Genomic DNA, 69,532 nt, shown 5'->3' with positions numbered 1-69,532 from the left:
CATGTCCGGTCACATTCACTTAGTCTCTCACCTTGGGTCAAATATCAGACACATCGAGTAGATGCACCAAACACGTCCGGTCATTCCTATCAGACTACCCAAAGTCTGGATAATATATCAGACACGTCCGGTAGCCACACTAGACGCGTCCGGTCACTCTGTGACCAGCATGACTAACTTCTTCTCCTTTGCAAATGTGCAACACCACCATGTATATGTGTGTTAGCATTTTCACAAATATTTTCCAAAGGATTAGCCACTCAACTTGCAACGCCACTCAATCCTAGCGACAATGCAAAGTTAGATCACTGAAGTGACACTAGATGACCGATATGCAAATAAGTTTGCCCCTCTTGATAGTACGGCCATCTATCCTAAATCCAGTCATCAACTTCTCTACACACCTATGACCGGTAAAATAAAATACCCTAGGTTATACCTTTGCCTTGCGTATTCCATTCTATCTCCTCCAATGTCGATGCAACACATGCACCAACACGATCAACAATGATATGATACACTTCAAATCATCATGTGATCATATTGGTTTATCGATCTTGACTTCACTTGCTTTTCACCATTGCCTTCGTCCATTGGCATCAAGTCTTGCTCAAGCTTCACCGCCACGCGGTCCATTGCTCTAAAGCCTCTGACTTGCCCTTCACGCTTGCAACCAGTCCATCAAACCAAGTCATGTCTTAATCTTCTCCACCTTGATCATATGACTCAATGTTATGTCTCATATGCAATAAGCTCCTTCATCATCACATGTGTGAGCTTTGCAACATCTCCGCACCATTTTCACCTTCATGGCATATGTTGTTCACACACATGTACATAATCACCTATGTATCTCACATAAACACAATTAGTCCACCTAGGTTATCACTCAATTACCAAAACTACACAAGGACCTTTCAATGGGCCTCGTCTTCTTCCACATCTCCACATCTTCTTCCTCCTCGTCGGCTCCAGTGCGGTGGTGTTTATTTGCCTGGACCTCTCCGCCTCGCCTCTTTTTCTTCCTATGGTTCCTCATCGCTCGTAGCAAGGTGATATCCCTTCTCGGACCTTACCTCATGTAGATCTAGTATATGTGGATCTAGATGGTCCAAATCTTGAGATTTAAGGTGGTTGTGTGCAAATCCTTGGGCACCGAGGTGCCTATGATGTTGTTCTTGGTGATTTTAGAACTCTGGTGCTATTGTTCTTGTCGATTTCATATGTGATATGCAGTACTTGCTCATTTAGGGTTTACTGTTCATTGTTGGGTATGGATTAAGTGATGCTTTGCGGTTGTTTATACTAGTCAATGATGTTGTTAGTAGGTTCTAGGGGGCTTTTTTAGAGAAGCAGCCGTTCCTACTACTTTTTGTCCATCTGTATATGAATGTAGTTCATTTAGAGGCCAGTAAATGCATGCCTGATGACTAAAAATTTGTTTCTAATAACTAAATGTAGATGGATCTAGGCAGCCAACGTTCTATCATGGCTAATCAGGCTGCAACAATAGTTGTGGTCATGGTGTCTTTTCTGTTTTCTAGGATTAAGAGATAGAGGGGTGAGGATGAATCCATAGTGTATGGTCCTAGGGCTCAAGCTGATGAGCATAGGAAGAAGAACTTGGACTTAATTTATAACTTATCTGATAAGGAGTGCATTGCCATGCTAAGGATGAGTAGGGACTCTTTCTTTGCTCTCTATAATCTATTTAGGCAGAGGGGTCTTGTGGTAGACAGTGTAAATGCAAGTGTTGAGGAACAAGTTTCTATGTTCCTCCATATTATTGGACACAACCAAAGGTATAGGGTGGTCCACCAGAGTTTGAGAAGGTCCATAGAGATGTGCACAGCCATTTTCACCAAGTGTTGTATGTTGTTGAGGAGCTTAGGAGTGAGATGATCAAGCCACCTGGGCTTGAGACCCATACTAAGTTATTTTGGGAGCCAGAGATGGAACCCATATTTCAAGGTACTCAACCTTATTTCCTTAGTTACTAGTAGATAATCTAAGTGACATACACCTAATTTGTTCCAATTAAATGTTGTTTAGGACTGCATTGGGGCTATTGATGGCACCCATGTGTTGGCTAGGGTGCCTAGACACATGTAGATTGCCTTCAGGGGTAGGAAGAGTAACCCCACTTAAAATGTTATGGCTGCTGTGGACTTTGACCTTAAATTCATATATGTACTGGCTGGGTGGGAGGGATCAGCACATGATGCTTTGATCCTAACAGATGCTATTGAGAGGCAGGATGGGTTGAGTGTACTAGAAGATAATTGCATTGTTAATAATATGAATAATTTAATTGTTGAAACAGCAAACACAAACTGATTACAGTCCCTGTTAATGTTGTAGGCAAGTTCTACCTAGTTGATGCAGGCTATATATGTCATTCTAGGTTCATGCCACCTTACAAAGGTGTGTGGTATCATTTGTCTAAGTTTTATAGTAGAACCTACCATAATAATGAGAGGGAGCTCTACAACTTGAGACACTCTTCCTTAAGGGTGACAATAGAGCGTGCTTTTGGGGCTTTGAAGAATAGGTTTCGTATTATAGACAATAAGCCCTTCCACACCTACAAGACCCAAGTGAAACTTGTCCTAGCTTGTTGCATACTACATAACTGGATTTTGACCTTTGACATTGATGAAGTTGTGCCAACTGAAGAATCTTGGATAGCCAACCCCTGTGTTGTGTTAGGAAACCAACCTATTAATCATCTGTAGTCCTAGGATAGTAGTGGGATGGCAGCTATGATGGATGCTATCTCTGCTAGCATGTGGGCCAATAGGGGCACTTCTAGGACTTGAACCACATTTATGTAATAAATTTATATAATTCAGGCTGCCTTTGTATGGAACTAATGAACTGTGTGTATGACTATTTATGTATTTCATGGACAATGCTAAGACTAATGGCTTCCATTCTCCTATCTTGTTGGTTTTTGATTGAATGTTGGTTATGTGTTGTTCATGGTGTATGTGTTAGTTAAATGTTACCTTGCTGCATTACTTAGGATGGCCTCTGTCAATGTCAATGGTGCTAGTGCTGTTGGTGGTGAGGGGTTTGTGACTGCTGCCTCACTAGTGAATGGGGTGGGATGCCTGTTGTTGCTGCCCTGCTAGTGCCAATGGGCAACCCTTGCCTGCTGTTGGTGGCAATGGGGATGGTGTTGCCACCAATGGTGGTGGTGTTAGGCCACCTATGAGGTGGACTAATAACACTAGTGGGTTTGTGCTACGTAGGATGAGGCAGCTCATCCTTTCTGGTGCTAGGGCAGACAAGGGCTTCAAAGAAAAGGACATTATCTAGGTAGCTAAGGCACTGCGAGAGTACTCTAGTGAGGAGCTTACTGCCACTCAGGTGTACAACCACCTTAGAGAGTGGAGGCAGAGGTGGGGGAGGGTCTGCAAGCTGAAGGACATTAGTGGGGCACTTTGGGACGATGACACCAAGGCCATCATGTTGGACCAGGACCACTAAGCTGGTCATGTTAAGGTATAATTGTTTGTTGTTTCTAGTTTCTCACTTGTTCTATGTTTCTCATTTTGATTACTTGTATTCATTACTAACTTGTCTTGGGTGTTTTTGGTGTTGCAGGCCCATCCAAAGGATGCTGAGTACCTAAACACCCCAATCAGGTTCTATGATGAGATGGAGATCATCTTTGGCAGCTCAACAGCTATTGGGAGGTTTGTTGTTGGTTCAAATGAGCCACTGGGGGTGAACACCTACACCACTGACACTACAACTGGTAAGATGGAGGGCACATTTGGCCACCAGCAGGGGGATGAGAAGGCTGACCATGGGAAGAGCAGCAAGGCCACTAAGCTTAATAGCTCTGTAGTGGGTGGGAAGAGGAAGAGGTCTTGCTTTAGTGAGGATGAGATGTTGCTCATGACCAACATGACTGACGCAGCGAACAATGTGGCCAATGCTTTGAGGGAGACATGGCCTGCTCATATTGATGCTGATCTATACCATGCAGTGATAGACATGCCTAGCTTCATGGAGGAGGCCTTGATTGTGGCATTCAACCACCTTCTGGACAACAAGGCACTGGGTAAGGGTTTTGTGGACATGTTGGACAGCCATAGGGTTATCTAGCTTAGGAACTTCCTGGCCAAGCACTACTACATCTAGGATGCTTGCACTCTACCTCTACAACAAGATAGAGGAGGAAAAGCAGTTGAGAACCCTTACATGTTCTCCACCCTCCTTAACCACTCTCCTTCCCTAATCTTTTGTGCAGTGACTTAGGGCCTTTTACGCAGTAAGGTAGCTTGACTTACTAGCACCTATCCTTTTGGGGGTATTTTGGTTGCTCATTTGGGGGGTGGCTAACCATATTTCTATAATATTTCATCCTGGTGATGGCAGCTATGTCTGTTGGCACTTGATCTGATAAGGCTTGTGATGGTGGACTAGTTGGAACTATTTATTTTTTCACATGTTCTAATCTATTTATGCATGAGTTGCCTATTTAACTATTGGATTGTGTTTGCAGTTTTGCTTTTGGGTGACTAGTTTGCCACACCATGAGATACATCCATTCCTAACCAACTACTTGATGTGGTCATTTTTCATCATGTGCCTAGCTGAGGATGGGTGCATCTCATGATGTGCAACCATTTACCACAAGTAAACACTCATTTTTTTGGCTATCATGGGATGTGATGGTGGACTAGTTGGAACTATTTGTTTCCCTTTGCTATTTTGCTTTTGGTTCATGGTTTGCAAACATTCACCAAGACTAACCAATTTTTGACTTGTTAATTAGGATGTGATGGTGAGGATTTGGGTAAGGCCTATGATGATGATATACTATGATAAGGTGGCACTGTCTTCTTTTGATTGTGTTGTTCTTGTTTTTTTCCTTCTATGCTGCAGCCTGGGGTGTCTATTGACCGCTAACTACTATGTCCAGTCAAACAAACACACCCTTTTAGTATTATCCAGTGCTTGAGTTTTATTGCCAAGTGCTTGATTCATTTCTGCCTTGATCTTTTTCTAACTTAATCAGTGCCACCAATGATTCTATATCAATACTATATGAATTCAAAGAAATTTGAGGCCAATATTTTTAATTGCCAGTGATGTCTTCCATTTTGGATGGATTAGGATGCAGGCCATAAACTTTGCTTCTTGCGTCTTCTCCTTGTGCCTAAACCAAGTTCTACTTTGGTTAATCACCTGGAGAAGCCACAGGAAGTGAAATAGTGGTCTGTGACAATCAACCCCATGACTGAGGTGTATACTACACTGCTACCAATGATGTTTACACTAATTTCCTCATTTTCTTGAATCTCTAAACTAAACTGAGGCAACTTCTTCTATTTTGTAAAACTCAGATGAGTCCATGGTATGTGGTGTTCAATGGCAAGAAGCCTGGTGTTTACACTAATTGGGTTGACTGCCATGACCAGGTGAATCGGTTTCGTGGTGCTTCGTACAAGAAGTACAACACCTATGATGATGCTTATGCTGCATTCAGCTCAAGAATCAACTCAAATGAACTTTTGTGTGATCGTGATGACTTGTCTTCACAGAAAACATGACCTCCTCCTACATCTTTCACTACTATAGAAAATCTTTTCCATAGCGTTTAGAAATCGAGCTAGGAGGCGGGCAAAAATTTCAACCGCCTCGGTTAATGCCTGGGATTAACCGAGGCGGGCATTTTTATTCACCGAGATGGTCATAATCAACCGCCTTGTAAAATCGATTTATGGAGGCGGTTAAAATCTAAAATAGGGCAATTTTTGGAGGCGGACAGCTTAAAAAGCCCGCCTCGGTTAATAAGGCCGAGCCTAACAAAAGCCCATCTCAACCCGTTAACTGTCACGCTATATAAAGACGAACAAACCTTAGCCTATCTCAGCTCTTTCTTTCTCTCCCTTACCCGGCCGTCGCGCACTCGCACGTCTCTCTCCCTCACGCGGTCATCGTGAACTTGCGAGTCCCTCTCCCTCACCCGTCGCGCCTCTCTCCCTCACCCGTCGCACGTCTCTCTCTTCCCTCACTTCTCTCCACGGCGACATCCGGCTGGGGGCGCCGCGTGCCCCGGCGGCGGGCGTCGCGGAGCAGCAGCGGTCCGGCGGATCTGGCCTTCCCTCTCCCTCGAGCTCCTCTGGCGGTGCCTCAGCTCTCTCTCCCTCTCCTCCGGTGGCGCTACGGCGAGGAGCACCGGCCCCGCTGAGCTTTTGCTCAGATTCGGCGAGCGGGTGCCTGGATCCGGCAGCGGGGAGGGCGAATCCGATGGTGGGGAGGCGGATCCGGCCGGCAAGGCGAGGCGAGCGGCGCTCCTCCTCCAGTGTAGTGGCGTGGACGAGGCGGGCCGGCGAGGCCGGATCCGGTGGCGGGGAGGCGGATCCGACGGGTAAGGCGGGTGGTGCTCCTCCAGCGGGCGAGGCGGGCGGCGCTCCTCCGACGGGCAACGGCCGCAGCAGCGCGTGGATGGGCTCGGCGGGCTCGTAGATGGGCTCGACGGTTCTGTCCACGGGTTTTTGTTTTTTTATTCGATTAACCGAGTCGGGCATCCAACACCATCAGAAAAGGTTCCATTTACTGTGACCTTTGCACCGAGGTGGCTGCGATGCCCGCCTCGGTTAAGCGTTTTTGCTTGTCTCTGAAAAATTTTGTGCAGTAGTGTTTGCCACTTAAAAAAGTTTTTGTTGTTGGACTGCTCATGTATGTGTTGTACCTGTGGATTAAGCTCAGACTATGTTGTAATTGCCACTTAGCTGTTTCATTAGAGTTGTGGTAAGACTTGTCAATTTTGCTGCCTATTCCTTGCTTGAACTGTTGTTTCATGGGCCGCTGGTAGTTGGTGGCGCGCCACCGGCCAGCAGGCAAACAAACACCATCTCAAGGGCAAGGCAAACAAACACCTTTCCACACTAGTGTTGGACCACTTGGGGTTGTCTTGGCCTGGCTGTGCTGGGACGGACGAGCCATCTTGGTCTAGGAAACAAACACGCCCTTTGTGTCTCCATAGGTTAAACTCCACTCCACGGCACGAACAAAGCCAAGGAGTGGTGAATCTTCTAGTCACATGTGGTGGGTATAGCAGACAGTGAACCAGAAAGAAGAGGTTTGTGATGCAGAAAGTCGTCGCTTTCGCTGCCGAACTCGTTTTCCTCAGCTCGTCTGCTCGTGACGGCGATTTCCTCGTGATTAGTACTAGATTAAGAGTAGTGGAGGCCAGCGGTTCGTTGGCTAACTTGGCTGCCGCCACCCGTCTTCGTCCACCTCCCGCTAACCAACAACCCACGTCGACGACGACGACGACGACGACAAGCAATTGACGCCGTGCTCCCCAGGTCCGGTCGATCAGTTTTCTTTTCTGGGCAGTGGGCGGTGTCGTACGCTGACGCACCCGCGCGTCCCGTCCCGTCCCGTCCGTGATGGATGGATCGATGCGGCCACTCGGCAGAAATGGACGGACCTCAGCGAGCAGCGAGGAGAAACGTGGCGGGCCCCTTGCCCAATTGCCCATAGCTTATAGGCCGCCATGACGTGGGCCGGTTGCACTCCCCTTCCCTGCTGCTGCCTGCTGGTTGCGGTGGAAAGCCCATCCGCAGGCCCATCACGGCATCGGTCAAGCCCGACTCCACCCCACCGGCCACCACTGCGTAGCCGCCACCGTTCCGCTCCGCTCCCCCGTGCCGTGCTGGTCTCCACTCTCCACGCACCGCTCGCAGCCGCCGCCGCACCGCCGGCGAGGCGACTAACCTCCTCCTCCTCCCCCTCCCCACTGCTGCGCGCGACACAGGCTCATCGGACCCTCTCCACTCAGGACCGTAAGAGGAACCGAGACGCCACCTGGGGCCTCCGACGCTGCCTGGTTAGTAGTACTCCGTCTTAGATCCTCCTCGTTTACATCAGTAGGCTAGTCTCGACGAATCCGCGGGAGCTAATCGGTAGGCACATCAGATACAGCTCGAGATCGTGTGAGAAAATCGATTTTTTAGGTCAGATGCGCAGCAGATTCCCAAGCCGGATGCGCGCACCTGCCGCTCTTGGATTACGCTGCCCTTGTTCCAAGAATTTTTTTCTTTTCCTGCTGGGATAGTCTGCTGACCGGCGGATGTGGGAAGTACCTGGTTCGTCCTGGGTCTGGCACTGGCTCCGCTAGGGCTTTTGGCGGCGGCGGGAATGGGGGCTTAGGTTTTGCTCGGCAAATTTCGCCTAGAAACTCCTCGGTGGCTCTGGCTCGGGTTCAAGTGAGAAGTGACTTTAGGGATTGTTTGCCATTTTCCTTTTCTATGGTGGGGATTTTCCAGCCCGAGTCTAGTCAAGTGGAAACAGATTTAGTTGATACGATTACATGTTCTGCCGAATTCAGGTAGTCATACCAGATGGGTGATATGTATTGGACTGGGGATACAATGCTTAATATCTAAACTCATCTGTAATTTGTCTTTGATTTATTTGAATGTTGCAGAGCCTGGAGGGTTGTTGCATATTTTTGGAGAGTCTGCGCTCCTCCCTGCTACACCCGTCCCATCTCCATCCTTGTCAACAAGATGGCACGTCAGTCCCCGCTCTCACTCGCGAGAGATCAGGCGAAGGTGGGCGCGCTGAAGCGTCTGACTCTGAGCTCGTCCAAGACGGCAGGGCGGAACTCGTCCGGGCGCATCACCTCTTTCCACCGTGGCGGAGGGGCCAAGAGGCTGCAGAGGAAAGTCGATGTGAAGCGGGGCACCTCTTCCCTGGGCATTGTGGAGCGGATCGAGTACGACCCGAATCGCTCTTCTAGCATTGCTCTGGTGCGATGGGTCCAAGGGGTGCATTTCCGCCGCCCCAAGGCTCTACAAGATCCCAGCGCCAAGCCACCGGTCCTGGAATCTTTCACTGCTGATGTCTCTAGTCGGTTTTCCCTTGCTCCATTGTCTGGTAGAGTGCATAAAGAAAAGGAAGCTGCTGCACTGTACTCTTCTTTGGGAAGTGGAGATATCGCAACTCTTAAATCTGGTAGGAGCTTACCTAGGATAGCATTAGCTGGTGCCAAGCCCACTTTCTATGCTCAAGTCAGAGGAAATGAAGAAGAAAAACAGACATTTTCTCTTTCTGGAATTCAAAAATGGGCAGCGGATGATGCGCTTTGGACACAGAGAATGAAGCGTCAAGCTGCTCTCTCTTGGCAGAATGATCTCAAGAAGAAACCTTTGCTTCAGACACAGGCTAACCGCTTTAGTAGCTTGGCAGCAAAGTCTACTGGTACGAGTAAAGGGCCAAAGGGAAAGGCTGATTGTGTACCAGTATCTTATATACTGGCCAGTCACCAATGCATGCCAGGTAGTACAGTGATGAACTATGACTCCTCGAAACCTTCTAAGAGTACATCCTCTTCACCATATTCCTCAGCTAATCAGTTTGATATAATTGATCTCAACTCAAAGGTTGGGAATTGCATACCACTAGCCAATGCACGAATTGGAACATGGGTGCATGATATTGAGTGTCATCCTGGTCAGGGTGGGAAGATGGTTCGAGCAGCTGGTACATATGCTAAAGTAGTCCAGGAGCCAGGTGTGCGGTGTGTTCTGCGGCTTCCTTCAGGTGCTGAGAAGATTGTCGATTCAAAATGCCGTGCTACAATCGGTATAGTCTCCAATCCAAGCCATGGCACACGCAAGCTAAGGAAAGCAGGGCATAGCCGGTGGTTGGGCAGGCGCCCTATTGTCCGTGGTGTTGCTATGAATCCTGTGGATCATCCCCATGGTGGAGGTGAGGGGCGTACCAAAGGAGGCAGGCCTTCAGTTTCTCCTTGGGGAAAGCCCACTAAAGCAGGGTACCGGTCACCAAATGTGGCCAGCCGTAAAGCTTCTTAGTGTGATGTAACAAGCTCAGATGGAATGGCCCTTTTTGTTTCGGATCTTTGTAGTCGAGAAAATAACGAACAGTGTTGGTGGTAGAGGGAACTGTGATGCATTATCTTGGTTGTGATGTAGGAAGCAGACAACAGAGAAGTAATGTTTTCATTCCTATATTTGTTAGTGTTTTCTTTTGCAGAAATACATAACATGGCCTTCCAATGATACATTATCTTTCACTCCAGTGTGAAACATTATCTTTGTCTTCAATCCTGATTAGTGCATTTTTTCCTTTATTCCTTTTCCTGTATATTTTATGACATATTCTGTTGTGGCGCCACTGTTCTGATTGAGAAAGGATGTTCTTTTCTTTTTGGCCAAGGCTTGTCCACAGACAAGAAACACAGGCTGGGCCCCTGTCTGTAAACATATTTCAAGACAGGTTCTGATTGTTACAAAGAGAGTATGAATTTGGAAATAGCGACGCAGACCATAGTCCAACTCTTTACTCTTGTGTATTTCTCTTTGTTTTATTGCAACTGAATTTATTGCTTAAACATGTGACTGTTTTTGTTTTGTAAATCAATTTTCTTCTCGTGTACTTTGCCCATGAATTGCCTCTCTCTGTCCTGGTACCTTCCTGCTAACCAACGCCACGGCCTACGGCAACCTTCGTTGCCTGTAGTATCGACTCCAAATTCTCTGCTAGTGTTTTCATCTTAAAGTGACTGTTCAATTGGCAAAGGAATGTCTACTAATTTGGTTTGGCCTAACAAAATTATCTTAGGTACTATTCAAGCACAAAAATTGGCGTGTCTTGCTCCGGATTCGATTCGAGTGTCTGAAGAAAAGGATGCTCCCTTGATGGCACTATCCTTGAGACGTCTCCATATAGAATCAGGATGCTCCCTTAATGGCACTATTCTTGGGACGTCTCCATATACTTGGCTGCAATCGTGTCTGTGACTTGGACAGTTTGACATCAGTTTCTTCAGGATTTTTGAGCTTGTGCAGTGTTTTCGGATCTTTACACTCCAAAACATCTGAAACGGTCTGGGCTTTCAGTAATGATTGATTGATTTGATTTCTTCTTTAACATCATTGTAACTGCCAGGTTAGTTTGTTGAATGTGGTATTGAACGTATTAGATCACCTTCTAGTAGAACTACTCCGTAGGATGTATGGCTTAAGATGGCACGACACTGTACGCATCCAGTAGAACCTTTGCCTAGCACGGGCACTCGTCCAGGTTTCCGATTTGGACGCCTCCAGCTGAGATTGATGCCTGGAGGTTAACCGGACTGGGAGGCTCAATTAGTTCACTAACGAACCTAGGCCAACCCCATCGAGTTGTTACGTGCCTCCAGAAAGCTTTATTGGTTGCAAGACCGTTTAAGGCTTAGATTAATAATGTAAAGCAAGCGATCTTACATATTTCCAAAACTGATGTTGTTAGGGCTTGATGCCCTAGCGTTACTGCGTAGGTTGTAGGGGTGGAAGAAGGGAGGACGTGGTCTGTACTCTCGACGCCGGCGAGGGGCCGTGGCGGCGAGAGCGCGGTGGCCGCCGCTGCAGCCCTAGAACTCTCGTTGTGCCACAGTAGTGTCGGCACTGTTCACACGCGACAACCGCAGGAGGCGGCTAGGGTTAGGAAATTCCGGCTCCTGAGCCGGAAACAACTCTGTTTCTGCTTAATTCTCCAAAGTAGTCTTACAAAGTATTTATATGTCCTCTAATAATAATAATAGAAATAACCCCCTAATAATTATAGTAATTCCGATAAAAAGTAAATGCTGATGACTTGGGCCTTCTGGCCTTCTCCTGCGCGGCCGTGGCCTAGCCACCGGAGGGGTTGCGCCTGGTGTACTGGACGTCCGTCATAACAAATGTACTCTAGTACTTGCTTACATACACATAGAAAAAGGCCCAAAATGATGTTGTATTCTACTGGACGTCCTGGTGTACTGGACGTCCGTCATAACATCTCTCCCCGCCTGCGAAAACAGCTCGTCCTCGGGCTGAAAGTCGGGGTAAGCTTCCTGGAACTCATCGAGGCGCTCCCAAGTGGCATCGTCTTCAGCCAAGCCGTGCCACTGGATCAGCACGCGCCAGACACCACGGCGACGCTGCGCCTGCAGCGAGCGTTCGGGAGCAGGAAGGACGCGCCCGTCCTGAGTCGGAGGTAGAGCACCCGAAGTCACGGGCGGTTCGCCGCGGTGCTGCTTCAACAGGCTGACATGGAACACATCATGGAGGCGAGCACCATCCGGCAGCTGGAGACGATAAGCAACGCTCCCAATGCGCTCGAGCACGCGGAAGGGCCCTGCCCAACGCGGCCCTAGCTTGTGTTTGGCGCGGGGGTCCAGAGACTACGCCGTGCGATGGAGGAGGCGCAGCCAGAGCCACGAACCGACGTCGAACTCCACGTCCCGGTGGTTAGCGTCGTAGTACTTCTTCGAGAGCTGCTGGGCTTGAAGGAGGCGCTGACGAACCTCGGCGAGGATATCATCACGGCTGCGGAGAAGGGCGTCCGCAGCTTCCGTACGTGCTGTCCCCGACCGGTATGGCAGTATGGGTGGCGGGGGACGGCCGTACACCACCTCAAATGGCGTCGCGCGAAGGGCGGTGTGGAAGGAGGTATTGTAACAATACTCCGCCCACGACAGCCAGTCGACCCAAGCGCGAGGGCGGTCCCCTGTAACACAACGCAAATACATTGCGATTACCTTATTGACCACCTCCGACTGGCCATCCGTCTGGGGGTGGAACGCTGTGCTCATGCGGAGCTTGACGCCCGCCATCTTGAAGAGGTCGCACCACACGTGGCCGGTGAACATAGGGTCCCAATCACTGACGATGGATGTCGAGAACCCGTGAAGCCGGACAATGCCGTCGAAGAAGACACGGGCGACGGACGCCGTGGTGTAGGGTTGGCCAAGCGCGATGAAGTGCGCGTACTTGGAGAAGCGATCGACGACGGTGAGGATGACTGACTTGTCGCCGGCCTTTGGCAGCCCCTCGGTAAAGTCCATGGAGATGTCAGCCCACACCTGGGATGGCATGTCCAGGGGCTGCAGCAAGCCCGCCGGCTGTAGGGCTCCGGTCTTGTTGCGTTGACATGTAGCACACGTGCGCACCCAATCCTGCACCAAGGAGCGGTCGCCTAGGATATAAAAATCCGAATGAAGGCAATGCAGCGTCTTCTGGATGCCTTCGTGACCGGCACCATGGGCAAGCTGAATTGCATGATGCCGGAGGTCGCCAAAATCGGGGACGAAGATGCGGGAGCTGTGTAACAGTAGCCCCGCGTCCTCGCGCCAGGGGGCAGCAAGCTCGCCCACACGGAAGCACTCCTGCAGCAGCAAGGCGTCGGGGCAGTGGCCGTGGCACGGCGCACGTCGTCGAGGTAGGCGAAGGACGGCCCAGAGAGGGCCGCTGCTGCTGCTGCTGCAGTACCGCCCTCCTCAGTGGCGGCCTCGGCGTCGCGCCGGGAGAGGGCATCCGCCACAGTGTTGAGGCTACCGGGGCGGTACTCCACGGCGAAGTCAAAGCCGAAGAGCTTGCTGACCCATTGATGCTGCGGCACCATCGACAGGCGTTGGTCCAGCAGATACTTGAGGCTGTCATGGTCAGTACGAACAAGAAAGTGACGGCCCCACAAGTATGGCCGCCAATGGCGAACGACCTGGACCAACCCGATGAGCTCCCGCTCATAAGCGGCGAGCTTGAGGTGGCGGGCGGCGAACGGCCAGCTGAAGAAGGCGAGAGGCCCGGCGCCCTGGTGAAGGATGGCACCGAACCCCGCACCCGAGGCGTCGCTGTCCACGGTGAACGTCCGGTCAAAATCCGGCATCTGAAGGACCGGACCGGTAGTGAGGGCGCCCTTGAGTGCCCTGAAGGCCGAGTCGGCGTCGGCGTCCCATGCGAACGCATCGCGTCGCAGGAGGCGGGTGAGGGGCGCCGCGATGATGCCGAAGTCCCCGATGAACTTCCGGTAGTAGCCGACGAGCCCCAGGAAGCCCCGCAGGGCCCGAGCAGATCGTGAAGCGGGCCACGAGGCAACCGCCGTGATCTTATCAGCGTCCATGGCGACGCCTCCAGCGGAGATCACGTGGCCGAGATAGGCCACCGAGGACGCCCCAAACGAACACTTGGAACGCTTGAGGTGCAGATGGTGGGCGCGGAGGGCGTTGAGGATGATGCTGATGTGCTGCAGGTGTTCGGCACACGACGAGCTGTAAATCAAAATGTCGTCGAAAAACACCAGGACGAACCTGCGGAGGTACGGTCGGAGAACATCGTTCATGAGCGCCTAGAATGTGGCCGGGGCGTTGGAGAGGCCAAAGGGCATCACCAATAACTCGTAGTGTCCTTGGTGAGTGCGGAACGCCATCTTGCTGATGTCGTCCGGGTGCATCCGCACCTAGTGGTAGCCGAAACGCATGTCAAGCTTCGTAAAGAAACGGGCGCCGTGAAGCTCGTCCACCACCGGGATAGGGAATTTGTCCTTAGAGGTCTTGGCATTGAGGGCGCAGTAGTCGATACAGAACCTCCCGGAGTTGTTCGCCTTGCGGACCAAGAGGATCGGGGCAGAGAACGGCGACGTGCTGGGGCGTATGATCCCCTGTGCGAGCATCTCTACACACTGCCGTTCCAGCTCATCCTTCTGCAACTGCGGGTAGCGGTATGGGCGCACGATGACAGGAGTCATGCCCAGCAGGAGGTGGATCCTGTGGTCGTAGGGCCGGACCGGCGGAAGGCCGCGTGACTCGTCGAAGATGCCGCTGAACTGGTGGAGGAGCCGGTCCAGGAGCGACTGCCCTAGGGACGTGTGGACGGCCCGGACCGCGGGCTCCCGAATGTTGTCGCGGGGGGAGCCCAGTCCTTTCCACAGAAGGCGGCGGCCACTGTGAGTGAACGCCATGCAGAGGTCCTCGAAGTCCCACAGGATGGGTCCGAGGGTTCGGAGGAATTCAACACCAAGGATGAGGTCGAACTCGCCCAGACTAATGCCGAAGCAGCTGATGGAGAACTCCTCGGTGCCAATGGCAAGGGACACGTCGCGAGCAACCCCTTGGCATGGAACACGGTCACCGTTGGCCACCAACAACCGCAACGTGGGGTGGAGGGTGACTAGCTGAAGCCGGCGCATGAGATCGACGTTGATGAAGTTTGTCGTTGAGCCGGAGTCAAGAAGCGCCACCACGCGGTGGCCGTGTACTGTCACCGGTAACAGCATGGCATTCTCCGCGCGCACGCCAGCTAGCGCGTGGAGGGAGACCTTGGGCTCCACCGCCGGGGCGGTCTGGGCAAGCGCCGCGGCGTCCTGGCCGAGGGAAAGGGCAGCGGCCGCCTCCTGCGTCTCCGAAAACACGGCCGCAGTAGCGACCTCCGCCGGCACCTCGTCGTCGAGGAAGTCGTCGGTCTCGAGGTAGAAGAGGCGCTGACAAACGTGGCTGCGCACATAGGGCTCATCACAGTTGAAACACATCCCTTGGCGGCGGCGTTCCTGCTGTTCCGCCGGTGACAAACGGCGGAATCACGGCTGTCCGGCCACTGCTGGTGTAGACGCTGGCAGGGCGGGGGCTCCTCCCCCACCCACGGTGGTGTTGGCCGCCCGGCGAGGTGCCACGGGCAGCCCAGGGCGCACCGGAGGCCGAGCGCTGCGCTGCTGTTGCGGCGCGGCCAGGAAGGCTGCCGCGCGACGCTCGTACGCTCGAGCATACTACATGGCTGACTGAAGGTCGGGCGGGTGGCACATCTCGACGTCGACCTTGATGTGCTCGGGAAGGCCACCCACGAACAGTTCCGCCTTCTGGCGAGGATTGAGGTCGCGAGCATGGCAGAGCACGGCATTATAGCGGTCCGAATACTCCTGGACAGATGACTGAAAGGGTAGCCGGGCGAGCTCGGCCAGCCGCGTGCCGTGCGTCGAGGGGCCAAAACGGAGCTGGCACGGGTCGCGGAAGCGTTCCCAGGTCGGCATGCCTTCATCTTGTTCCGGCGCATAGTACCAAGTTTGAGAAGCGCTGCGAAGATGGTACGAAGCTAGCCATGTGCGATCCGAAGCCAATGTTCGCTGGCCGCGGAAAAACTGCTCGCAGTGGTTGAGCCAATTGAGCGGATCAACGGCGCCGTCGAACGTCGAGAACTCCAGCTTGTAAAATTTGGGAGGGGCATGGGCGCCGTTGGGAGCAGCGACAGACGAGTCCTTGGCAGATAGGGCGCTGTCGGAGTACCCGCCTCCACCGTAGATGAGGGTACCGTCTGTCCCACCATAGAAGATGCCGTTGGTCGGGGACGGCTGGTGTGCCCCGGAGGACGCCGCGACCGCGGGCGCCGACGGTGTAGGGGTCGTGGCCATCGTGTAGATGGGCGGAGTTGTCGAGTCCATCGCCCACGACGGGATGGGAGATGGCGAGGCCGGCCACCGCAGCAAGTGGAGGGGCACCCCCGTCCCGCTGGTCTGGGGCATGCCGTAGGGGAAGATCGCCTGCGTCTGCGACGGCTGTGGAGGTGGTGGTGGTGCCGGCTGTTGTGGAGGGGGAGGTGGTGGGATGAGGGTGGCCAGGGTCGCCTGCATGGCCGCCATGCCGCGGGCAATCACAGCCACGTCGCCGGCCAAAGATTCCAACGTCAGGGGCGCTCCCGAGGATGCGGACGACAACCCCAACGCGTCCGCCGACGCTGGCGCTGATGGCACGGGCAGGGAGGCGAAGGTGGACGTCGGCTGCGTGGATGTGGATGGAGGACCTGACATCTCTGATACCAGGTTGTTAGGGCTTGTTGCCCTAGCGTTACTGCGTAGGTTGTAGGGGTGGAAGAGGGGAGGACGTGGTCTGTACTCTCGACGCCGGCGAGGGGCCGTGGCGGCGAGAGCGCGGCGGCTGCTGCTGCAGCCCTAGAACTCTCGTGGTGCTACAGTAGCGGCGGCACTGTTCATGCACGACAACAGCAGGAGGCGGCTAGGGTTAGGAAATCCCGGCTCCCTTTAGGAAGCCAGAAACAACTCTGTTTCTGCTTAATTCTCTAAAGTAGTCTTACAAAGTATTTATATGTCCTCTAATAATAATAATAGAAATAACCCTCTAATAATTATAGTAATTCCGATAAAAAGTAAATGCTGATGACTTGGGCCTTCTGGCCTTCTCCTGCGCGGCCGTGGCCTAGCCAATGGAGGGGTTACGCCAGGTGTACTGGACGTCCGTCATAACAGATGTACTCTAGTACTTGCTTACATACACATAGAAAAAGGCCCAAAATGATGTTGTATTCTACTTGTTACGCAAAGAAAATGGAAAAGGTTGAAAAGGAGAAAAATTAAAAAAAGGAAGGACTGCAGGATCCCATTGCTTCTAACTGGAATGAGCACAGAAAAGCTGTGGTTTCAAATTTAGATGTTTGGAACACCTGAACAGTGAATAAAATATATTTCTGTCAAGCATAGGGCGACACTGTTTTATTGGACAGAAAGGAAAATAGCACTGTGGAGTCAATAGCTTAATCAATGAAGATGAAATCTATAATCATTAAAATAAAACAAAATGGAAGAACGTTGAAATCCACCTATTCTACACATGGTCACATATCAAATGTATGCGCATCTGATCCAGGGAAATGAAAACAAAGTATAAATCATGAACAAGCATCTAGTCCAGCTGGTGAGGTGAGCACTGGGGAGCATCAGCACCATCCCAGTAGATCAGTAATTCAGTATCCATCCACATGATCTAAGCCACAGGAAACAGATCAGTTTCCGAGCTGAGGCTACAAAAGCAATCAAGAAGGATACAATGTTGCATATATGCAGATAACTTGGGAAGTGCCATTTCAGCCATGAACTTGCATTTGGAGTGACTTGAAGTACTCAACTGTCTCATCTAGTGTCGATGCTCTGTCGGTCTGAACAATCAACAGAATCAACACTACTATTACAATAGGATCAAATTGGACAGAAGCATAAGCTGCTCTCTGGGTCTGTCCATAAGCATGCATTATTAGTGTGCTAGAAATTGTTTCCACACTGCGTTGCGGTGACACGTGTTCTTGCAAAGCACACATATTTTCGTTGATCCAGCCCCTTCTCCTCTGCAACAGGAGAGACATCAACCAACTTAAGAACAAACCATGGTAACTGCCAACTGCGCCAGGATGAGGAAGGGGAGGGCGACGTCGAATCATTGATGATTTCAGTGACAGAGAAAGCAAAGCAGAACATCTGAAACTCACTGCTATATCATGTTAAGAAGAATAGCTTAGGTGGTCATATTTTGAGATGAATAATTCAACTGACTGATAAAACCATAGTCATGCAATTAATATTGATATATCTACACAATGCAAATCAATGTTCAAGAAACAGATGACACTATCCTTGAGACTTCTCCATATACTCTTCTCCTAATGTTGGCTACAATCCTGTCTGCAACCTGGACATCAGTTTCTTCAGGATCTTTGAGCTTGTGCGGTTTCTTCAGATCTTTACAATCCTTCAAAACATCTGAAACGGCCTGGGCTTTCAGTAATATTGATTTCTTCTTCTCTATAGCATCATCTCCTTCCTTATCCCTGTAACTGCCAGGTAACTTTGTGGAATGTGGAACTGAACGCATTAGATCTGCCAACTTCTGTACCAATTTGACTAAACCAAGCCGCTTTAGCTCTTTCATAAGCATCCGGTAAGTGATATACTGGGGCACAATCCCTCTCTCAAACATCTGCTCAAACTCTGCAAAAGCCTCCTCAAAGCAATGGCGTCGGCAAAGCAAATGTATCAGCATGGTGCTGGTCGCTTGATCTGGCTCAAAACCATTATTTCTCATCTCCTGAAGCATTTGCAGCGTTAATTCAAGCCGGTTCGCTTCGCACAACATCTTGATCAGAAGGTGGTAAGTGAACCGGTCTGGCGCGTAGCCATTGCTGACCATCTTCACGTAGAGATTCATTCCCAGCTCAATGCTACGATTCCTGGAAAAGACCATGAAAAAATAGTTGTATGTCCTTGCAGTTGGTGAAATGCCCCTCCCCAGCATGGCCTTGAGTACTCCACTAGCCCCGGCAAGGTCTCCGTGCTTGCAGTAGCCGAAGACGAGGGAGTTAAATGTCGAGATATTGGGTGCCACGCCGTAGAGGGGAAATTTCTCGAGCACCTTGTGTGCGTCCCCGAAACGACCTGCATGTGCAAGCGCATACACAATGGGGTTGCAGGTGAGCAGATTGGCCTGGATCCCCTCCTCCCGCATCTGGTCGAGGAGCGCCATCGCCTGGTCAGGCCTGCGCATGACGCAGTACGCGTCGATGAAGGTCCCGTAGGTGACCACCGTCGGCCGCACGCCCTCATCGCGCATCGCCGCCCAGAGCTTCTCCGCCTTGTCGAGCCGGCGCGCGCGGGACCACCCGTTGAGCAGGACGTTGTAGACCTGCACGTCGGGCGCCCACCCGTCGACCTCGCACCGGATCTGCGCGACGAGCCGCGCGGCGGTGCGAGGGTGGCCCTCCTTGCAGAGCGCGTCGACGACCAGGATCAACGGGGAGATCGCCGCCACGGCAGCCGGCGCGCTGTCGTCGCTTTCGACGGCGTAGCGGTCCGGGTGGCGTTGGAGGAAACGGAACGCGCGGGCCGCGGAGTTGGTGCGGCCGAGGCGGGCGTAGCGGCGGAGGAGCGGCGCGAACGCGGCGAGCGGCGGCGGCGGGGAGGATGCGGCGGGCGGGAGCAGGAGGAAGCGCCAGGCGGCGGCGAAGAGGCGGCGGGAGGCGAGGAGGGAGACGGCGGTGGCGGCGCCGGCCCATCGGGCGAGTGCCGGGATCGCGGAGTCCGGGAGGGTCGGGAGCGCGGGGCGGAGGTGCTGGAGCAGCTCGGGGGTCGGGGCGATGCCGGATGCGGGGAGGAGGCGGGCGGCGTCAGCTCCGTGGAGGATGGAGAGCACTTCGGCAGCCGCGGTTGGAGTTGGAGGAAGTATCTCAACCATCGCCTTCCAGTAGAACGGATGCAGTGTGTCTTGAGGTGACGTCGCCACCGGCCAGACCCCCCTCCCCCTTCTCGGAAGTTCCAAGGTCTCCCAACCTCCGGCGGCGCTAGGCCTCGCTGGAGCTTGGCGGCGAAAACGTGTGCCCCTGTGAGCAGTGAGCTGAAGCTGATGGGCCTGTAGTCCTTATATTTGTGAATGCAATAGACACGGGTTCTGTGCTGCGGACGCAGAACAGGATTGAAGAGTACCGGTCTCTTTTTCTTCTTCACTCTTTATTTTTTTTTCTTTATCTCTTTTTCTCCCTCACCCTCTCTATATTTTCATTCATGCACCAGCTGTAAGGGGGCTGGAGCGCCCCTCTGGTGTCACTTGCTGTGTGCTCGTGGCGGACGCAGAACAGGATTAAAGGGGGCTGGTCTCTTCTTCTTCCTCTCTCTATTTTTCTTCTTTCCTCCACCTCTTCTTCTCCTTCACCCTCCCCATATTTTCATTGATGCACTAGTTGTAGGGGAGCTGGAGCGCCCCCCTCCCCCCGCCCCTATAGGTCCGTCCCCGTGTGTGCTCTAAGATAATACAATCACCTAGCATTACAGTTCAACCCCCAAAACCCCCCACGGGCCCACCTTAAATTTTGAATCTATCTACTCAATAATGGGTTGTTTTAGCCTTTCATAACAATCAATTTTTTTCTATGCACTTACACTGTCTTATAGCTATATTTACACCGCATTATAGCTATATTTATAATGATTTCTTCAGTGTAGTTTATTAGACAAAGTGATGTAACTTGGGAAAATTGCAGATCTCAAATAAATATATGCCAAACTTTTCAAAAAAATTCTATGGATTTCAGATATGAGAGAAATATATGTCAAAATATTCACAAATGTTATCAAATTGTTCACAAATTATTCACAAATTTTAGAAAAAATACAAATTTCAGAAATTCAGTTTCTCTATTTAAGAAGTCCATGGCGAACGCCTAAGGAACGTCGCATCCGCACCAAGAGATGACGGCGGCGAGCTCGACCTCGTGGTATAGTGACTCGTGTGGCTCTGGGATCTTCACGGCGACAGTGGCCACTCCAGCGTGGAGGAACAACGAGGTCGGTCAGCTTCAGGAATAGGACGGGCTCCGACACAGAGACGGAGACGGAGGAGGTGGCGGCGGCCGGCGGCTTCGTCAAGGACTCCTACGGCGAGGTCAGGGCCACCAAGCAGCTGCCTGTCATGCCCTGGGCCTTCTCCGTCGCAAGACGAGTCGAGCGGAGGTGGGTGTAACACCCCAGGTGTTTGCCACCAGTTAAACAATGGGTTTGAGCTCAAACATGGCATATTAAGTGATGATGAAAATGTCAAGGTCAAACCTATGGAAATGAGCCCCAACCTAAACTTGGATATTGCACCCTTGCTTTACATATAGGCCCTTTTCAAGATATATGCTTGGGTGGTGTTATTGGAATATCTTCGTGAGTCTCACATCAATACCCATCTATATTGGTCTATGGAAAAGTTTCGTGAAGTTTGGAATCAAGAAGTCACATGAAATGACGAGTTATGTCCTTGCTTGAATTATTTTATAAAGTGAAGGGAATTCTCGATCGTCAACCAAATCTTGCAACCATGCCCAAATGACTCTAGATGAACTCTACAACAAAAGTCATGAAAGGTTCATGTTGGGCAAATGCCAAGAAAATGCTCCAATGGATCAAAAAGGATAATTTAAGCTTCATCGTGATCCTACTTTGGTCAAAGTAGAACAGTAGGATCTATACCAGTTTTGAGGTTGGACATTAAATGAAAGTTGTAGTCCATATCATGTAGAACAAACTTTGTTTAATGGTCAAGAGCTAGATCAGCTTTGAAGCAAGTCAAACCGAGCCCTCAAGTTGGAATCCATGGCTATTTTGGAGCTCAAAAATTTGGCTAAGTCCCTAATGGACAGAACCTGAATTTTTAGTTTCCTGTACCGCACTTTAGGTCCTTCTATCTCTCTAACCAAGCCTAATTAGACTTTGAAGCTTTAATAAAAGTTGGAGCTGATATGTAGATCTACAACTTTTATTAATAGAGTTTTTGCTAACTCGTCGTGGTTTACGAGATACGGAGGCACGAAGTATGAGTTTCAGTGGTACGTTCGAGGTAGTATTGGAAATTTGAATTCGTAGCTGCAACAGTGCCGACACCGTGCAGGAGCTGCCGTCCGCGTGTGCGCTCGCTCGCCCTCGCTGCTTGCATGGCCGCCACCTCGCCCACGCTCGCGATGTAAAGAGCCCGAGCCTGCCCCTGCTCTCTCCATCCACTCTCTCCCTCTCCCTTTCCCCTTCCCTTCTCCTGCTCGCTCTCCAGCCGGCACCATGCCGCTCGCCATGGCCGGCCGTAGCCGAGCTCCGGCCTCACCGCTCTTGCTACCGTCCGTTGCTCCTCCGACCCAGTCATCACCACTATCAGCGTCGACACCCCGTCCTCCACCCGGCTTGTCGCTTCTCCGAGCTCCAGCGCCATCGTCCGCAAGTTGTCGTCGTGGCCGCAGCCCCGACCCACCGTGCTCATGTGGCCAGGCCACTACGGGCCACCTCGGGCCGAGCCGAGGCTACCCACGGGAGCGTGCGGGCCTCCTGATGCTCCACCACCACTCCACCACCGCCGACAAGCCTCCTCCGACCGTCCGTGGTGAACTCCCACGCCTCCCCTGCTGTGATTTGCGACCAGGGACCCCGTGCTTGAATTCGACTAAGGGGAGGGGTCTAACTGCGAAGTCTGTGACTCAAATGAATAGTGCCGGTAAGGACCCATTTGCAGTAAATTTGCTGAATCTTTGGAAATTCATAGTAATTCATAGGAAATTCGTAAAATAGCAAATGAGTACTTTTTGGAATCCTTGTGAAATTGTCTATGCAGTGGATCTATAATATGGCATGTTTTAGTTGAAATATTGTGCGGTAAAAATAGATTTGTGCAGTAAGGTTGTAATGCTAGTTGAATTTGTTATGTTTCATAACTGTAGATCTAGGGCTCCAAATGAAGTGAAATTTTTGTGGCATGCTACTCATGTGATAGCTGATGTGTGGTAAAAATTTCATGAGTATTGGGTGAAGTATGAGTGAGTTATTGGTTTATCTCGCTCTCACATGATTTCTTGCTTTAGCAACTTGTTCTTTTCATAGAGGTTGCTATACATATTCAAATGGAGTAAAATTTGTACAGTAGACTATTGAGAGGATATGTGATCCACTGTAATTTTTGTAGAATTTATTGTATACTTTTGGTATATGTTCATTAAGTCACCTTGTTATCTAAAATAAATTAAGAAATGCATTAAAAGAATTTATTTGGTCATGGACACTAGGTTTTCTGGTGTTCTTTAGTCATGTGTGACATGTTGGTAAAGTTGGTTTTGCCTAATTATATGTTTGCAACATAAGTTAATATTTATTTTCTTGCAAATGTGATTTTTGGACAGATCTGGGAACCTAGCAAAGTTCTTCATGATAATGTGCTTTGTTGTGAAACTTGTTTATACAAAAGTTGTAGATAATTCATGTATCTAGCTTCTATTAAAATTTGGTGTCATTTGGCCAAGTAGTTTAAGAGTTACAGCTGTTTAAAGTTGGGTTTCAGAAATGGCTGCTTTCTGTCAATTGTGGACCAGTTTCTATAAATGGATATAATTGACTTAGTTAACTTGAGAATCATGATAAGATGATTAAAGATGAATTGTAGAAAATTCCATAAGCTTTCCAGATTGTCTTGTTGCATGTCTTTTGGATTAGTACAACTCCTGTTATGAGTAAAATTAGCTGCTGCTGTTGCAGCCTTGACTCTGTGATTTCTGTGAATAACTTGTTTGCTTGATATGAGTTGATGTGAGTAGCTTGCTCTCTATAGTTAGTGGTGTGAGGTTAGTTAAATAGCTATTGGTGTCTATGTCTTACATAATCTTGTGTTTATCTTAAATGTTTATGTGATACATCTTGTGTTACAATTCATCACATTCATACACACGCATCTTGCATCTCATCTAGGTGCCCTAGATGAACCACGTGAAGAACATGATGTTGGAGCCGAACCCGAAGACGATGTATGGAGGATCTATCCCGAAGATGGAAGGACTAAGCAAGTGCTAGGACCGGAGATGTCACTAGGACGGTGCAAGCTAACTGAACTGACTTGTGTCGGATCCCAAGCAAGCCCCGGAGCATTATAAGTCTCCTAATTTATAAAAGCAATTCTTTCTATATGTATGAGTTTATATATTGTTGCATTAAGTTGTAGGAGTTGATTGAAACCGTTGATGCATTTATTACTATCCTTGTCTACCTTATTACCTTTTACCCTGTTAGGTCAGGATCGAATAACTGCTTAGCCTTGCTTAGACCGGTAGCGATCGGTGATATCCGGTCACCTACATTATAGGTGGTTACTGGAAGAATTTAGCTATGAAAAGAATGACATCCTGGAATTAACCATGTGTGATGGATAATTGGAGACCGGACGGAAAAAGTTGGAGGCAACCAGACAGGGTTCTGGGGTGCTGTTAGTTTCCGTCTGTGTTGATTAAGGACCGACCGTTGTTGGGCCTCGAGTCATGTTGAACGCATGCCTTACATTTAGCTGGCCGGATAAAGTACCTTCCGACCGCGAAGCTGGGAGATTATTCGGGCCGAGTAGATTGCCCGCAGCGCACTGTGCCGGAGCAGGTGTGGTAGGACACGGGGGCGAGATGATAAGACCAAAGTGCAGTCGGTCGGCCCCCGGGTACATGTGGTTCCTGGCAAACTCGAGATTCCTGGATAGTTGACTCGGTGACTGATACCTCACTTTAGTGGGTGAGTGAGGTTTGTGTAAGGAATAAATCACCAGCTGGTTAGGAATCGATTCGAATCGCCATCGCTCCTGGATAGTGAGCACTTGACTCGAGTTACGGCATCGTAGTAATTATTATGAAACAATGATGGTTATCTGGATGGTATGGGATATGCTAAATCTAAATTGGTAACTGGATGTTATTGGTTAATCAAGTGATTGCTGTAGTACAGGTGCTTACCTAGATGGATAGGTTATAATAAAGATGATGCAAAGTACTTAAAATGGTTTCTTCATGATAGCTTATGCTTTTCGCAAACAAGTCAGCTAGCCCACTAAAGAAAGCCATGCATAATCCTTGGCGTCGCTTTATTTTGGTTTAAGATGGGTAAGTCTGGCTGAGTACATTTGAGTACTCAGGGTTTATCCCACCTTGTTGCAGGTGATGTTCTCGACCTGTTGAGGATGGTGGCTAACCGCCGGTGGGTTCGGTGATTCTATACTTACTTCTCATCTATATGCTTTTGTCGGATGATGTCACTATGCTAGCAATATATTTGGAACTTATATTAATGTAATCATTTGAAAGCTATGTTGTTTTCACTAAGCGGTTTTGAAACCCAAACTTGTACTATTATTTGTTAACCCCTTTGTAATATTATTTCCGCTGCAACCCGATGTATGTGATGTGTATTTGCTTAATCACGCGATCTTGGTTGTGATGTTGATTTACCGAGGTCTTTCGGGACACTCGGCGGACTACCGGGTTTATATGAGTGAAAGTATGGGTGTGTCAACGTGTTAGCGGGGACAACCGTACTTGATCTTGTATAAATTGGGCGGTTCTGTCACAATGGGTAGGTGGCCAGGCGGAGGTCTGACAATGCGGGTGGAGAAGAATGGGGGAGAGCTGAGGTCTCCGATCGGGGAGGGTGGGGATCCAAAGGCCCAGAAAATAGCATATTCTGAGGCTCCGAAACATGCGGTTATCAATTAGCATGCGGTTATCAATTAGCAAATCTATAAATTTTACTCCCTCCGTTCCTTAAAATTTGGAATAGAGGGAGTTTGGTATAGGTCCATCGTACCATTGACTTCTCCCAACAAAATGTTGATAACCAGCGAGGAGCAGATGGAGCTTGACAGGCCAGCTTTCCTTTGTCGTATCTCCGCTTTAACGCATCGACATAAGAAATTTCACTTGTTCGTGTTATCCTCAGGTGGCTCTCATTGCTAGATGCCTAAATTCCTAACTAACTAAACTTTTTAATACTACATTTTTCAATTTCGGTACTACATTGCCTTATTATAAACCATTATTGCTGTAAATGATATTTAAATATTAAGCTGCAAATGCCTCTAAACCTACATCTAGTCATTACCCACAAAACCTACGTCAGTACGTCACTAAATATTACATTGTTGAGAAAACAATGCTCATTACGGCGGTAGAGTGACGGTGAGCTCGCAACTGCCAGCGGCCTGTCTGCTCCTCCTCCCTCTCGTGCCGTCGTGCGTGACCCTCTCTTCTTCCTCCCCGTGCAGCACTCTCTACTCTGTCCACCACCGAAGTAGAACGGTTGGACGGAGTGAAAGCCAGAGATGGAAAAAATGGTCAGGCTCGGCTCAAAATATCAACCGTTGGACGCGATGTGGACTGTACCTAATTTAGGTGGTGCTAAACGACTTGCTAGGTTAGACCGTTAGACTGATGGTTGAGCAAGTTATTGGCAATACCATGCTACAAGGTCTACGCGGTAGCTCCACGTCAACAGAAAGTGTCACACAGAAGATAAGTCCTACAACAGCTCACGTTTACACACTATCCAAAACATTTGTGGTACCTAATTGTTCGGCTGATGCTGTTTTGTTATGAGAGAAAAACATTATACCATGCCTGATAAGTTCAAACGAACATGGTTTTGCACTCTGACTTGGTATGGACCCTGTTTTGACATAGAAAGGCGTGAAACAACATTCGTTACACCAGGAACAATTAGCACTACTTTAGCAGTACTTTTCAACAGTGATGGGACGGTGGAGGTCCAACCCTACACCTCACTACTATCATATGCACTTCACTTGCATCCTCATAAAAAGTCTCTTCTGACAATGGTGATGGGCTACGCTAATGACCCGTTCCCACTCTTACCACCACAGTGGAGGTCCATCCACCCAAACATCATCAGCGGCAATTCCTAGGGCGCAAAGGTCGGTGACCTCGACACGCGCCATGTTCGTTTGGCTTATAAGCAGTACTTTTTCAGCCAACAAATAGTATTTTTCTCTCACAACAAATCAGCCAACAGTACTTTCAGCCAAACGAACAGGGCAATGGTCGACACTTTGGCACTCTTTCCACGGTAGTGTTTAAACATACTAAATGATTGTTCAGGTGAACAGTGGTTAGTGTTGGTCGTATGGTATTACTTAGTGTGCCTGTATGTTACACCTTCTTCAAAGGTGTTCTTGAACTATTCCTTTTATAAATATAATCGTATATGTTCCCGGTTTCTTTCGAAAAATCATGGTACTACGACTACCTGTGTAGCTGGGGCACTGAGATTAATGATTTTCCCTCTACAAACGAACAGTACTTTTGACTTGGTATACTCCCTGCAACTTATTGGGCTGCCACTGTGGGTATTTGTAGGACTAGCTACAGTACAAAGTAATTTTTTTTACAGCCACAGCAACAGCCACAACCTAAAGAAGCTGCAGCGAGCATTGCCATTTTTTTTCTCTCTCTTCCACTCTCTCTCACCCACCTGGACTCCTAAAGAAGCTGCAGCTGAGACGAGCGGTTTATACTCGATCCACTTAGAGAACTTGTCGATGGCGATGTATACGTACCGAAAACCACCTGACGCTGGCTTGAAAGGCCCGATCATATCCAGTCCCCAGCATGCGAAGGGCCAGGAAGCTGTGATGGTCTGCAGCTCTTGTGCCGGCACGTGTATTTGTTTGGTGAAAAATTGCCATCCTTCACAACATCGGACGAGGTCTTCTACATCGAACATGGTTGTGGGCCAGTAAAAAACAGCTCGAAAAGCTTTGTCGACCAGTGTTCTCGAGGCTGCGTGGTTGTCGTAGGAACCAGAGTGAATTTCAAGAAGTAGCTTCACTCCGTCTTCTTGGGTGATGCACTTTTACAGTATCCCTTCCTTAGCACTTTTCCTTATCAAGTTGTCTTCCACCAGCACGTAATGCTTGCTTCGACGGATTAGGCGTTCGGTTTTAGTCTTATCAACGGGTACTTCGGCGCTGGAGAGGTACTTGATGAATTGTTCCCTCCAATCGGCGGCCGGCAAAGGTACCGTAAGTACCAGCTGCTCGGGGGGGGGGGGGGGGCAACTTCCTGAATTTCCTTATCTTCCTTAATGGATGGCACCAGAAGATCTTGAACGAAGACCCCTGGTGGAATCGTGGCGCGAGAGGAGCCTAACTTGGATAGGTGATCGGCGAGCTGATTTTGACCGCGTACCACGTGGTGGTACTCGATACCGTAGAACTTCCCTTCAAGCTTCCTAATTTCGGCGCAATATGCATCTATCTTTTCACTGGAGCAAGACCAGTCTTTGTTAAGCTGGTTGATGACCAGCGCGGAGTCTCCATATACCATGAGGCGTTTGACGCCGAGCTCAACAGCTATACGGAGTCCGTGGAGACATGCTTCATATTCGGCGGCGTTATTGGAGGCCGGAAAGTGTGTCCAGAGAACGTATCGGAGCTTGTCCTTGGTCGGCGTAATGAACAGAATGCCCGCACCAGCACCGTTGATGTTAAGGGCGCTATCGAAGTACATCACCCAGTGCTCGGGGCAGGTGGCGGCTATAGGCTCTTGGATCTCGGTCCGTTCAGCAACGAAATCAGCAAGCGCCTGAGACTTGATGGTAGGCCTGCTTCTGAATTCAATGGAGTAAGTGCCGAGCTCGACAGCTGACTTGATGATACGGCCATTGGCCTTTTTGTTGTGGAGGATGTCCCCTAGAGGGAACTCAGTGACCACGGCGATCTTGTAATACTCGAAGTAGTGACGGAGCTTGCGCGAAGTAATTAGGATGGCATATAGCAGCTTCTGGACCTGAGGATAACGAGTCTTGGGCTCGTTAAGAACCTCGCTGATGAAATATACCGGACATTGTACCTTATAGGCGTGCTTGGCCTCCTCGCGTTCGACCACAATGGCTATGCTAACGACACGAGAAGTAGCGGCGATGTAGATCAGGAGAGTTTCGTCTGGCCGAGGCACCGTCATGATCGGAGGCTTTGTTAGGAACAACTTGAGCTGCTCAAAGGCTATGTCTGCCTCCTCCGACCAGGAAAAGCACTCGAAGGCCTTAAGGAGTTTGAAGAATGGTAGCCCTTTTTCGCCGAGGCGCGATATGAAGCGGCTTAAAGCAGCCATGCAACCTGTAAGCTTCTGTATATCCTTGACGCATGTTGGCCGTTTCATATTGGTGATGGCGGAGACCTTGTCAGGATTGGGCTCAATGCCTCGTGCGCTGACAATATAGCCCAGGAGTATACCAGATAGAACTCCAAAGATGCACTTTGAAGGGTTCAGCTTCCATCGGTACCTTTTAAGGTTGGCGAACGTTTCTTCGAGGTCGGCGATAAGATCACCGGTGGTCTTGGACTTGACGACCACATCATCGATGTAAGCTTCGACGTTGCGGCCGATCTGTTGATCGAGGCACATCTAGATAGCCCTTTGATAAGTCACCCCGGTGTTCTTGAGTCCAAAGGACATGGTGGTGTAGCAGTATGCACCGAATGGCGTGATGAACGACATCTTGATCTGGTCTTCTTTCTTGAGGGAGATCTAGCGATAGCCAGAGTAACAGTCGAGGAAGGAGAGCAGTTTGCAGCCGGTAGTGGAGTCTGCAACCTCGTCTATCTGAGGCAGACCGAAGGGGTCTTTAGGGCAATGTTTGTTAAGATCAGTGTAATCAACGTATATTCTCTATTCTTTATTCTTTTTTCGAACGAGAATAGGGTTTGCTAACCACTTAGGATGATACACTTCTTTTATGAATCCGACAGCTAAGAGCCATTTTATTTCTACCCTAATAGCCTCTTTCTTGTCTGGCACGAATCGGCGGAGTTTCTGCTTGATCGGTTTGGCAGTCGGCGAGACATTCAAGGAGTGCTCGATCTTCTCCCGTGGTACCCCCGGCATGTCTGTAGGTTTCCAAGCAAACACATCGGCGTTGGCACGTAGGAAGGAGACAAGCACGCTTTCCTATTTAGGGTCAAGGTGAGCCCCAATCTTCACGGTCTTGGAGGGGTCATCGAGGCCGAGGCCAACCTCCTTGACTTCCTTGGACTTGGCGGAGGCGCGAGGAGGCTCCAGCTCTGGGATATCCATGTCATCAGTGAACACCGTCTTGGCTTCGATGACCACACTGGCCATCTAGATGGAGAGGTCAGTGGCTTCGGCGAGGGCGAGACTCTCTATCTCACAGGCGTAGGCGATGGAGAGGTTGGCCCGCAGGGCCAGGACTCCTGCAGGCGAAGGCATCTTCAGCACCAGATAAGCGTAGTGCGGTACGGCCATGAACTTGGCCAGAGCTGGCTGTAACACCCCAGGTGTTTGCCTTCCACATTTGCACTTGCATTTCATGGACATGAGCATCATTCATTCATTCACAAGCTTATATCACATGAAACATGTCTTTGAAACATTGCAGCATATCGTTATGTTTCATGTGTGTTGTTTCTTTTATGAAATGTAAAGTGTGCAACACTTAAGTGCAACATGTGCCACTCCCTTAGTGAAACAAGGTTAGTTAGTACTATGCAACACACTCATGAAACAAGTGAAACATGACTATGAAACAGTTGTAACATTTCATGTGTTTTCATTGTTTCAGTACATACCTTGCTTGATTATTGTGTGACCAATGTATGGTGTGGCTAAAAACTCTTTTAAGAAACTTAGTTACACCTAGAATGTCATTTGGGACATTGTTCATGTTGATCACTTTGACTAATTAGGTTCTCAAGTCATGGTTTGACCAAATTTGACCCCTGAACCCTTTTGTTTGACTGTTTAAAAAGTGTGGCTTAGGATGTTTGCATGTCTGAGCAACCTAAAACAAAGTTGTAGCAAATTTAATAAGGAACAAACTTTGTTTAGAAGCCAAGTCATGAAAATGTGCACAACATGCTCAAAAAGGGCCCACAAGTCAGTTTTGGGGGTAGTTTGTGGACTTAGAAAATTTTCTAAGTCATTTCTGATTTTCTAGTTTCGACCACCTATGTTTGGAGCTTTGTATCTCCTTAACTGGGCCGAACCAGCTGGAGCTCCAATTGACAAAGTTGAAGTACTCACTTAGATCTCCAACTTTGTCAACTACACCTCTAGCCAGATCAGCACGGATTGGGAGATATAACCGCTTGAAATTGTCCTGTCAGTTGGTCGTTTGCTGCCAATTCAGAAAAGTTCAGACTCGGCCGTGGCCGACCGGCCACAGCTCACGGCCGCCATGTGGATGCCATGCGCCATGACCGGCATGGCGTCGCCGCGCGCTGGCAAGCCATAAAGGCGCACCCGCCTGCCTCTTTCCCCCGCTCACTCGTTCACTCCCTTCCTTTTCTCGCTCTCTCACGGCCGAGCACACCACTGCTAGCGCCACCGCGAGCTCCACCTCTGTCTAGCTCCCTCGCCTCACCACCATTGTCCGATTGATCACGGCCATAGCTCCACCGCCATCACCTCTACGATCTCCACCTCTTCACGCTCGTGTTGCCCCGTTTGGTGAGCCACATTTTGCGATGCGCTCGAGCGGGAGGCCGGCCAGAGCGCCGCCGCTCGCACGGCCGTCGTGGCCCCATCTCCCTGTTCCCTCTCTCGCTGAGCTCTCTACCATCCTAGTACCCTCCTAGCTTGCTGGTGCTCGGGTAGGAGTAACGTTAGATGCTACCGTGTGTGCATGCCGGAACGGCCGGTCGCTCTCGCCATGGTTGCCTTGGCCGCATACACGAGCTCACCATCACTGGCCATGCCTGGCTCGTCTCTGTTCTAGCTAGCGCAAGCATGAGCTTCCCTGTTAGCTACAGTTTCTACCCTCTAGATGTAGTTCGGTGATTCGCTGTATTCACGCCGGGCCACTGACCTCATCGGCGTACCCAGAGCGCCGCCGCTGGCCGGCGCACATGGCCAGGCACCTGCACTACACCTTAGAACCCTAGTTCGCCTAGGAAGCTTCGCCGTGGTCTTGCGGAGCTCGTACCGAGCTCGAGTGGGACAATGGTGGGCCGCCGTCGTCGGAGCGCCGCCGTACCTTGCGCACCACCGCTGCTCTCGCCGCCGGCAAGTCTAGGGTTAGGAATAGGTCGTGTTCTTGGTACCAGTCGGTGCGGGTTGCTTAGGGGAGCACGTTGGTACACTTGATTTCGCCGGAGGAGCCGCCGCCGGTGAGCCTCGCCGTCGCGTGCGCCTCCTCTGTTTCGTCTCGCTGACCGGTGGGTCCGGCTGACAGCTGGGTCCCACTCGTCAATGACTGCTTGTTTCTAAGGATAGCTCAAAAATGCAGTTTTGAATGCTGAATTGATATTTTTGTATCTCCTGTTTTGTAGATCCAAATTGGATGGTTCCAATTTTGTTAGACTCACAGTTAGGTCTAGTATTTAAGAAAAATATGTCTTGAATACATTATGTAGAAATTTTGGATGAATTAAATAGGAACTTGAAAAGTGTTTTTGAATGCATGCAAACTTGTTTAAATCACATCTTGAGTTTCTGTGATCCAAAAATTATGAAATTTTGTGGGTAAGCTAGTCTTGTATGGTAGAAGCTCTGGTTAAAATTTGAGAGTCATTGCATGTGTAGTTTTTGAGTTATAGATTTTCCTTTTATCATTGGTAGATACTTGGGTGAATTTTAGTAAATTATTTATGAATCCATTGACCATGAAATTTGTTGGAGAGTATCCTAGTACCCTAAGGATGCTAGGAAAAATATGAAATCTGTTGCTTGACACTTTTCACTAAGGTTTCCTAATTATGCCATTTTAAGCCATTCTGCCTTACCATTTTTGTGTAGGTTGTTATACTTACTCAAATGATGTGAAATTTTTATGGTAGTCTACTTAGGGCATGTAGTGTCTATTGTAATTTTTGTAGATTTAATGGTGTAGTTTTCATATATGTTTACTATTTCCTCTAATTAATTAAATAAATTAAGAAAGATATTAAAAGAAATGTTTTGGTGATGAACACCCTACTTTCTGGTGTTCTTGTGATATGTCAGTAAAGTTGGTTTTGTCCAATTAAGTGTTTATATCATAAGTTAATAATTAATTGTTTGCATTATGTCCCTCTGGACATATCTGGGGACTTTAGAAAGCTCCCCATGATATTTTGGTTTTCTGTGATTGTCATGAATACAAGAGTTGTAGATAATTTATGTATCTAGATCCTGTCAAAATTTGAGGGAATTTGGCCCAGTAGTTTAGAAACTACAGCTATTTAAAGTTAGGTTTCAGTTTTTGCTTATTCTCTGCCTTGTGAGGGTAGAACTCTGTTGATTGATGAATTCGACCTAGTAAAGGTTTGAATCATGCTCTGAGGTCTGAAAATGAATTGTAGACAATTTCATAAGCTTTCCAGATTGTCTTGTTGCATATCATTTGGATTTATAAATCTCCAGTTATGGCTAGTTTACTGTACTATTACATAGTCTCCATTTGGTTGAAATACAAATGCTTGAGTGTATGCTTGTGCAATGTTCTCGTTGATTGTTTAGGAGTTAGCCTAACTTGAGAATATGCTTAGGTGCAGGTGCTAGGTCATTAACTGAAGATGAGCAATTATACATTAGGTTGTATAAACTTGGTAAGTAAAGTGATTTGAATAGGGCTTAAGTTGGAATATGCAAACTACAACGAACATGTGCATTCCCCGAGCATCCCTGACATTCGTTCAAGTGCATCCATGATATTTATCTTGCGCATTCATGCAATAGGTGTGCCGAAGGGAGTGACGTTGTTGGAGTTCGAGGAAGCCAACCAGGAGGAGGAACCCGAGGTGCAGGAAGCCGACGAAGCAGTCGCCGTAGAGGAATTACCCGAGTGCCCTGACCACCAGCCTTCCTCGTTCCTGAAAGGCAAGCCCCGGAGCATATTAAGCCTCCCATGTTTTCACAAATACACTGAGTATCTTTATTGTTGATGATGCATTAAGTATAGGAATTGGTTGGAACCAATTGCTGCATTATATATATCCTTCCTTGTCCAGATATCGCACTGGAATCCTATTTAAGTTTTGTTGACACCAATTTTGGCATACCCAAAAATGTGTGAACATTTATACCATATTAAATAAAATGGTATAGATGATCAAGTTTTATATGAATATGATATAGGCAAATAAGAAATAATATAATATCGCTAAAGAGGGAAAGAAGATGGAGCAAAAAGAAAAAGGGTACACACATGTAGATATATGCATGAGCGTGTTCACGCCCGGAAAGAAAATGAAACTATAATGTATGTGTATATATATATATATATATATATATATATGAGGTTGGCTATGAAATATAGTGCATACAAATATGCACGACAAGCAAAGGTGTATGCTCGTGTATTTCATTTGTGTAAATCAAATACCATGTACTCATGTGAATACGTGGCCGGCTGGCAAATCATCCGAAGAGCACATATGAAAATAAAATACTTTGTTGATTCACTAAAATAATCAATCATTTTCAATGTCAAAAGATGATGTGGTGATTAGTGGAAAATTACGAAGAAGAAAAGAAAGCTAGAATAAAGAAAGGAGGACATATACGCATATATGCATGAGCATGACTATACCTTGGCAAAGTATAGTGACAAAAGCACAGCTATTACATGTCATATTAAAAACGCTCGGCCGTAAATACATACACGCTTCGATACGCATGGATTAAAAAAAAAAGAGACCATGCAAGTACGTACGTGCGTGTACATACACAGCAAACGTATAGCACGTATGTGCACGCCGGCAAGGAGGGAGCTCCTGAACGCGCTCTACACATTCAAATTGAGTCAAGAGCTGGTCATACACAACTCCCGTGCACGTTCAACAAGCGCGCGCAAAGTTCAAACTCCAGCGCGCTGGCGTCATTAGCGAAGGGAAATCAAACTCCAGAGCGCCAGGCAGTCCAGCAACCGCTCCCGCCGCCTTAGACCTTGACGTGATTTCAAATCAGACGAACCGCTGGTTGCTTGTCTATAAGTAGCAGGCTAGTGCAAATGTTTGGCCCCCCGCTCTCTGATCCATAGTGCCGTCAGGCTGCCCTCACGCAAAACACCGCCAGGCTGCCGTTCTGCTGCACTGATCGCCGGCCAGAAAAGCAAACCACTACCTCCAGAGCTGCTGCCAGAAAAGCGAAGTCACCGCCGGAGATCCAGAAGGTGCTCCTGCAACAAGTTGCTGCGCGTCGTCCAGCAGGCTCCGAAGGAAGGTGAGCGGCTGCATGGCGCTCCTATGATTCCTCTCTTGGTCTCTGATCTTCACGGGACTTCATCAGCAACTCCGGTCTCCTAGTAAACGGCTGACTCATGTGGCTGCGGATGGGCAGTGTACATGAGTCTTACCCCGGTAAAAGGTAAAAGAAATGGTGATGGTTGCGTTACGCGCATGGGCTGCAAGCCCCGGTAAAAGGTCGGCAAACAGTGCCACGACCGCGCTTTGCGCATGGGCGATATGCTCCGGTGAAGGTGTAAAAAGGCAGCAAATATGCCTCGGTGAAATACGGGTTTGGATGCGTTTTGGCTCCATCCCATGGTTGAGAATTGGGTCGGACGCGCTTTGGCTCCACCCCGGTTATGTTCATGGTGAAAATTCGGTTGGACGCGATCTTGGCTCCAATCCGGTTAAAGATTCATGGTACAAAATTGGTGGACGCGCTTTGGCTCCACCCGGTTCATGGTAAATTTGATATGGACGCGAATCGGCTCCATATCTAAACAAATCTACATGTGTTTTGGCCACGGCAACGCCAGCCCGTTCTTATCATGCATCAAAGAAAATAAAGAACTTGCTTGCTACTGCCATGAAGAAAGATTATGCATGGGTTTCTATCAAATCAAAGAAACAATCATATGTGCAAACGAAATTATATATAAAAAAAAACAAGACATTGACAATGTGCTGCATATTCAGTCCATATATATATGCCTTGAGCGTCGCTAGCGTGTTAATTAGTGTCTTGTGCACAAAGTTAACTTACTTAGCGTCTGCATGCCTCCTGTACTCATGCATTACACCAGCATGTATTGCACTGGCAACCATGATAAAAAGCAAATCATGCACTCAACTAAATTGTGGCTATGAAAATGTGTAGTAGTCCCCCGCCCAAATCACCGGCTGTCATGCAAAGCCGGTTGGCATCTGCATGTCCTATGTCTGCAAACAAAATAAAGATCATATGCAAATTAACATTGCCTTCTGGTCTAACTACACGCACGCAAACAATACTTTGCATGTTGCACAGTCATGACCTTTGTCAATGGCGTCTTAATCAATAAATAAACAAAACTCATATTGCACTTCTCCACGTAATGAATAGGTTACGGTTATTAATGCATTTCAGTCAAATAAAAAAACTATGACGTTGTAGGTCTCTGGTATACTCACCCACAGCACCAGCTTCCGGCCATCAGCAAGTAAATAAAAGTATATAATTAAAACAAAAGAAATTATACTTTGCTTGCATAAAAACATGTCGGTTCATTGCATGATGCCTGCTCCGTCTTGCATGAACGGCGGCATGATCAAACCGCCTATACCACATAGACAAAGCCAATTAGTGTTGCATCAAAATCAACACGGCTATGCAGTGATAAACTCAAATAGCCACTCCCATGGTCTTGACCTAATTAAAATTAGGAAGCAGATAAGAAAACCTGCACACCATGTCATGGTCATGCCGGGGAATCAAATATGTCTAATCATGCATTAGATGAAATTACCCCATTTTAAATTAGGGCTAGACCATATAAATAAACTTAAATAAATTGATTTCATCATATCAAATTCTATACCACGAGCGACCATGCTAATTAACTTGCTGCGGCACCAGGGTTAGAATAACCAAAATGTCATGAGCATCGATATAAACTTAGTTAAGTCAAATAAGCATTGTCATATTTATCATAATTTCCAGGCGCATCATCCATGCCCAGCGTAGGCCTTCCAAGTGCCATGCATATAATGGATAAATTAAATATTGCATCTTAGCTTGATTGCATCCATGAACGCTCAGGCTTAGACAAGTTGTTAAAAAGTGCAAACCAAGTTAAATGGGATCATATAACATCGTGCATGCGAATCCCTGGCCAAACTCCATACCATGAGTGTATATGCTAACCTTGATAAAATGAATTAATTACACGCTCCCCGGTCGAGCTAGGCGTTGCAACATGTCTTTTGAGCCTTAGCAAGGTCAAAATATGTTGTCTTAGCCTAAATAAAATATTGCACCAAATGCTGAGTGCATCCATGAACATGCATATCAAAACATGCTAAATCATGATCTTAAATGATCCAAAAAGACTATGTCAAATTTAGTCTGCAAAGTAAATTACGTGCATACATACATGACAATGCACCAAAGAAATGTGTATCACTCAAACAAATCGGTTTCTCTTTGCTGACATATATGCGTGTTGCACCATATAGTGTATAAATTAAATACATGTATATCATGGTCTGCTAAGAAGCTAAACACGCTATCAACCAATCATATAAGGAATATATGTTACTCCTCGACAAAATGAATTCATGTCATGTTTAATAAAATGGCAATCGTCAAGTTCAAGTTTATGCCAAGCATACAAATTCGTCCATCTGCAGCTACAAGACCAAAGACTTTGTTTTCTTTTGTAGTTTGTAATAGGAAGCCATATGATGTAATCTTATTTTTCAAGTACTGATGTTGGAACTTTTAATCAGGGGTGTTCTCTTCGGAGATGTAATTAACATAATTTTTATGCAAATATAAGAATTATGGAAGTATGGACTTGCAATACCTGTTCTTTTTCTTTTGTTCCAATTAAATTTAACCAAAACTAAATATGTCTCTGTTGACGCGGAGGCGGGTCATAGCCGCCCGTTTCCCCGCCATCAAGTTTAGGACGGGTTATATGCTTAGCCATGCTTAGTGCGGTAGAAGTCAGGTGATTTCCTGTCACCTACGAGCTTTAGGATGAGGTGGATCACGGTTGGCTATATTTGCTATCGTGGAAAAGAACCATGTGAATAATGAATTAAGACCGGACGGGGTCTTGTGTAGGTTTGAACATAGTGACTCCGTCTGAGTCGTTTAAGGACCGATACGCTGTACGTCCTCATGTCATGTTGAACGCAGCCTAACACTTAGCTGGCCGGATAAGTCGTTCCGACCGCGAAGCCTAGTAGCTCGACTCAGGCCGGGGACGCGAGCAGTGGCGTGCATTCTGGAGGTAGTAAGGATGTGCGGAGAGCCATTGGCATAAGTCCAAGGCGGGTTAGAGTCCCGAACAACCTTGGCAGAGTGGTTCTCTGAGAATGTCGATCTATTCGGACTCGCGACTCCTGAATCGTACCAAAGGTGACTTGTTTGCGACCCTGATGGGGGAAGCAGGGTTTGTGTTTAGGAATACCCCTCCAGCTGGATAGGAATCGATTCGAATCGCCGTCTCTCCCGGATAGTGAGAACTTGACTGAGCAGCGGCAACGTAGATTCAATTAATTTAACGATATGGTTAAATGGATGATGATAAGGTTGCCACAATGAATACCTGATATGGTTATTAATGTTTGCACCCTAATAAAATGATTGCTTAGTACAGGTGCTAATATAGATGACATGTTAATGGCTAAAAAGACACTGCTAGTTCAGGTTAAGAGTTGATCATTATTACTTATGCTTTTCTGCAAAAAGAAAGTGTCAGCCAGCTCCACTACATTAAGCTATGCATAATCCTTAGTGTCATTTGTTTGGTTTTCGACGGGTAAGTCTAGCTGAGTACATTCCCGTACTCAGGATTTATTCCCTCTTGTTGCAGATGACCTCCTATATCAGGGATTCTACAAGTATTGTCTCCACCCGGCAGGTGATGAGGACTAGATCATGGGCATGATCTCCTTTCTCTTATCTGAATGCTTTTGCGGGCCATGATCAGCAAACCAGTATGTGTATTTGAACTCGGTGTTTGAGTTAAACTATTTGCTTCCGCATGTTTACAAGACTTGTTTTGTAATAACAATGACTCTGTGATGATGTAACCTAATTGCGAACGTATGCAAAAGGTTGTAACGTACGATATGTTATGTTGGATTACTGTGATCTTGGTTGTATGCAAGTTGGTTTGAAATCCTTCGAGATTTCAGTTGACTACCGGGTTTATATGGGCTCAAGTTCGAGAATTTGATCGTTCCGGCCATTGTTTTTGTACTTGTGCTCTTATAAATTGGTCGGTTCTGTGATAGCTGGCATCAGAGCTAGATTCAACATTAAACATGTCTTACGGCTATTTAGAACAAAAAGCTTTTGGTTGTTAAAATGGTTTTCAAACTTATAGTTATATATAAGTGTTCAAAAATCAAAATTTTTATGGTATACTGGTGATCATATCCCTTATAGCCCACTTAAGGACTTCTAGGTGGCTTATAGATAATTACTAACTTGGGGGAATTGATTGTTTCTATTTTGCCGTCCATGCGGCGTGATATTGCATGGGTGCCATTCGTTGAATGGTAATGTATGGATCAATTGCCTCTACGCTAAGGTAAGTGTGAGTTGCGAGAGCATGACCGTCCAACCGTCGGTCTAGGGGAGAGCTAGTTGTGGTTACTAGAGTATTTACATGTTGCATACATGTATATATGAAGGTACTTAATTGTGGGTACATTTGTCGGGTAGTTTGGATACCGAAGTATATATATCGGGGGATGTGTATATGGAGAGTATCTTAGTTACTACTTGTGTAATTAGCATTATATTTTGTTGGGTTGGGCTGCAATGAAGTTTTCTGCAGGTACGCTAACAACGCACCGTGTAGATCGACTAGTTACCGCTAATTGAGAGAACGTATGTATGCCACCATATATTCCGCTAAAGCTTACATTTTTCATAGGTTTGTGAGGACGTATGGAACGCGCATGCATCATATTCACTCATGACATTCATATTGCATTACTCCCTCCCTTATAATTGCTTATCCCAAGTATAAAGTGCAATCTCTCAGCAAGAAGTTGAGGAGATTCGTGGTATTGCAAATTATCGTCTGCAACAGTGGGGTCAAACCTCACTATTGAGAGAGATGAGGCTGCACAAGAATTGGATCATGTGACCCATCATAGAGATGCTTCTTTAGAGTTAGAAGAAGAGGAATACCCAGAAGAGGTCCAAGGTGTCTCCGATCTGGACAGTGATCACTTCGACGAGTAGTTCGTTAGCAAGTCTCACTAGTTAAGCTTTTGCAGTCATACTTGTAATGTACTTTAATTCGCTCCCTTTGGGATGCGTATCGTAATGGTGAAGTTTAAAACTTGTCATGTTGGAATGCACTGTGTATGGCGCTAGTAATCTACTTGATGATGTGGTGATTGGAGAATGAATTATTGCCTCTGTTTATTGTATGAAGTTTTCATTCTCGTCAGTAAATACAGTTTGGCACGATTATATTGTTCCTCTCCAATGTGCTGACATCATCAATAATTACTGGTTGCGCATTGTGCAGATGCCTCGTACTCGTTCCACCGGTACGAGTGATGATGATGATCTTCCGCCACCACCACCCACACCAATGGAACTAATAGCAATGCTTGCGGAAGGATAGCGCACTATGGCCGAGGCCCTCTGTACGATTGCGAATCGTGATGGCCGTGGTCCACGCCAAGGACTGGATCCAAATCAATACAGTGATTTCAAGGATTTCCTTGACACGAAACCCCCAATCTTCAAGGAGGCTGAGGAGCCTCTACAAGCTGATGAGTGGTTGAATACTCTCGAGCAGAAGTTCTGTCTGCTCCGCTTGACTAAAGTGCTAAAAACTGAGTATGCATCGCACCAACTGCATGGGCCTACTGGCATTTGGTGGAGTCATCATCGGTCCACTATGCCTACTAATGCCCAAATCACTTGGGATCAGTTCAAGTCTGCTTTCAGGGGAAATTACATTCCTCCTGGTCTTATGGCGATCAAACATACGGAGTTCATGAAGCTGACTCAGGGGAACAAGAGTCTGAATGAATACCTGCAAGCTTTTAACAACCTTGTAAGGTATGCTACCGAGTTTGTGGACACAGATGCCAAGAAGATTGCAAGCTTCAAGCGGGGACTTAGCCCCAAACTGATGAAGACCATGGGAAATTGCAAGTGCGCTCATTTTAATGAGTTTGTGAGTGATGCTTTATCACAAGAGAACAACAATGTTGTGTATGCTGCTTCAAAAAGTTGTAAGAGGGCCTATGAGGCGGGTGCCTCACAATCTAAGGCTCCCGTCGCACAAAGGGCTCCATTCCGTCCTCCAGCGTCAGCCGCCAAGTTTCGCCCACCGCAGAAGAAGAATCCCGCCAAGACTGAGTTTCGCAAGGCATTTACAGTTGCTCTTCCCAAGGGCACTACCAGTCAGAGCAGTTCTAGGGCTCCACCAAGCAACATGCCGTGCTGGAACTGCAACAAGACAGGCCACTGGGCAAGGGAATGCCCTTACCCTAAGAAGAATAATTACCAGGGTGGCCATCAGGGACAAGTGAACCACACTAATAGTACTGAGATTCCTTCAGGAGAGGTAGTGACTGCCGGTAAGTTTCTGATTGACCAACACCCCGCAGTTGTACTATTTGATTCAGGTGCTTCGCATTCCTTCATTAGTCCATCATTTGCATCCAAGTTTATGCAGAAAACATATACTGTTGAGGGTGAGGGTTATTGTATTAGGGCTGCCAGTGGTATTATCCCAACCAAGCTGGTAGTTGGGGACGTTCAATTTGAGATAGAGGGGCGAAGATATCAGGTTGATCTGGTAGTTTTACCGGGGCTAGGTATCGATGTGATATTGGGAATGAATTGGATGAGCCGTCATGGAGTGCTTATTGATACATCGACTAGGGTAGTTATGCTCAGAGATCCTGGCAATCAGGAGGGTTTTCTTGTACAGTTACCCCGAGACATCAATCTTTCTTGCACAACCAATGCGGTGCAAGCAAAGTCTCTGGCAGATATCCCCGTCGTGTGTGACTTTCCGGATGTTTTTCCCGATGATTTGCCTGGATTGCCCCCGGATCGAGAAGTAGAATTCAAGATAGAGTTGCTTCCTGGTATAGCTCCCATCTCTAGAAGGCCTTATAGAATGCCTCCCAATGAACTAGCCGAACTTAAGACCTAGTTGAATAAACTGCTAAAGAAAGGCCTTATCCACCCTAGTACATCTCCGTGGGGGTGCCCAGCCATCTTTGTGAAGAAGAAGGATCAATCTCTACGCATGTGTGTAGATTATAGACCCTTGAATGCAGTTACAATCAAGAATAAGTACCCTCTGCCACGCATCGATATCTTGTTTGATCAGTTGTCTAAAGCAAAAGTCTTTTCCAAGATTGATTTGAGATCTGGGTATCATCAAATCAAAATTCGGTCTGAGGATGTCCCAAAAACTGCATTCTCTACAAGATATGGTCTATATGAGTACTTGGTTATGTCTTTTGGATTGACCAATGCCCCCGCACATTTTATGTATCTGATGAATTCAGTGTTTATGCCTGAGTTGGACAAATTTGTGGTGGTATTTATAGATGATATCCTGGTCTATTCTGAGAATGAAGAAGATCATGTTGAACATTTATGGGTGGTTCTCACTAGATTGCGGGAACACCAGTTGTATGCAAAGTTCAGCAAATGTGAATTTTGGCTTCGTGAGGTACCTTTTCTTGGACACGTGTTGTCCGATGGTGGAATTATGGTTGATCCCACCAAGGTGCAAGAAGTATTGAACTGGAAGGCTCCCATCTCGGTGCATGAGGTTCAGAGTTTTTTGGGGTTGGCTGGCTATTATCGTCGCTTCATCCCGGATTTCTCTAAAATAGCCAAGCCTATGACTCGATTGCTGCAAAAAGACATGAAGTTTGTCTGGACTCCTGAGTGTGATGCGGCTTTCCATACCCTGCGAACTCTTCTAACATTGGCTCCGGTTTTGGCACAACCGGATATCGAGAAACCTTTTGATGTGTTTTGTGATGCATCAGGTATTGGGTTAGGAGGTGTTCTTATGCAAGAGGGTAGAGTCATTGCTTATACCTCTCGCCAACTTTGGAAGCATGAAGTGAATTATCCCACGCATGACTTGGAACTCGCTGTAGTTGTTCATGCTTTGAAAGCCTGGAGACATTATTTACTTGGCAATGTGTGCAACATCTACACTGATCATAAAAGTCTCAAGTACATCTTCACTCAACCAGAGTTAAATATGCGTCAGAGAAGATGGCTCGAGTTGATCAAGGATTATAACCTCCAAGTGCACTATCACCCTAGCAAGGCAAACGTCATCGCGAATGCCTTAAGCAGAAAGTCTCATTGCCACTCATTGATTGAGAGTGATGTCTATTTGTCAAAGCTCCTTCATCCTGTAGTCCTTCACAACATCACTGTCAGTTGTACTCTACAGAGTCGAATTATTGAGCTATAGAAGACAGATGCAGGTGTGTTTCACATCAAGCGCAAGATGAAAGAGCAAGAAACCAAACATTTTCGAGTAGATGAGGAAGGCGTGTTATGGTTCAAGGATAGGTTGGTAGTTCCAAAGGATAGAGAGCTTAGAAATCAAATCATATCCGAAGCTCATTCCTCTAAACTATCTATTCATCCTGGTAGTAGTAAAATGTATCATGATTTAAAGCCTCGATTTTGGTGGACCAAAATGAAGAAAGAGATAGCCGCTTATGTGGCTAGGTGTGATACTTGTTGTCGAGTCAAGGCTGTACACATGAAAGCTGGATTACTTCAGCCACTCTCTATTCCAGGTTGGAAATGGGAAGAGATAAGTATGGATTTTATAGTTGGACTCCCTACCACTCAGAGGAATTTTAACTCAATTTGGGTAATTGTGGACCGACTGACCAAGTCGGCACACTTCATTCCGGTCCGCATAGACTTTTGTCCAACCGACTATGCGGAGTTGTACTTCAACCAGATAGTCTGACTTCATGGGATCCCTCGTACTATTGTCTCAGATAGAGGACCACAGTTCACTGCTCGCTTTTGGAAGCACTTACACGGATTATTAGGGACTAAGCTCGTAAGAAGTTCTGCCTATCATCCGCAAACCAATGGGCAAACTGAACGAGTGAATCAAATCTTAGAAGATATGTTGAGAGCATGTGTCATCTCGGCTAAGGGCTCATGGGAAAAATGGTTACCCCTAGCTGAATTCTCATACAATAATAGTTATCAAGAGAGCATAAAGATGTCACCATTTGAAGCTTTGTATGACCAGAAGTGTAGAACCCCGTTGAACTGGGTAGAAGCCGGTGAAAGGAGATATTATGGAATTGATTTTGTTCAAGAAGCCGAAGAACAAGTTCGTACTATCCAAACCCACATGGCCGCAGCTCAAGCTAGGCAGAAAAGTTATGCTGATCGACGTAGAAAACCTATTGAGTTCGAAGTTGGAGACTTCGTATATCTGAAAGTCTCACCTATGAAAAGTGTCCAACGCTTTGGTGTGAAGCAAAAGCTTGCGCCGAGATAAGTTGGTCCGTTTGAAATCATTGGACAAAGTGGTAAAGTGGCGTACAAGATTCAATTACCTCCTGAGATGAGTGCTATCTTCAATGTCTTTCATGTATCCCAATTGAAGAAATGTCTTCGCGTCCCTAAAGAGAGAGTTCCATTGGGGGATATCGAGTTAAAATCTGATTTGACCTTTGGAGAAAAGCCGGTTCGAGTGATTGACACTCGTGAGCGAGTGACTCGGAGTCGGGTAGTCAAGTTCTACAAAGTCATGTGGAGCAATCAGGGTAGTGAACGCGATGCAACGTGGGAAAGGGAAGATTATTTGAGGGATGGTTATAAGGAATTCTATCAACAATGGTACGCTTTTCAAATCTTGGAACGAGATTTTTATAAGGGGGGAGGGCTGTAACACCCCAGGTGTTTGCCTTCCACATTTGCACTTGCATTTCATGGACATGAGCATCATTCATTCATTCACAAGCTTATATCACATGAAACATGTCTTTGAAACATTGCAGCATATCGTTATGTTTCATGTGTGTTGTTTCTTTTATGAAATGTAAAGTGTACAACACTTAAGTGCAACATGTGCCACTCCCTTAGTGAAACAAGGTTAGTTAGTACTATGCAACACACTCATGAAACAAGTGAAACATGACTATGAAACAGTTGTAACATTTCATGTGTTTTCATTGTTTCAGTACATACCTTGCTTGATTATTGTGTGACCAATGTATGGTGTGGCTAAAAACTCTTTTAAGAAACTTAGTTACACCTAGAATGTCATTTGGGACATTGTTCATGTTAATCACTTTGACTAATTAGGTTCTCAAGTCATGGTTTGACCAAATTTGACCCCTAAACCCTTTTGTTTGACTGTTTAAAAAGTGTGGCTTAGGATGTTTGCATGTCTGAGCAACCTAAAACAAAGTTGTAGCAAATTTAATAAGGAACAAACTTTGTTTAGAAGCCAAGTCATGAAAATGTGCACAACATGCTCAAAAAGGCCCACAAGTCAGTTTTGGGGGTAGTTTGTGGACTTAGAAAATTTTCTAAGTCATTTCTGATTTTCTAGTTTCGACCACCTATGTTTGGAGCTTTGTATCTCCTTAAATGGGCCGAACTAGCTAGAGCTCCAATTTACAAAGTTGAATTACTCACTTAGATCTCCAACTTTGTCAACTACACCTCTAGCCAGATCAGCACGGATTGGGACATATAACCGCTAGAAATTGTCCTATCAGTCGGTCGTTTGCTGCCGATTCAGAAAAGTTCAGACTCGGCCGTGGCCGACCGGCCACAGCTCATGGCCGCCATGTGGATGCCATGCACCGTGACCGGCATGGCGTCGCCGTGCGCTGGCAAGCCGTAAAGGCGCACCCGCCTGCCTCTTTCCCCCGCTCACTCGTTCACTCCCTTCCTTTTCTCGCTCTCTCGCGGCCGAGCACACCACTGCTAGCGCCACTGTGAGCTCCGCCTCTGTCCAGCTCCCTCACCTCACCACCATTGTCCGATTGATCACGGCCATAGCTCCACCGCCATCACCTCTACGATCTCCACCTCTTCACGCTTGTGTTGCCCCGTTTGGTGAGCCACATTTTGTGATGCGCTCGAGCGGGAGGCCGGCCAGAGCGCCGCCGCTCGCACGGCCGTCGTGGCCCCATCTCCTTGTTCCCTCTCTCACTGAGCTCTCTACCATCCTAGTACCCTCCTAGCTTGCTGGTGCTCAGGTAGGAGTAACGTTAGATGCTACCGTGTGTGCATGCCGGAACGGCCGGTCGCTCTTGCCACGGCTGCCTTGGCCGCATACACGAGCTCACCGTCGCTGGCCATGCCTGGCTCGTCTCCATTCTAGCTAGCGCAAGCATGAGCTTCCCTGTTAGCTACAGTTTCTACCCTCTAGATGTAGTTCGGTGATTCGCTGTATTCACGCCGGGCCACTGACCTCATCGGCGTACCCAGAGCGCCACCGCTGGCCGGCGCACATGGCCAGGCACCTGCACTGCACCTCGAAACCCTAGTTCGCCTAGGAAGCTTCATCGTGGTCTTGCGGAGCTCGTACCGAGCTCAAGCGGGACAATGGCGGGCCGCCGTCGTCGGAGCGCCGCCGTACCTTGCGCACCGCCGCTGCTCTCGCCGCTGACAAGGCTAGGGTTAGGAATAGGTCGTGTTCTTGGTACTAGTCGGTGCGGGTTGCTTAGGGGAGCACGTTGGTACACTTGATTTCACCGAAGGAGCCGCCGCCGGCGAGCCTCGCCGTGTGCCACGCCGTCGCGTGCGCCTCCTCTGTTTCATCTCGCTGACCGGTGGGTCCGGCTGACAGCCGGGTCCCACTCGTCAATGACTGCTTGTTTCTAAGGATAGCTCAAAAATGCAGTTTTGAATGCTGATTTGATATTTTTGTATCTCCTGTTTTGTAGATCCAAATTGGATGGTTCCAATTTTGTTAGACTCATAGTAAGGTCTAGTATTTAAGAAAAATATGTCTTGAACACATTATGTAGAAATTTTGGATGAATTAAATAGGAACTTGAAAAGTGTTTTTGAATGCATGCAAACTTGTTTAAATCATATCTTGAGTTTCTGTGATCCAAAAATTATGAAATTTTGTGGGTAAGCTAGTCTTGTATGGTAGAAGCTCTGGTTAAAATTTGAGAGTCATTGCATGTGTAGTTTTTGAGTTATAGATTTTCCTTTTATCATTGGTAGATACTTGGGTGAATTTTAGTAAATTATTTATGAATCCATTGACCATGAAATTTGTTGGAGAGTATCCTAGTGCCCTAAGGATGCTAGGAAAAATATGAAATCTGTTGCTTGACACTTTTCACTAAGGTTTCCTAATTATGCCATTTTAAGACATTCTGCCTTACCATTTTTGTGTAGGTTGTTATACTTACTCAAATGATGTGAAATTTTTATGGTAGTCTACTTAGGGCATGTAGTGTCTACTGTAATTTTTGTAGATTTAATGGTGTAGTTTTCATATATGTTTACTATTTCCTCTAATTAATTAATTAAATTAAGAAAGGTATTAAAAGAAATGTTTTGGTGATGAACACCCTACTTTCTGGTGTTCTTGTGATATGTCAGTAAAGTTGGTTTTGTCCAATTAAGTGTTTATATCATAAGTTAATAATTAATTGTTTGCATTATGTCCCTCTGGATAGATCTGGGGACTTTAGAAAGCTCCCCATGATATTTTGGTTTTCTGTGATTGTCATGAATACAAGAGTTGTAGATAATTTATGTATCTAGATCCTGTCAAAATTTGAGGGCATTTGGCCCAGTAGTTTAGAAACTACAGCTGTTTAAAGTTAGGTTTCAGTTTTTGCTTATTCTCTGCCTTGTGAGGGTAGAACTCTGTTGATTGATGAATTTGACCTAGTAAAGGTTTGAATCATGCTCTGAGGTCTGAAAATGAATTGTAGACAATTTCATAAGCTTTCTAGATTGTCCTGTTGCATATCATTTGGATTTATAAATCTCCAGTTATAGCTAGTTTACTGTACCGTTACATAGTCTCCATTTGGTTGAAATACAAATGCTTGAGTGTATGCTTGTGCAATGTTCTCGTTGATTGTTTAGGAGTTAGCCTAACTTGAGAATATGCTTAGGTGCAGGTGCTAGGTCATTAACTGAAGATGAGCAATTATACATTAGGTTGTATAAACTTGGTAAGTAAAGTGATTTGAATAGGGCTTAAGTTGGAATATGCAAACTACAACGAACATGTGCATTCCCCGAGCATCCCTGACATTCGTTCAAGTGCATCCATGATATTTATCTTGCGCATTCATGCAATAGGTGTGCCGAAGGGAGTGACGTTGCTGGAGTTCGAGGGAGCCAACCAGGAGGAGGAACCCGAGGTGCAGGAAGCCGACGAAGCAGTCGCCGCAGAGGAATTACCCGAGTGCCCTGACCACCAGCCTTCCTCATTCCTGAAAGGCAAGCCCCGGAGCATATTAAGCCTCCTATGTTTTCACAAATACACTGAGTATCTTTATTGTTGATGATGCATTAAGTATAAGAATTGGTTGAAACCAATTGCTATATTATATATATCCTTCCTTGTCCAGATATCGCACTAGAATCCTATTTAAGTTTAGGACGGGTTAAATGCTTAGCCATGCTTAGTACGGTAGAAGTCAGGTGATTTCCTGTCACCTGCGAGCTTTAGGATGAGGTGGATCACGGTTGGCTATATTTGCTATCGTGGAAAAGAACCATGTGAATAATGAATTAAGACCGGACGGGGTCTTGTGTAGGTTTGAACATAGTGACTTCGTCTAAGTCGTTTAAGGACCGATACGCTATACGTCCTCATGTCATGTTGAACGCAGCCTAACACTTAGCTGGCCGGATAAGTCGTTCCGACCGTGAAGCCTAGTAGCTCGACTCAGGCCGGGGACGCGAGCAGTGGCGTGCATTCTGGAGGTAGTAAGGATGTGTGGAGAGCCATTGGCATAAGTCCAAGGCGGGTTAGAGTCCCGAACAACCTTGGCAGAGTGGTTCTCTAAGAATGTCGATCTATTCAGACTCGCGACTCCTGAATCGTACCAAAGGTGACTTGTTTGCGACCCTGATGGGGGAAGCAGGGTTTGTGTTTAGGAATACCCCTCCAGCTGGATAGGAATCGATTCGAATCGCCGTCTCTCCCGGATAGTGAGAACTTGACTGAGCAGCGGCAACGTAGATTCAATTAATTTAACGATATGGTTAAATGGATGATGATAAGGTTGCCACAATGAATACCTGATATGGTTATTAATGTTTGCACCCTAATAAAATGATTGCTTAGTACAGGTGCTAATATAGATGACAGGTTAATGGCTAAAAAGTCACTGCTAGTTCAGGTTAAGAGTTGATCATTATTACTTATGCTTTTCTGCAAAAAGAAAGTGTCAGCCAGCTCCACTACATTAAGCTATGCATAATCCTTGGTGTCATTTGTTTGGTTTTCGACGGGTAAGTCTAGCTGAGTACATTCCTGTACTCAGGGTTTATTCCCTCTTGTTGCAGATGACCTCCTATATCAGGGATTCTACAAGTATTGTCTCCACCCGGCGGGTGATGAGGACTAGATCATGGGCATGATCTCCTTTCTCTTATCTGAATGCTTTTGCGGGCCGTGATCAGCAAACCAGTATGTGTATTTGAACTCGGTGTGTGAGTTAAACTATTTGCTTCCGCATATTTACAAGACTTGTTTTGTAATAACAATGACTCTGTGATGATGTAACCTATTTGCGAACGTATGCGAAAGGTTGTAACGTACGATATGTTATGTTGGATTACTGTGATCTTGGTTGTATGCAAGTTGGTTTGAAATCCTTCGAGATTTCAGTTGACTACCGGGTTTATATGGGCTCAAGTTCGAGAATTTGATCGTTCCGACGATTGTTTTTGTACTTGTGCTCTTATAAATTGGTCGGTTCTGTGACACTGGCCAACCAAGTATGGTGTGGTAGGCGGTGTTGAAGTCAGCGACGTAGAAGTTGATATGCTCGACGCGGTAGTTGCTTGCCGTGCCAAACTGTACTGGTAGGGTGATCTCTCCAAGCAGTTTGGAGGCCTTGCCAGGTACCACACCCCAAAAGGAGGAGTCAGAGGGTGTGAGGTCTGCTAACCCGAGGCCTAGCTCCTTTAGGGCTCCGGCGAAGAGGAGATTCAGAGCGCTCCCACCGTCGACGAGCACTTTTCTAAAGAGCACCTTCTGGACGGTTGCATCAAGGATGAGAGGGAAATGCCCTATGTAGGGGATGTCCACCCACTGGTTGGCCCTGCTGAAGGTGATGGGAACCTCGGACCATGGGCGATAGCTGGGATTGGTGGCGGTGTCTTCCGCAGTAACGGCGAGCACCCGTCGTGCGGTGAGCTTCTGTTCTCTTCTACTCTTGGTGGAGGCAAGGCCCTCGAAGATGGTGGCGACCACCTTGTCGTGGTCCTAGAAGGCATTGTTATTGCCCCTAGGTGGTCGGCGGCCTCCGGCTCCGTCGTCGGTGTCGTCGTCCAGCTTTTTGTCCTGGAACTCCTTAGCCAAGCCGAGGTAGTTCTTCATCTTATGTTTGGCGTTCTTATGGAGAGAGCACGGGCCATCGAGGATCTTATATTGCTCATCGTAGTTGCTCTTGGCCCGAGGTTCATTGACGGCGGCGGCGATGTGGTCTGGTCGGCAGCGGCGATTTTGGCCAGACTTAGGTCCTTCAAGCCGATCACGGCCGCTATTGTGGTGGAAATTGCGGTCGTCATAGCGACGGTCGTTGTGGCGTCGGTCATCGGGACGGTTGTCATAGCGGCGTGTTGGGCGATGAGTGCCCGCATCTTCGTTGAAGCGCACCTTGGCTTCCTCGGCGTCGGCGTACTGGTTGGCAGTTGTGATCATCTCGCCAATCCCTATTGGCGGCTTGCGGTTGAACTTGGAGCGAAGCTCGCGGTGGTGGAGTCCTTGGATGAAGGCGGTGATGACCTCAGCTTTCGTGATGTTGGGAATATAATTCCTCATCTCGGAAAAGCGTCGGATGTAGCTATGGAGGAGCTCGGATAGCTTCTGGTTGATGCGGTTTAGATCTTGCTTGGTGCCCGGCCGAGTACACGTAGCCATGTAATTATCAGTGAAGACTTTTTTCAGCTCTTCCCAGGATCCGATGGAGTCTGGGGCAAGGCTTGTAAACCAGCTCATGGCGGCTGGTGTGAGCATGATGGGAAGATAATTCGCCATGACAATGGTGTCTCCTCCGACGGCACGTACAGCAGTGGCTTAAGCCTGTAGCCATTGTGTTGGGTTCATTCTTCCTTCGTAGGGCTCGACCCTACTGATCTTGAAACCATGGGGCCACTGAAGTGTTTGGAGCTCCCTCGTGAACGCTAGGGACCCTTTGGGGTTGTGGTCAACGTCGAGATCTGTGGCGTTGCCGGCGTCGATCGGCTCGAGAGCTGAGTCCGGGTTTCTATACTCTTGCTCGTACTCCTGACGGCGGCGTACTTCTTCTTTGTGGTGACCGAAACGGCGTTCGTCGATACACCGTCGTGCATCTCAGAGATTGTTGAGGTGCACTCGGACGTCCTGGTCAACCTCTTGGTTGCGTTAGCGGTGATGTTTGACGCGGTTGCCCCTAGATCCACCCTAGAGGGGTTGCCTGTCGTTGCGGTGCTGGTCGGTGAAGCGACTTGGGCGGTGATCGGTTCTTGTGGTGACTGATCGGTGAATCGAAGTGGTGGAGTAAGAAGGTCTTTGATCCTAGCGGATCTCATTGACCTGGCAATGCGTCGCTTTAAGCATTACGGCAACCTTGGCGACCTTCAGTGTCTACGGGAGCTGGGCGAGCTCATTGGCGGCCACCGCCAGATTGGTGCTTGGGGTCTTGTAGACATCGTGGCCGTCAACGCAAACAAACTCGCCGTCGAGGTTGTGTTGGAGTGGCCTTCCTTGCGAGTCAAGTTGTTGCTCGACCGTTGCGAGAGCAATCTTGTTTGCTCGGCGCTGCGCACGGTTGATGTTTTGGTTCTCACGGGCGGTGCGTTCCTCCTCGGTTTTGCCGTTCCGAGGGGGGCTGTCGACGCTGACGTTGAAGATTGCGCCGCCACAGAACGGAGGTGGAAGAAGTAGTTCGGTGGTGGTTTCGGCGACGATTTCCATAGATCCCTGGGACTCGGAGTCCGGATTCTCCTCTGGGATGGTTTGGAGGGATCCTCCGGGACGTCGGCCGACATGCAGCATATTGATGTCCGATGGAAGCTGGTCGGCGATCTGGTTGGCGAGAGGATGGATATCTCCAACCTGGTCGGCGAATTTGCCCCTTAGGGCATCTTAGTAAGCGGCGGCGGTGTTGGTGAACCCGAAGGGTAGGGCCGTAGACCCTAGAGTTTTCCGAGTAGCCTCCGATAGATCTAGATCGAAGGGTGGTCGGTGCTGAACTAGAGTGTCCAGAGCTGATTCGGCGATGGAGAGGCAATCGGCGAGCTTCAGACCGACCCGATCGATAGATGCAATCAGATCATCATTGTTGATCTGCCTCCTCTGGTAGCGAGGAAGCGGGCAGCGAGTCATCGATGAAGGCGACCTCGGAGGCGATTTTGAGATTAGATCTGCAGTCGCAGGTGCGGGGGGTGATCGACGCAGAATTGATCTGCACCGACTCGAGGAGCTCTCCGACTCCATCAGCATTGATGATCCACGAGATGGATCCGACCATGAAGATTTGGCCGGGCTGCGGGAGGGACGAAGAGCCTACGGAAAAAACCATCTGGTTCGACAAGGAAACAGCACGTAAGCCCCTACCTGGCGCGCCAACTGTCGACAAAGATGTTCGACAGTCCACCGAGGGGTATCCCACGATGGTAGATTTGTCGGTGGGGGTGCACGTAATCAGGAATCGGATGATGACACAAGGCGTAGAGACAACGATTTAGACAGGTTCGGGCCGTCTGATCGACGTAAAAATATATGTAGAATGGGTAGTACATGATGTAAAAATATATGAACTCCGGAGAAAAATCAGCAATAGCGATGAAATAGCGTATGTAGCTCGACGATCAGTTAGTGTGAAGATGTATTTATATTTAATACAAACCGCCCGAACAGTTAGTGTGTAGCTGACTCTCCAGCCCTAGCTAGCCTGTTAACCATAACGTTGAGCGCGGAGCCCGTGCACGTGTAGGAGAAATATGCGTGACCAAGAAACCGCAGCCGACCACCCATAACGTAGAGCGCGGAGCCCGTAGCACGTGTAGGGAGGAGCCGGAGACAGGGCTGTCTCTAGAGGCGTCCGAACATCAACATGACTGTTCGGGGGTACGGAAAATCATGTGGAGAGCAAATATGGAGAAAATAGCTCGGAGAAACATTATGGCGATATACGGAGATTGAAGAATATTTAGAAGAATATTAAAGCATGACTTAGCTTTAGACAGAAAGTCTGGTCAACGGCGTATGGCGTTATCTGGTCGGCGACGCGGACAGCTCGCTTGACGGCTGGAACGGAGTTGATCTCGTGTTGGAGTAGGATGGACGTAGTCGGAGCTTGGCGGTGTCGGTCCGCGTACGAAGACGTGCAGTCGATCTGCTTCATACATGGAGGTATAACACGCAACCTTCCTTCTCCATATGTGGATGCATGTGTACATGCAAGTCTTGGTAACTTACATGGCGGTGTAGATGCATGTAAGCCTGCACGTGATGTATGTATATGCAAGTTGATCTGTCGCATCTTGGTTTGGCTTGCATGTTTCTCAAATGTACGTGAGGCAAGTACAGATTGATTGGCTTGGCTTGCATGTCCGATTGACTCCGTTGAAGCTTGCATGTACAAGTAGATGGATTTCTTCCGGCTTTGCATCTAGAGGTCGGAGTCGAACTCGGTGGAGCGGATACAGTAGAGGCTCGTGAGCATAGGTCGGAGTCGAACTTGGCTCCACGCGGGCCTGAGCCAACACGTGATGCACCTGACTTCATCTTCTTCGAGGACAGCAAACTGACTAGATCGGTAGAAAATAGTAGATGCCCTTGGCGACAACGGCGCGAAGGACAGAGATTCAGTCTCGTGCCTGTTCCGGATGCTGAGTTGCCCCTGGATGATGTTGATCTTGAGGTACACCATCTGGTTCGCTCTGGATCAGCACGCACAGCCCCTACCTGACGCGCCAACTGTCGACATAATATCATCGACAGTCCTTCGAGGGGTATCACACGAAGGTAGATTGATCGGCAGAGAAGCGTGTGATCAAGAACAAGAAGGCAACAGAGACACACGAGTTAGACAGGTTCAGACCGTCAGTATGACGTAATACCCTACTCTTGTGGTCTGTTAGTTTGTATTAGCTATCGTATGATATTGCGTGAGTTTGGAGGAGTCCCTGTCCGCCTTATATAGTCCGGGTAGCAAGGTTACAAATCGGTCAGATCTGAGAGATATCCGGAAAATAATAACTAATTATAGGAATCTTGGGATCATACATATCCTAACAGATCTCGTAGTATCTTCAGGATATCTTTCAGATGTCTTGCGGGAGGCGCCAAACAGAGTCGTGCCCCACAAGGCTTCGTCTTGTGGGCTGGGCCGCCCCTGAAGACGTAGCCCATGTGGTCTGCCGTGGGTATCCGGGGTCATACCCGTCACAAATGAGGGCCTGTTTGGAATGTGGGATTTTTTTTCCATTCCTGCGTTTTTCCTATGAAATTGAATCGATTCCTGTGAAATTCCTGTGTGATTCCTGTGAAATTTCTGCGTTCCAAACAGACCCTCGGGAGGGGGAATGGGAGAAGGGAGGGGGAATGGGAGAAGGGAGGAGGGGAAGGCTGACGGGTGGAACCAGGCGGTGAGTCCAACGCGGCGAAGCGACGTAAAGAACATGGCGGCCGGCAACAAGGCCTTTGTATTTTCTCCCACAAAAGACTCAGGTTTAAGGACTTCTTTTTTCCTCTCGAATGCTCAGGTTTAACCGTCCAAGTGTGTTTATAACAGACAAAGAGACACAAGAGTGCCACGGAGGCACGGATGCCGGCAGCCACAAGCTGCTGGTCGCTCGTGGCAGCTCCTCAGCAATCAGCACCACAAACAGATAGCCTTCGTCTCTCTCAGTTTCAGAGGCCACCAGTGCCCGCGCCCCGGCCTCGCCGCCGCCATGCCTTCCTCCCTGTCCGCCCTCCACTCCACCGCCGCCAGCCACCTCGCACGCCCTCGACTCCGGCGGACGGCCGCCAACGCGCGCGCCTCCTCCCTCCTTCGCCTGCCGCTCGGCCGCCGCTCCCGCTGGGTCGCTGCCGAGGTACGCACGCTTGCATTCTGTGCGTACATGCTCCGCTACAAAAACGAATCTTTGATTTACTCCAGACTTCAGAGTGTTGTGACGCGTCCCGTTCTAGAACCTCGCAGTTCGCGACCGGCGGCGCTGGCGGCACGGCCACCGGCGGCGGCGGCGGCAGGGCGAGGCGAGGCGTGGGCATCGACGTCGCCGCGGTCGCCGCGGCGCTGCGCGACGCTAGAACGGCCGACGACGTGGAGTCCTTGGTGAATGCCTTCTTGAACGACGACAGCGGCGGCGAGGCCCGGCTCCTGCCACTCCAGGTGTACACGTGCGTCATACGGGGGCTCGGCAAGGACAACCGCCCGGACGCCGCGTTCGCCGTCGTGGAGCATCTCAAGCGGAGAGGGGCCGCACTGAACCAGTTCGTGTACAACTGCCTCCTCGGCGCCGTCAAGAGCAGCGGCGAGTTCGGCCGGATCCAAGCCGTCCTCGACGACATGGAGGCGCAGGGGGTGTCCCCGAACATCGTCACCTTCAACACGCTGATGTCGATCTACGTGCAGCAGGGCAGGGTCGAGGACGTCCTCAGGGTGTACGCCGACGTCCAGGAGCGCGGGCTCGTGCCGACCGCCGCGACCTACTCCACGGTGATGTCCGCCTACAAGAAGGCGGGGGACGCGTTCGCGGCCATCGAGTTCTTCGTCATGCTCAGGGGCAGGTACAGGAACGGGGAGCTGGTGGTGGGGAGCCGTGGTGACTGGGAGCAGGAGTTCGTCAAGTTCGAGAAGCTGACTGTCCGGGCGTGCTACCTGTCGATGCGGCGGTCGCTCGTCGAGGGGAAGAATCCGGCTGGCGAGGTGCTGAAGGTCCTCCTCGCCATGGATGAGGCAGGTGTCCGGCCGGAGAGGAGTGACTACGAGCGGCTCGTCTGGGCGTGCACGGGGGAGGAGCATTACGCCATTGGCAAGGAGCTGTACCAGAGGATTCGTGAGGGTGGCGATGGGGGCGAGATCAGCCTGTCCGTCTGCAACCACCTGATTTGGCTGATGGGCAAGGCGAAGAAATGGTGGGCGGCTCTCGAGATCTACGAGGATTTGCTGGACAAAGGGCCGAAGCCGAACAATCTGTCTCATGAACTGATCATGTCACACTTCAACATTCTGCTGGATGCTGCCAAGAGAAGGGGAATTTGGAGGTGGGGTGTTAGGCTGCTCAACAAGATGCAGGAGAAGGGATTGAAGCCCGGAAGCAAGGAGTGGAACGCGGTTCTCCTCGCATGTTCAAGGGCTTCTGAAGCATCGGCGGCGGTGGATATCTTCAAGAAGATGGTAGAGGAAGGGTTGAAGCCAGATGTGGTTTCCTATGGCGCATTGCTGAGTGCACTTGAGAAAGGCAAGCTATATGATGAGGCATTGAAGGTCTGGGAACACATGTGCAAGGTTGGCATCAAACCAAACCTCTATGCATACACGATTCTGGTGTCGATTTACATCGGCAAGGGCAACCATGTTATGGTGGATGCTGTTCTTCATGACATGTTGTCGAAACGGATCGAGCCAACCGTTGTCACCTTCAATGCGATAATCAGCGCTTGCGTGAGGAATAATTCGAGTGGAAATGCCTTTGAGTGGTTTCACAGGATGAAGATGCGGGGCATTGAGCCGAATGAAATTACATACCAGATGTTGATTGAAGCTCTTGTGCAAGATGGCAAACCAAGACTTGCTTATGAGATGTACATGAAGGCTTGCAACCAAGGTCTTCAGCTTCCTGCAAAGTCATATGACACTGTACTGGAGGCGTGTAAGGCTTATGGTTCCATAGCAGATCTAACTACTTTGGGTCCTCGCCCTTCAAAAGGGTTGGAACCCATCAGGATAGAGAATAGCTTTTCCAGTTTCTCTCAATTCAAGGATCTGCATAGCAGCTCTCATCATTTTGCAGGCATTGGAATGTATGGATTTTTCGGATACAGAATGGCAACCACGCATGTAACATTACTCTATCTCGCCCTGTTGTATAGTTGCCTTCAGCCCTTCAGCCTCCAAACCCAATTCAACATTAAAAAACATTGACTTATGTATTTGTAAGTTCACTAAGTTGTAAAAAAATACTAGTACACTGCATTTTTGTTTCATTCCTCTTATGTTGCTGTGGATCTTTTGAACATAGTGATGTAACTTTTTGGTGTGCGTGTCCTTTTCTACTTGGTCCAACCTTTTGAACAAAAGGTTTGTTTCATATGGATTGTTTTTTCATTCCTCCTATGTTAGTGACTTTAGTGTGGATCTTTTGAACATAGTGATGCAACTTTTTGGTGTGCATGTGTCCTTTTCTTCTTTGGTCCAACCTTTTGAACAAAAGGTTTGTTTCATATCGCTTGCATGCCAGAAATTGTTTCATATGTTCAAGAGAAGTCTAAATACAGAGGTAAACATATCGACTGCTTCAAATAATCAAATGTTCATAATCTCTTTCAGATGTTCATAATCTTAGGACTTCAGGAGCTAATAAACTATCGAAAACGGTTGTGAAACCAGTTGAAAATGACTAGTTTTATATTTTGCTAAATTCAATAAAGATCAGAAATGGTATCATAATATAAAATACCGATATCGGTCGAAACGGGATTTGACCTGTTCTTTTTCAACCCTAAACGTTTGCCCATGAAATTGTGCTATGAATTTCACTAACCTTGAAAATAATACTTGCCTGCATGCAATTCATTATTAACCTTAAGGTAGAGACCAGCCTTCTGCCATGATGGTGAATTAGAGGAGGATGCCTATGAACTCAGCATTGGGCACTCTCTAACTTAGTTCTCTGTTTGAATTTTTTTCCTTCAACTTTTTATCTATGTACGAGTATTCACGCGATATTTTTCGTGGATACTCTTAGGCCTTATTTAGATACACCTGTATAAACCTCAATCCATGCATGTGGGTTCACTCCGACATCCATAGATTAAGGTGGACCCGAGTGCATCCAGAGTTAGTATGAGTACTGTGCTATATGTGCAGCAAGAGATTTTGTAACATGAAGCTAAGAGATCACAAAACGAACTAACCAAGTCGATACGGGCCGCGTTCGTCTTACCCAGAAGCCGGCTTGTTCGGCTTCTTTTTTCAGTCGGAACAGTACTTTTCTCTCACAATAATTCAACCAGAACAATGTTTTTCAGCCAGTTTCAGCCAAAATTCAGCAAGCCGAACGTACTCCTGTAGTTACGCTTTGAGTAAGTTCAGACAACATATGGAATGGAAGAGACTGCTCTGAAAATTCTGGGTCTTCCCTTCACGTCAAACGCTGCCTGTCGATGCTCTTTTGCGGACTCCTGCATGGGGTTATGGCGAAAGTTAAGTTTTGTTCATTGTCTTAATAAACGGTAATGCAACGGAAGTTATGTCCGCAATCTTAAAAAAATCGGATGCTCTTCTTCACGCTAGCTCCGTCACAGCGACCGGCCCAACAGGCCCATGTACGCTCTCTTCGCTCTTTACTCCATCTACACTGCGACAACCGATAGAAATCCCCAACTCCTCGCTTCGCTCGTCGCGGCTCACCGCGCCATCGACCTGCCCAAGGCCACCTCGCGGCAACGCCCTCATCCTACGTCGAGCCGCGCCACGTCTGCCGCCGCGCCCACTCCACCTCGTTGCCCCCTGCCTCTGCACGCCGTGCCCCGTCCCTCGCCGCGTCGAGGTGCTGCCGATGCCACCGTTCCCCACCAAGAGATTGTGGTTGTCGTCGAAGCCGGCGCCGCCACGACGCTCGACCTCAGCTCGCGACATCACGAGATCCGGAGTGGCCAGACCCAGAGCGGGCTTCTCCGGCTACACCTCGCGCTCTCTTCCTTCCACGCATGTTGTAAACGTATGATTCAAGTGTTTCAGGTGTTTCATATGCATATTGCAAGTGCTCCAGACGGATGTTGCACGTGTTTTATCTAGGTGTTGCAAATGTTTCATACTTATGTTGTAAGTATTTCATCCGGACGTTGCATATTTTTTACACATATGTTGCAAGTGTTTCATCTAGATGATGCATATGTTTTGCAATGGCTGCACACGTGTTTTCCTGGTATTTCAGACGAGTGTTTCAACTGTTTCGGACGTACGTTGCAAATATTTCCTCTATATATTGTAAAAGTAGATCTGATATTAAACATCATCTGCAGCAACCGCCTGCTGTAGCTACTGGGCCCATCAGCATGCGCATGGCGTGTGGAGGGGGCGCGAGCGGTAGGCGCGGAAAACCGTGGGCGCAGATCAAGACAGAACAGGCGTGGGACACGGGACACGGAGCAGGAACGGGACACGGACTGGCGCGGAACCCACGTAAATCAGGCGTGCGACGCGGGCGTCCGAACGCTGTGCAAATAATCTGTGCCTGTTCCTTCTCTTTTGTGCCTGGTACAGTACTGTGATGGGGCTTCAGCCCTCGAGCATGATTATGGGCTGCATGATGAGCTGGGGCCAATGGAGTTATGGGCTGACGTGGCGTCATCGAGGTCCATTCTCAGGCGTCAGGCCCAGCATTGCCCGGTAATCCCGCCCGAAGGATCCTATGGGCCACCGCCTCCATCCTCCGGCGTCTGAGCCCGTCTGTCCTGTCCGTCTTCTCTAGCTGCTTGCTCCTAGCCTTCTCGTCTCGTCCTCCACCCGCTCGCCCTTTCCCCTATCCACGAGCGAGCCACCGCAGCAGCGCCAGCAGGATGCCGACGCTGAACCTGAGCACCAACGTGCCGGTGGACGCGGTAGTCGCCGCCGACATCCTCAAGGACTGTTCCAAGGCCGTCGCCAGGATCATTGGCAAGCCCGAATCGGTACGTCTCGTCACGCACTCCACCCGTTCGGCGCAATGACTCGGTCGCCCGTTCCTTCTCTTTATTAATGCAGGCTCCCGGTCGCTGGACTGGAGCTCAGTGTTCTGATGAATGAAACGTCCCCCCCGCCGTGCTGCACTGCAGTATGTTATGGTGTCGATCAACGGGTCGGTGCCCATGTCGTTCGCGGCCAGCGAAGAGCCGGCGGCGTACGGCGAGCTCGTGTCCATCGGCGGCATCGGCCCCGGCGTCAACGGGAAGCTGAGCGCCGCCGTCGCTGAGGTCCTCGAGACCAAGCTCTCCGTCAGCAGGTCCAGATTCTACATCAAATTCGATGACGTCCAGGTACTCCTACCCACAACCTTACCATGTGCTTCAGGCCTCAGCCTTCACCTCAGCTCACCTGACCTGTGTGGCTGTGTCAAGCAAGATCCAGCGTCCAGTGCTCTCTGAGCTTTGTTTCCTGCAGTTTATGTGCCTTTATGTTTAGAATGGCTTCAGCCATGACACTGCTTAGTTGCCTTACGCTGCTTACACTGCCTCAAGATCCAGCATCCATTGCTCACCATTACATTTACATGTCTTAATAAGGATTAATTCTTTTTTTTTGAGATAAAATAAGGATTAATTCTGTATACCTAACACTTAACCTTATACTCCTATGTGCTATAGAGATCCAACTTTGGCTTCAACGGATCCACATTCTGAACAACTCCAGCAGAATCGAAGACGATGGTTGCTGCGTCCAATCATCCAGCTCAATCCGTCAATACATACCATCAGTACATCAATAAACGTTGATCATGTGTATCACCTGCACCTCCGTCGTCGCCCATGGAAATTACACCACTAGTTTATGAGCTTTATTTCAAGATTTCAACTGAAAGCAGTTCCGGCATGTACCTGATTCCAAATTTCATTGAACTTCATTTTTCAGTACTACAATCAGCTGTCTTGTAATGGCGTCCGAGAACTTGAAACTAACTTTGCATGAGTACCTATTTTCACAGTACACGTCACTGTAAGTGCCAATTGATGGGAGATGGGCAAACAATATCCATAATGCAGTTCTGCAGCCCTAAAAAATGTCAATGGAAACAAATGTAACAGGAAATTGCACCGATACATATCTCAGAAACCAAATAGATGGAATCAAGGCCTTGATATTTCCATATAACAGATTTGGGTCTAAAATTACAAGTCTTAAATACCAAGTTCCACTTCACATACTCATACAACAACGTAGTCCATGTACTACAAAAACAAGAGATTGCCACACATCTTATTGAGCGCATATTTACACAACAGATCACCTGACGGTCCATCCGATACATATAGTGATAACTTGACTCGTGCCGTAATCACAGTAAGCTCATAAAAAAGGCGAACATGTTATGATCCTGGTAGAGTAGACCTCTGCCACATGTTCATTGCTGCCTGTCAGCTGTCACATGGTCATTCTTGTGAGGACCTCGGGGTGGTAATGGATCATCTCCTGCCACATCATTTCCCGGATCATATCTACGCCGAGATTTTCATCTATGTCAAGATCGATTGGCACCTGAGCAGGTGGGTTTGCACTCGGATCGTAGAGCGGAGACATGTACGGGTGCTCCAGAGCCTCGGTGACACTAATTCTTTTGGAGGGATCAAAGACAAGCATCTTCTGCAACAGGTCGATGGCAAGAGGGTGTGCTTGTGGGTACATGCTGGTGAGGGGAATGCCTGGGGTGTATGGAAGGGACTTGATATACTTGCGGGCTTTCGGGTTGTCAATGAACTCAAGGTCAGCCTCGCTCATGGTGCCAAGAACATTGACAATGAGCTTAAGTTGATTAAGGCACTCAGTTCCTGGAAAGATGGGCTTGCGGCCAAGTAGCTCTGCAAATATGCAACCAACTGACCAGACATCTATGGAGGTACCATAGTTGTCACAGCATAGCAGCAGCTCAGGGGCCCTGTACCAGCGGGTGACAACATATTCTGTCATAAACGTACCTTTGGTGTTGTTTGTGCGGGCAAGCCCAAAATCACATATCTTCAAGTCACAATTTGCATTAACCAGGAGGTTCCCTGGCTTTAGGTCTCTATGGAGTATCCCAGCTGAATGAAGGTACTTCAGGCCTCGGAGCAGCTACAATCAAGAGAAAAGTGTCAGCTTAGATATTATCTGACTGGCAAAAAAAACTAGTTCAGGAAAAGGAACCTCAAGAACTGACAGCAACAAAAAAAAAAAAAAAGAATCTGGAAACATAGTGAACACTAAGTTCTTGGTCCACCATCAGATGCCTAAGTTACCATTTACCTAGAGAAGTTCTCATTAAATAATTCACATCTATGCAAATCTATTTGCCATGCTGAGATGTTTCCAGTAAAAAGAATCCCTAAGAAAAATCAATATTTGGGAGCAGTAATAGAAGCTTCCACTTGCCATGCTAAGGTTCACTTTTCGAATAACAAACATGCTACTTCAGAGGAAAAACAAGAACCTGTCAAGTACATCCCAATCAAGACCAACTAAATAATATTAATATATTATTTCCTAGCCTCTGGTGATATGTGGTCCAAGTTTATCCTTGTCCCCAAATAATAACTTGTCTGGGTTGCTAACAAATCATATCTTCTCTCAACCACTCCCCTAAGATTTGTGGTCCACGTTTGAAGCCTGCCTACATTTTTTCATATGATCTCTCCTGTTAGGACCATATAGTATCATTTTCCAACAGCTCAGCTTCAGATAGTAGTTTCAAATGCTGTTTTAGTGTGGTGTGGTGTGGTGGTGGGGCTGTACTTGGTTCTTTTTTCTGTTTATTAATGAAATGATACTCAGCTCTCCGTATTTGAGAAAAAAAAAGACAGCAGTTTCAAATGCTGCCATGTCTAACTTGGACCAAACTTCTGAGATGGTTAACGTTCTGGAAATGTAAATAGAAGTTCACTTCAGAATTTCAGAAAAATGTAACCGCATGCTCAGTTGTCAGTCCACTAGTCTAGAATTATAAATGCTGTATAGGTTTACGCATAAGTAAGACAAGCTACTAAGAAACAATAAAACTCTGGAAGACAGTATGAAATTAGAGCATGGCTGATGTATTTACAAGGCAACAGGTGATCATATCTCAAAAGTCAAAAGTTCTAAAAGCTGTGCTTTCAAATGGATATTGGCCCACTTGTGCCTTTGTCTGAACCAGGAAAGCTGACCAGCCAAATGACTACTGACTGAGTTGAAAGAGCCTTTTAATCCTCCTTGAAGAAGTACCAAGAGATGCCACCAATTATAACGAGGGACTAGGGACTAGGGAGGTACCAATTTTGGTATCTTGGTACCTTTCCAATGACCATAAAAACATCGTGCTGAAAAGCCAACATGACACATTCCCACCTTAACGAGAAAGAGAAACGGTGAATGGAACAGATTCCCATGCCCATATTAGGTTTGTCCAGAGATGCCAATCTAATGAGTTGAACTCAACAAGAATAACCTCGTATCAGCCAAAGTGATAACTGATAAGGGCATACCTGATGCTAAAAGCTCCATCAGAAGGTGGGATCAGGAGAAGGGAATTTGAATTTCTAGACAACCTTAACCCTTGCTTAATTTTGCAAAAATGCTGGTCCAAACCCAGGACCTCCAGGCCACAAGTGGAGACTCTGCCACTGTGTCAAGCGCCTGTCCTTCTCATATCAGCCAAAGTACATCGATGAAAAAGATGTTTGATCCATTAAATGGTTGCAGACCCGAATCAGACTAAGGAAACCAATACTGCACCACCACATATGTACTTACTGGTAAACTAGCCAAACAGAATAATTAAATTAAACAGTATCTAGCCAACCACACCACTGGCAGATTGCGTATACCATTTATGACTAGCATAGCTTATGACAAGGCTGCAATTCTCGACCCTATTTTCTGATCTGCATAAGGACAAGGATCTCATATTTCGATAGGATATGCCAGCAATTCCTAAGCATGGCATCAAGATAGAACATAAGGCGCAGAGAAACAAGTGCAAGTATTGGGTTACTTAGTGGCTACCTTTTATGACAAATGTCCTATGTCAAGGTGGCAAAATATTGTTGTGTTTCTGTTTATGCTGGAGTCATCAATAGAGCAACAAGAGCAAGGACATAACTATCTGAAAACAGGACCCTTGCAAAACTTACCTGAAAAAGGAAATACTGGCAGTGATCATTGGAAAGTGGTTGAGATGACTTAATTATTTGATGCAGATCAGTATCCATGAGCTCAGAAACCAAGTAAACGTCCTTGAAGCTCCTTCTATGCGCTGGCATCATTATATCCTTGAGAGCGATAACATTCTCGTGCCTTAGATGCCGAAGGAGCTTCAGCTCCCTCAGTGTCCTTAGCGCATCCACACGGTTGTCAAAGACGTTGTTTATCTTTTTTATTGCGACTTTTTCATTGGTCTCACGGTTAACAGATGAGCAAACGATTCCGTAAGCTCCTCTTCCGATGGGCTTGATTGGCACATACTTGGTGTCGATCTCAAATAGTGTCTGCCACATAGTATAGTAGTGCTTTCCTTGACTTGCCATGCCATTGGGGGGATCCACCATCATCGCCATTTTCTGCGAAGGAGCACAAGCCAATAACTTAGTGGGAGATAAAATTATAAGAAACCAAAAGACAAAGTTCCAGTAACTTTCCTAATACGTACTATACACGGTGCACACCCAGTCAGGTCCTACAAACCGATTAACCGAGTGAAATAGTGCAAATTTCTTATTTTTGTTGGTGGTGTGAACTATGACCTTTACTCATCTCACAAAGAAAGAAGAAATATGATCTTTGCAATTGATGCAAGAAAGAATTTTTGGACGAAAAATCATTACTTTTTGTTTTTGACTCGTCCCACAACCGGACGCGACTCACGGAGCTAAAGATCGTCCGACGCGGCCGGAGGCGGAGCAGGGAGCACCGCCACCACCGATAATAAATAAAGAAAGAAAAAAATGGAGGATAGTGGAAGCTCCGATCCCCACCCGTCCCTCCCTTCCGCCGCCGCTCGTCGCGCGCTCTGGCAGCGGCGGATCGGCCGGGCCGAGAACCGAACGCGGCAACAGAGGCAGGCGCAGCTGGTAGGTACCTCGGGGGGCAGGGGGCAGGGGGCGCGCGCTTGCGGTCGTCCGCCGCCCGCCTACGCTCTCATCACCGGGCTGGCACGGCCGCGCAGGATCCGCCTCACTGCACGCGCAAGAAAAGGATGTGGCGTGAGCTGCGGTCAGAATTCGAACGCTGCAGGACCGCGCGAGCGCGGGGACTGGGGAGTGCAGCGCCACCCACTGGCACGCGCGGCGTCCACCGGCCGCCGCCGCAGATCTGGCGCCGCGCGGGGAGCGGAGCGGAGCGGAGAGGGGGAAGGGTGGGGCAGGCAGGCGAGGTGGGAGCTAGCGGGCGAGACGAGAGAGAGAGAGAGAGAGAGAGAGAGAGAGAGAGCACTAGCGTCGTGGTGCGGGTGGGAGTGGGAGGAGACGGCGGCAGCCGAGGCGAGCGCGCACGTGGGCACGCGGCAGCGGGGGGCGGCTATTTGGCAGCGAGCAAACGGACCGGAGCAAGGCACCGCACCGGCAGTGGGCTCTGGCCTCTGGGCTGTGGCATCCGGTGCGCGCGCGGGGCGGTCGGCGGGCGTCGCTCTCGGCCGTCCCCACGGCTGCACGGAACGGCAATAGCACACAACGGCTGCTGCTTCCTTTCCCTTTCGGAAACGCACGCACCCACTCCACTCCGCGGACTCGCCCAAAGGCAATCCGCGGCCTATCCAGTTTTGACCGCGCGGGCTTCGCTTTGCCCCAGCGACGACCGGAGAAAACGACCGTCTCGCTCGGTGACTCGCTGCTAAAGTAATAACCGCGTCAGCTGCCGGCCCGCCGGATGGCTTTGCCGATGCCTTTGGCCAGTTGCCCGCGTGCGTCGCCCGCCAGGCGCCGGCACCCCCGAGGCTGGGGGGGTCGCGTCGCGTCGCGTCGTGCGATCGAGTGCGTTGTTGCCCCAGGCTTCCGCATCGGGCATGTGAGCCGCCTGCTTTCCGCTGCGGTTACATTACCCCGCACTCGCACGCGCCCGGGCAGCTTGTTCGTTCGCGTTGCGTCCGCGATCCGTCCTCCCTCTCCCCTGCTCGATCGGCCGGCGGCTCGTTCCGCCCGTCGCCGCGGCCACACGTCCCAGCTGCTCGGCTCAGCCGTGAGCAGTGCTGCTGGTTCCTGCGCACTGCAAGTCTACGACCAACCGGTCCGGCCGCCTCCTTTATTTTAGTAGGAGTACGAAAGCACGGCTCGTCGGTTCCACTTATCCATGGAGGAGGGTAGGAGGGTACAACAGGTACTTGCTTGAATGGAAGCGTCGTCGCCATCGCGTGGGAAAAACGCGTGCGTCATCGGCCGCGGCCCACGAGCACGCACGTTCGCCTACGGTTAGGGCCTTAGGGGCCTTGTCGCTTTTGCCGCGCTACTTGGATTCCCTGAAATCTGGTAGGGCACGTAGGGTTTGCTCATCACCGATTCACCGTACCAGGGGTTCTCCGTCTCGGAACCCTCCTCCGTCTCCGGCTCTCCGCCCGCCCCACCAACCGGGGGTCCGGGCTATGTTTGCATGCATGTGATATCTTTATTATCGTCGGTCGCCATCGTCGCGTCGTCATCATCATCCGATGAGCAGAGCAGGGCGCCTGCCGCCGTCTTGCGTTGAGACCCGGTCGAGGTCGATCCCTTTGCATTTGCACTAAGCAACGGGTTTCCTTTCCTCTGCAGCTCATAGGTGAACTCTTTTTTAGTTCAGAGAAAAAAGAAATAGGTGAACTTTTTCCCTTCACCGACCTGGAGCTAGCTGAGCTGCCTTTACCTTGCGTGTAAGTTTGCTCCTGATATCTACCAACGTGGATGCAATGCATGATGCCATGATGGAGCGGCTCCAAGGCTCCAAGCAGCAGGGCCTCTAGTTTTTTTCATGCCTCGAGTAGATCTTACATTTCGTGCAGGTTCTTAGGACTAGCCGACTGGGTGTGACATATACTGAGAGCAAGTATAATAAAGGCCTATAAGCCGGCTAAATACTGAGATGGAGGAGAGAGGAAAGAAGAGAGAGGAGAAGCGGACTGTAAGCTTACAGCCAGGGGCGGATCTACAGGGGGGGCTGCCGGGGCTCTAGCCCCCCCTACCCTCGCCGCGCCATTGGAACCCCCCCTCAGCCCCCCATGAAAATCTGAGCCATTATCCATGGGGAAGGAGGGGCTAGAGCCTGGAGGTGTTCTTGACGGAGGTAGAAGAAGAGTCCGGCGCTGGCCTCCTTCCTGGGCCTTTTTGCGTGTATTTGAGTGGCCAGCCTAAATGCCCAATAACTGTGTAGAAGGTGTATTGGCAATGGCAGCCCATCAAGAAGGAAGGCCTTGTTGTCTCGTTTCTGGGCCTTTTTCCTTTAGCCGATTGGGAGGGAGCAGGCCTGCAGGGGAGACAGCCAGTGAGCCAGTCAGCCAGACGCACGCGAGCAGCAGAGACGGACGCGAGGCTGAGCGGCGGCGGTGCCAGCTAGGGCTAGCGGCGCGGCGGCCGGCGGCGCGTGGCGGCCAGGACGCGGCGGCGCGGCCAGGGCTGGTGGCGCGAGCGCGACGGCGTGGGGTGTGGCCGTGTGGGCGCGCCGCGCGCGGCTAGGGCCAGCGGCGCACGGCGAGCCGGACGGAGGCGCCGAGAATCCGGGATCCCTGCGGGGGCGGCGAACGGAGGCAGGGCGACGCAGGCAAGGGGTGACGCGGCAGGCCTTCAGGCTTCAGCGGCTCCGGCCAGGCAGCAGACAGGCAGGTATATACACAGCGTGTTCCAATTTTTTGCCTTTTGAGCTTGAACTTTCTAAGTGTTTCAAATTTCATTACAAGTTTTAATTAATTGCAGATTGTTCAAAATGTCCAAAAGAACATTACACACGTATTTTTCTGGTTCAAGTAGTACATCAACTCCAGGCACTAATGACAGCACAAATCAACCAATTCGGCGTAGAGTGGAGTTTAGTCAGTCTGATGTAGTTGCTGATCCAGGAAATCGCATACCAATTGAAAGCTATCCACATGAAATTAGAGACCAAGTTAGAAGGGCATATGCTTTGAGAGGTCCGACCCAACCTCGTAATCTTACTTTTGCAAAAAAATGGCAAAGTGGTCAATGGAGATCATTTCAGCAATCTTGGTTTGACGAGTTTGATTGGCTAGAGTATAGTGTGACCAAGGATGCAGCTTATTGCTTATATTGTTATCTGTTCTTTGATCCCGGGAAGCCTGAAAAATTTGGTAGTTCTGTTTTTGCAAAGGATGGTTATAATAACTGGAAAAAAGCTAAGGACAATCTTAATCAGCACAGCACTTGCAAGACTCACACTAATGCTATGCTAAAGTGTGATGACTTTATGAACCAAAGAACAAATGTGGCTAGAAGAATTGATGTAATTAGCAAGGAGGAAGAGAAAAGATATGGGATTCGCTTGAACTCTTCTTTAGATGTAGCAAGATTTCTCATAATGCAAGGTGAAGCTTTTCGTGGACATGATGAGTCCTCTACTTCGTACAACAAGGGTTTCTATAGAGAGATGGTTGATTGGTACAAAGATAAAGTTGAGATTGTTAAGGATGCATATGATAAAGGCGCAAAAAATTGCACAATGATTTCACATCATATACAAAAGGACCTTACAAAAGCTTGTGCACAGGAAGTCATGTCAGTGATTATGGATGAGATTGGAGATAAAAAATTCTCTGTATTGATTGATGAGTCCCGAGATGTATCAATAAAAGAACAGATGGCTGTAATTTTGAGGTTAGTAGATGACAACTCTATTTTTTCCTCGACTTTGATTTGTACACTTGTACTAACATGAAATAAAATATGGTTTGCAGGTTTGTGAATGATGAAGGGAAGGTGATGGAGAGGCTCCTTGGACTTCAGCATATTGGTAGTTGTACAGCTGCTGCATTGAAAGAAGCTCTAGTGAAAATTCTTAACAGTCATAAGCTACCAATCTCTAGGCTTCGTGGGCAAGGTTATGATGGAGCTTCCAATATGAGAGGTGAATTTAATGGTGTGCAAAAATTGATTCGAGATGAAAATCCGTATGCATTCTATGTGCATTGTTTTGCTCATCAATTGCAATTAGTGGTTGTTACTGTTGCTACTTGTACTCCAGCCATTGCAGATTTCTTTAACTATGTTCCTCTAATAGTCAACACTGTCGGTGCATCATGTATGAGAAAGGATGCGTTGCTTGCAAAGCATCATGATGTGTTGTTAGAAAAGTTAGAGAGTGGGGAGATTATCACTGGAAAAGGTTTAAACCAGGAATGTAGCCTAGCAAGGCCTGGAGATTTATGCTGCGGATTATTAGTCTGCATGGCTTGTCTTAACCCAAGGAACTCCTTCTCAAATTTTGATGTGGATAAGCTTGTGAGACTTGCTCAAATTTATGCTGCGGATTTTGATCTTGGTGACCTTGCTCGTTTGCCTGCTCAACTTAGAGGATTTGTCAATCGTGCTAGAAGAACTCCAGACTTTCTTGGATGTACAGAGCTTGGAAAGGTTGCTGAAATTATGGTGAAGACTAATATGAAAACATCTTATGGATTAGTTTATCGGCTCATTGAATTAACATTAA

The 69,532-nt window shown here is 48.3% G+C and overlaps 5 protein-coding genes across 10 annotated transcripts; 3 read left to right on the top strand and 2 right to left on the bottom strand.

Moving 5' to 3' along the window:
* Window positions 1-7,583: 7,583 nt before the first annotated feature.
* Window positions 7,584-10,003, top strand: LOC136526838 (large ribosomal subunit protein uL2m-like). Its single transcript, XM_066519417.1, has 2 exons — window positions 7,584-7,855; window positions 8,456-10,003. The coding sequence occupies exon 2, from the start codon at window positions 8,538-8,540 to the stop codon at window positions 9,843-9,845; it is 1,308 nt and encodes a 435-aa protein (XP_066375514.1). The 5' UTR covers window positions 7,584-7,855; window positions 8,456-8,537; the 3' UTR covers window positions 9,846-10,003.
* A 7,277-nt stretch (window positions 10,004-17,280) lies between these two features.
* LOC136528501 (pentatricopeptide repeat-containing protein At5g11310, mitochondrial) lies at window positions 17,281-19,949 on the bottom strand. The gene has a single exon (XM_066521470.1). The coding sequence runs from the start codon at window positions 19,793-19,795 to the stop codon at window positions 18,179-18,181; it is 1,617 nt and encodes a 538-aa protein (XP_066377567.1). The 5' UTR covers window positions 19,796-19,949; the 3' UTR covers window positions 17,281-18,178.
* Window positions 19,950-54,790: 34,841 nt separating this feature from the next.
* On the top strand, window positions 54,791-57,196 carry LOC136528512 (protein LOW PHOTOSYNTHETIC EFFICIENCY 1, chloroplastic-like). 4 transcript variants are annotated; one of them, XM_066521482.1, is made up of 3 exons: window positions 54,791-55,076; window positions 55,149-56,858; window positions 57,000-57,196. In XM_066521482.1, exons 1-3 carry the CDS (start codon window positions 54,806-54,808, stop codon window positions 57,128-57,130), a joined length of 2,112 nt encoding a protein of 703 aa, XP_066377579.1. In that variant the 5' UTR covers window positions 54,791-54,805; the 3' UTR covers window positions 57,131-57,196. The 4 variants fall into 4 exon arrangements, with proteins under 4 accessions (XP_066377579.1, XP_066377577.1, XP_066377578.1 ...); XM_066521480.1 differs by having other exon boundaries at window positions 55,149-57,196; XM_066521481.1 differs by having other exon boundaries at window positions 54,791-55,095; window positions 55,174-57,196.
* Window positions 57,197-59,353: 2,157 nt separating this feature from the next.
* On the top strand, window positions 59,354-60,860 carry LOC136529971 (uncharacterized). Of its 2 annotated transcripts, none has more exons than XM_066523023.1 (3): window positions 59,354-59,880; window positions 60,025-60,191; window positions 60,553-60,860. In XM_066523023.1, exons 1-3 carry the CDS (start codon window positions 59,770-59,772, stop codon window positions 60,731-60,733), a joined length of 459 nt encoding a protein of 152 aa, XP_066379120.1. In that variant the 5' UTR covers window positions 59,354-59,769; the 3' UTR covers window positions 60,734-60,860. The 2 variants fall into 2 exon arrangements, with proteins under 2 accessions (XP_066379120.1, XP_066379121.1); XM_066523024.1 differs by having other exon boundaries at window positions 60,025-60,225.
* A 165-nt stretch (window positions 60,861-61,025) lies between these two features.
* Window positions 61,026-65,418, bottom strand: LOC136529970 (mitogen-activated protein kinase 4). 2 transcript variants are annotated; one of them, XM_066523022.1, is made up of 4 exons: window positions 65,189-65,418; window positions 64,888-65,089; window positions 64,048-64,473; window positions 61,026-62,014 (listed from the first exon to the last, which is right to left on the bottom strand). In XM_066523022.1, the coding sequence occupies exons 3-4, from the start codon at window positions 64,468-64,470 to the stop codon at window positions 61,328-61,330; spliced, it is 1,110 nt and encodes a 369-aa protein (XP_066379119.1). In that variant the 5' UTR covers window positions 64,471-64,473; window positions 64,888-65,089; window positions 65,189-65,418; the 3' UTR covers window positions 61,026-61,327. The 2 variants fall into 2 exon arrangements, with proteins under 2 accessions (XP_066379119.1, XP_066379118.1); XM_066523021.1 differs by having other exon boundaries at window positions 64,992-65,089; window positions 65,189-65,417.
* Between the last annotated feature and the right edge of the window lie 4,114 nt (window positions 65,419-69,532).

This window comes from Miscanthus floridulus, chromosome 19, assembly GCF_019320115.1.
Source record: "Miscanthus floridulus cultivar M001 chromosome 19, ASM1932011v1, whole genome shotgun sequence".
NCBI lineage: Eukaryota > Viridiplantae > Streptophyta > Magnoliopsida > Poales > Poaceae > Miscanthus > Miscanthus floridulus.
Note: the sequence above shows the minus strand (reverse complement) of the source record. Positions and strands in the feature narration are given on the sequence as shown.

What these genes read in the sequence shown, in the direction of transcription:
- LOC136528501 (XM_066521470.1), bottom strand. Translation starts at nt 19,795, where the DNA reads ATGGTTGAGATACTTCCTCCAACTCCAACCGCGGCTGCCGAAGTGCTC.
- LOC136526838 (XM_066519417.1), top strand. Translation starts at nt 8,538, where the DNA reads ATGGCACGTCAGTCCCCGCTCTCACTCGCGAGAGATCAGGCGAAGGTG.
- LOC136529970 (XM_066523022.1), bottom strand. Translation starts at nt 64,470, where the DNA reads ATGGCGATGATGGTGGATCCCCCCAATGGCATGGCAAGTCAAGGAAAG. An exon ending in GCCAGTATTTCCTTTTTCAG is followed by an intron (nt 62,015 to 64,047) that starts GTAAGTTTTGCA and finishes TCTTGATTGTAG; the next exon opens with CTGCTCCGAGGCCTGAAGTA.
- LOC136529971 (XM_066523023.1), top strand. Translation starts at nt 59,770, where the DNA reads ATGCCGACGCTGAACCTGAGCACCAACGTGCCGGTGGACGCGGTAGTC. An exon ending in TCATTGGCAAGCCCGAATCG is followed by an intron (nt 59,881 to 60,024) that starts GTACGTCTCGTC and finishes GCTGCACTGCAG; the next exon opens with TATGTTATGGTGTCGATCAA. An exon ending in ACCAAGCTCTCCGTCAGCAG is followed by an intron (nt 60,192 to 60,552) that starts GTCCAGATTCTA and finishes TATGTGCTATAG; the next exon opens with AGATCCAACTTTGGCTTCAA.
- LOC136528512 (XM_066521480.1), top strand. Translation starts at nt 54,806, where the DNA reads ATGCCGGCAGCCACAAGCTGCTGGTCGCTCGTGGCAGCTCCTCAGCAA. An exon ending in CCCGCTGGGTCGCTGCCGAG is followed by an intron (nt 55,077 to 55,148) that starts GTACGCACGCTT and finishes TCCAGACTTCAG; the next exon opens with AGTGTTGTGACGCGTCCCGT.